Raw genomic sequence first — 53,892 nt, 5'->3', positions numbered from 1 at the left:
GCACTTTTATGAGTGTTTTTTTTTTATTTTTTTTTTACTGTTATTAGAGTTCCCTATTCTAAAGTGTTACCGTAACCTCTTACACGTATTTGGTCACACTTTAGTTTGGGGACTAGATCTCACTATTAACTATTAACTATGACTTTTCCCTCAGTAAACTCCTAGTTTGCTGCTTATTAATAGTTAGTAAGGTAGTTGTTAAGTTTAGGGATGGGGTGGATCAAGGAATCTAGAATATGTTCATGCAGAATAAGGCATTAATATGTGCTTTAGAAGTACTAATAAACAAACAATATGCTAGTAATATGCATGTTATAAGCAGCTAGTTAATAGTGAGAATTGGTCCCTACGCTAAAGTGTTACCAAACATTTAATTTTTTATAATGCATAACAAACAAGTTTCAGTGGAAAACCTAAGTTGACATGGTAGCAGTCCAAACAAGATTCATTCACAGCACGTCTAATGCGTCTAACGTCTCTCACTGCTGAATTAAACCTGCAAGCAGCCAGAGAAATAACAGCAGCTTCCTGAAGTCAAGCCTCCACAGGGTTAGCACTCTGAAATCAGTCCAGTAATGAAACCAGGGAAATGTCTGCTTGACATGAACTGACACAGACCGGAGGACAGAGAGACAGTGTCTGAGTATTAGCATGACATCAGCACGCTGACGACAGAGTAATGAGGATATATTTGATACATGTGACAGAGGCAGGCTGCTGATTCAGTATTCATTTCAGATATTTAACATGACTCTGCTTATACTGTCATCTGTCAGTCTTTCCTCTGTTTTCAGGACTGTCAGTCGATTATTTGAATCCATTTGAGGTAACATTTTAGATTAGGGAGCACAGGTTCACTATGAACCAAGAGTTTTTCCTCAGTAAGTACCTAATTTGCTGGTTATTGGTGGAAAGTAAGGTAGTTGTTGTAGTTGTTAAATTTAAGTATTAAGGAACCTAGAATATGATCATGCAGAATTAATAATTTTCACCATATTTTAGGAATAAAATGTATAAAACCAAGCATTTAAACGGTCTTTAAAAATATGTATTGTAATTGAAATCTATGCAAACAGATAAAGTGCTATTAAAAATCTCAAAATTGACAGGTGCATGAAAAAACTGTTTTTGTCTTGTGTCTCATCTTAATAGTGAATAAGTGTTTCCTAATCTAATTGGTTACCCAAATTAATTACAGAATATGCATATAAATAATCTAAATGAATTATGAAAATATCAATCATTATAATAATATATAAACATAATTAAAATATAAAAAAAAAATTAAGTCATTATAATAATGTGGCAGATGGATTATTGGCACTAATTGGCTAAGTCAGTATATTTCCTCATGATTGCTGTCTGCAGTAGCAGCTGTTGGACTGACATGCAAATTCACTAAAATATGTTTTCTTTTGGTATATCAAACTTTAATTATTCTGACGGTTGGAAATCACCTTGTTATTGATTTTATATACAGGTCACAGAACATTATTAAACGTACATTTTTTAAAAGCATACATTCATACAATTGTAGTAAATGAATGTGTTAAACTGACTTTTATCCACAGCAGTTTGGCCCTGAGGTCTACCAGAGGAACATCAGAGACATGAGCATTAAACGCTAAAGGACGTTCTTTAGGGACAGAGGGGGAGATGTGATCAGGACACAGTAATTGGGACTCATAATTCATCTCTGCAGCTCATTCACTTAATACTGCACCGCTTCTGTTACAGAACTAGTACATGTTGTCATTATTTATTGAAGTGAGGTTAATAGGATGGTTTTCTTTGGAAAAACGTGGTGAAGGGCTCACGGATGTGTAGTGAATGAAAACTACTGTACATAGATGTAAACCTATTATAGTAAGCAGATTTCAGAGGCTGCTGCTAAATATATCTCACACATCTACCTGCAGCAGCTGGGTTTGCTGGAGACAAGTCTTATGAATTTACTCAGATGAACTGTCTGATCCATAACAGACTATTAGATACTGAACAGTTTTTTGTTATTGTCCCTTTGAAAGTTTTATACGTATACGTAAATACACTGACTTAGAGCATAAATGCAAAAGCAATAAATGCATCCATAATACATGCTCTAACTTTTTGTACGCTAACACTCATGCAAACTCTTGTGTCACGTGCAAAATGCACTTTCAATACAGAATTTCTTACAGACATGAACAAAGAATGTGAAACAATGGAGTTAACAGCTCATTTGGGAGAAGTTAATTAGATTATTTTTGTTTAAAATCCCTCACAGCATTGCATTATGATTTGCAATATCTACCCTGACTCGTTGCATTCATAACAGCTCACTGAGAAGGCAGTTAAAACTTGTTCAAATGCTGAAAGTGCGCTTGACTGGATACATCCTCACTCTTCTCAATCATTAGAAGCTTATAAAATGCTCCACTCCATCATCTGATAAATCACCATGATTGCTGGAAAAAGTCTCTTTTGAATATAAATGTGTTTGCTTTTCTGTAGTGCAGTGGTATTTATGGCAGACACATGAGGCAGGTTTGTGCTCAGAACACTGACTTCACGAAATGTCACAGTGCAGTGTGGATATGGAGATATGAAGCTTGAATGTCTTTCATCATATTAATGATTGTAAATATTTTGTTATTAAAATTAACCTTTTTAGTTAAAATAATCATTATTGTTACAGTACAGTACATTTAATTTGCCTTCAAATATGGGGGTACAACAAAATATTTAGCCCAATTTTCTAGAAAAAATGAAAACCAAAAGTGAGAGAAAAAACGGTAGCTGTATGTGAGGTGTAGATATGGAGAGCGAGAGACAGCGGCCCGCAGGTGAGTCATGGCTACAGTCCGCTGGCTTATCTAAGCAGCTCAGAGCACACAGCTAATATCTGAGGAGCTTACAGCTCGTAAGAAAAGCATGCTGGGAGTTGCTAGGAGACAGCACTCCCTCAGATAGAGCTTTCATCAGAGCCAGCCTGATTGGCTGAGCCTTGATTAAGCAAGTCATGTGACTGGAGGTTCAAGCGAGTGAGTGAGTGAGTGAGTGAGTGAGTGTGTGTGTGTGTGTGTGTGTGTGTGTGTGTGTGTGTGTGTGTGTGTGTGTGTGTGTGTGTGTGTGTGTGTGTGTGTGTGTGAAAGTGAGTGAGTGTGTGTGTGTGTGTGTGAGTGTGTGTGTGTGTGTGTGTGTGTGTGTGTGTGATAGTGAGAGTGAGTGAGTGTGTGTGTGTGTGTGTGTGTGTGTGTGTGTGTGTGTGTGTGTGTGTGTGTGTGTGTGTGTGTGTGTGTGTGCACTTGTGATCCTCTGGAAACATAATTGTTAGTCACATGTATTTTTCAGGATGGTTTTGTGATCTGCTGAGCACCAGTAAGCTAACATAAAGAGTGTTTCAGATAATGGGAGATGATCTGGCAGTTGGACTCCCCCTGAAGATGTTCTGTGGTTTATCCCAAACTCTGCACGTCACACACTCATAACGCTCCCATCAGATCACTGGCAACAGAAGATGTGGCCAAAATCAAGACGCCAGAAATGGAAAGAGAAACAGGAGAAGGATGAGAGGTGAAGATGGCTGACTCTCAAGGCTCCAGTCCCAAATATTTGTAATTTAACTGAAAGTATTTTTTATTTTTTTTAATGCAGATCTATCACAGTGTCAATAGTCAATTGTGGGGCCCTCAAACATCCATGTTATATGTAAAAATAACAATGTTGTATCTGTATGTACTCTTGATTGCTTTTGTTCATTCAATATAAAAATACAAAGACCTTTTAATATTCAAATGCAAAAAATATATATATTTTATTTGAATAACAAATTTTGTAATTGAATTGAAATAATTGAAAGAATAATGTTGATGAAAAAAAGTAGCCATGGGTCCTAAAAATCCTAATGGTGCTCCTACATATGCATCAGATGTGTATTTAAGTAAAAATGTTTTATATACTATTTATAATATATACACTATTTATATTTATATAGTATTTATATTTAACTTTGTAAGAAAATATTCCTTTTGTCAAATTATCATCCCATAATGAGGCACATTTTATGGAAAATACTTCCTCACTTACTAAACACAGACAGAAGAAAGCAGTAAAACTAGAAATGAATGAGGCCCAGACTGTAATTTGCTAATACACTACTGGCCTGCCTGCCATCAGGATTTAACAAAGACAATATACACACATTAGCTTTCATTTAAAAGAGAAAGACACTGGGCATATGCTACTATAGGAATAATCTGCCACACAACAGTGCATAAAAACAACAAGCTAGTTTGTTGAACAGATGTTCTGTGTGCTACCAGAGAAACTATTCCCTGAAGCAGGTGCTGTTATCAAATCCAGCCAACTCATCACTTCTGTTTTCTAAAGAGATAGTATCTACTCGTATAATAAAAATATATCATCAACCCATGCAACATGCCAACCTATTGTTCTCTCTAACGGACAAACTTGTCAAGATCATCAGCTCATCACAATGCATTAAGGGATCACATGATGGTTATATATAATATTGCCTCAAATCTTGAGCACAAAGAGACATTTCTACTTTTAATTTGAGACAATGAAATGTTTCTGCTTCTATTTTGAGTAGAGAGCTGCTGATATGAAAACAAATGGTTTGGGGTTTGATCTGAAGTATGACTGCTGTTTGGTTACCCGTCATTAAACAGACCTTTTTATCCAATGAGAATTGCATTGATTTAATATAGGGACAGGAAGAAGCTAGAGGCCATGTGTCTTGCTCAAGGGCTCAGTATTGAAAGGCCATGTTCCTGAACTAAGCCCAAGTTAGACTAGTGTTTTCAGCAATAATGGAAAAACACACATTTCTGCTGAGTACTTCTGCTGAAAGGATGGGTTCGTGGGTTTAGCAGAAAAGACTACTCAGCCCAGAAACGCTATCGACGGTCTTCAGCTTTCCAGTGCTAGATTCCCGATGCAGGTGAGAAAGAAAAGCATTAATTTCTCTGCTACCAGATTTATGCTGTTTGTATTGTTAAAAAAATAACGAATTTCCCATTCTATTTCTGACATCTATTTCTATATCAGCATCTGAAACAATTGATTAGTATAAAAGTGGTTTGCAAGTAGATCCCAAACTGAATCAGGCACAGAAAGTCTTATGGTACACAGAACAGGCAATGCTTTCTGACTGCAGAAGCTGAAATCATGCTAGAATGGATGTTCTTGATATACAAAGAAAAAGAGTACTGAGTGCAGGTTGCTTATAATAGTTGATAATAGCGAAGTGATCTTCAATGAAATCATATGAATTCTGACACTGAATGTCCGTTCACTTCACTATGGCAAATACTGTCACAGTGCAGGTCTCACTGCCATTCAGAGAAATCTCATAAGCTTTTATCTTGACCCAATATTAAAGCTGCAGGAATAAACTGATAAAACATCATTGCACTGCAAGTCACTTGCTTTTACTTTTCTTTCTAAGACTCAGCTTTTTATGAGAAGCAACCCAACAAAGATAAATATTTCATTTGTTTTATATAACTGTAACTGCCAAAAAACGGCTATGAACAAGAACAATGACAGCAATTTCTGGACAATAATGTATGCGGATTTCTCTTTTCAAATGCACTAAAAAGTTTGGGGAAATCATTTGTGCAGACTGTGAGTTCACTGCTATCATCCTAACCACTTTACATGTTACCCTTGGGAGATATCATCAGGAAACACGGTGTTAGCTTTCACTGTTATGCTGATGATACTCAGCTCTATATTTCTTCGCGGCCTGGCGAAACATACCAATTTGAAAAACTAACGGAATGCATAGTCGATATAAAAAATTGGATGACGAGTAATTTCTTACTGCTAAATCCTGAAAAAAAACAGAGGTGTTAATTATAGGGCCTAAAAGCTCTGCATGTAATGACCTAGAACGCTGTCTAAGCCTTGATGGCTGCTCTGTCAATTCTTCGTCATCAGTTAGGAACCTAGGTGTGCTATTTGATAGCAACCTTTCCTTAGAAAGCCACGTTTCTAGCATTTGTAAAACTGCATTTTTCCATCTCAAAAATATATCTAAATTACGGCCTATGCTCTCAATGTCAAATGCAGAAATGTTAATCCATGCGTTTATGACCTCAAGGCTTCCCAATTGTAATGCTCTATTGGGTGGTTGTTCTGCACACTTAGTAAACAAACTCCAGTTAGTCCAAAATGCAGCAGCTAGAGTTCTTACTGGAACCAGGAAGTATGATCATATTAGCCCGGTCCTGTCAACACTGCACTGGCTCCCTATCAAACATCGTATAGATTTTAAAATCTTGCTTATTACTTATAAAGCCCTGAATAGTTTAGCACCTCAGTATTTGAACGAGCTCTTGTTACATTATAGTCCTCCATGTCTGCTGCATTCTCAAAACTCTGGCAATTTGATAATACCTAGAATATCAAAGTCAACTGCGGGCGGCAGATCCTTCTCCTATTTAGCGCCCAAACTCTGGAATAACCTACCTAACATTGTTCGGGAGGCAGACACACTCTTGCTCTCTCAGTTTAAATCTAGATTAAAGACCCATCTCTTTAACCTGGCTTACACATAACATACTAATACACTTCTAATATCCAAATCCGTTAAAGGATTTTTAGGCTGCATTAATTAGGTAAACCGGAACCGGGAACACTTCCCATAACACCCGATGTACTTGCTACATCATTAGAAGAATGGCATCTACGCTAATATTAGTATGTTTCTCTCTTATTCCGAGGTCAACGTAGCCACCAGATCCAGTCTGTATCCAAGTCAGAGGGTCACTGCAGTCACCCGGATCCAGAACGTATCCAGACCAGATGGTGGATCAGCACCTAGAAAGGACCTCTACAGCCCTGAAAGACAGCAGAGACCAGGACTAGAGCCCCAGAGACAGATCTCCTGTAAAGACCTTGTCTCAGACGACCACCGGGACAAGACCACAGGAAACAGATGATTCTTCTGCACAACCTGACTTTGCTGCAGCATGGAATTGAACTGCTGGTTTCGTCTGGTCAGAGGAGAACTGGCCCCCCAACTCAGCCTGGTTTCTCCCAAGGTTTTTTCTCCATTCTGTCACTGATGGAGTTTTGGTTCCTTGCCGCTGTCGCCTCTGACTTGTTTAGTTGGAGACACTTCATTTACAGCGATATCGTCGACTTGATTGCAAATTATTGCACAGATACTATTTAAACTGAACTGAGCTGTATGATGACATCACTGAATTCAATGATGAACTGCCTTTAACTGTCATTTTGCATTATTGACACTGTTTTCCTAATTAATGTTGTTCAGTTGCTTTGACGCAATCTTTTTTGTTTAAAGCGCTATATAAATAAAGATGACTTGACTAGTCCTAAAGCTCGTGTAGCACTGAAACTCATCAGTATGGTTTATAGTCTTGTCAATGCATGCACGGTATGCACGGTATTTCTTGACTGTCAGCTCCACCTGTGGGTTGTGAATCCTCTTCTTCACAAATATCCGAGCAGTCACTGTTCTAGCTTTTTTGCTGAGGGCACACACCACTGAGTTTGAATGTCAGTTTGTTTAGTTTGCTCTCTGTGGAGCACTTACAGCATCGGTGACACAGCAGATTCCCTTTTAAAAATTAATTTTTCAGCAAATTTTGCTGCTTTTTAATGAGCTTGCTCTGTTAAACCTCTTTTCCAAGCATGAGTTCAGGTTATTGTGATAGAGACAGGAGGAGTTTGGCACCTCTCTGTAAAGTCCACTTCTTTCATGAGATTTTCTCTTAGAGAACATATGGTAAAAAGGACATTAGACTGCATATTTCTTGACTATTTCGATATTTCTTATATTTTATATGAAAAGCCTCAGCATCTTCCAAAGGTACTCAGCTAGAACTATTAAGACCTACTTGACAATATTAATATGCATCAAATCGAAGCCTTTTCATGCCTAACAAGAACTCCTAAACACATCCTCAAGAACTGTTTCTAAAAGAATCAAACATCTCCAGAAAAGATAATATCTCTTACTGTTGTGTCAGTTTTTATTTTCCACATACTGCAATCCTGTCTGTCATTACATTTATGGCCATGTGGTCAGCACTAACTATTATCACTAGTCACCAAGTCGTCACATCAGTGGTCACCACTCACTTCTACCAACCACTGCTAGCCCTGCAGCCAGAATCAGACAGAGTGAAAAGTATAAGCTATCTTTTGTTTCGAAAGCACTTACGTCATTGAGAGGCAGTCTCATTTAAGAAAAGTAATGGTAAAAAAAATGGCTATTATTCTTTGTGAGGTGTAAAACGCTGTCATTTATTTCTTACTTTGCAATTAACAGTTACTTTTATTAAAGTGCCCCTATTATGGATTTTTGAAAATGACCTTTCATGCAGTGTGTATTAATGCAGCTGAATGTGAATGAAAACAGTCTGTAAAGTTAAAGTTGAAACTGCATCATAAATAAAGTTATCATCTCTCAAAACAGTCGACTCTTAACCTCCTAAACGAGTCATTTGTAATTCGAATCCCATTTGCGTTAAGTTCACACATTTGCATAATGCCCACCTACTTTCTGCATGAACATCTCACAAAAACCTAAACCCCTCCTCAAAAATCTCGTTCGGGTGGATAACATAATGTGTAAAAGACGCTGTGCTATGCGCTGTGAATTCAGTTTATGTTCACTTCTAAAGGAAGAGGCTGTGAAGAATCAGTGTTTGATACCACAGCAGCTTAATCACAACTTCATCATCTGACTGACGACTGCTTCTCCAATCTCTGCCAGTTCAATACAGGATTAGTAAATGGAGTCGTTGGAACAGTTTGCTCCTCCGAATCACAACCTGTAACAGGAATGTGATCAGCTAGAGACAAAAAAGAAGGAAATCTGACCACGCCCCCAGCACTCATTATTAAAAATATACATTTTAGCACCTTAAAAGACATATCTTATATTGTAAAAATACATACTGTCCTGCAAAAAATAAAAAGCAGCATTTAATAATCATGACAACAATATAATAATATATTATAATAAAGTACTATAATATATTATAGTAATATATATAGAATTCTTATTATTATTATTAAATTACCTGCCAAAAGTTTGAAAACATTACAATTATTAATGATTTTGAAGTAACTATCTTCTTCTCATCTAGGCTGAATTTATTTGATCAAAATAAAGTTTAAAAAAAAACTGAAATATTGTGAAATAATATTACAAATACAAAAAAGTTTTCAATTTTAATACATTATAAAATGTAGCTAATGTTATTTCCTGTGATGCAAAGCTGAATTTTCTTCATCATTAATTCAGTTTTCAGTGTCACATGATCTTTTAGAAATCATTACTCTCAAGAAACATTTCTGATTATTATCAATGTTGAAAACAATTTTGCTGCTTCATATTTTGTGTGGAAATGATGATGCATTTTATTTTTCAGTTTAATGAACAGCATTTATTTGCATTTATCAAATATATTAATTATATTCGTTAATGCATTTATTAAATAGAAATCATTTTAAATGTCTTCACTCACTTTTGTCCCTTCATGCATGATGAATAAAATTATTCATTTCTCTCTCTTTTTTAAATCTTATACAAATGTTTGAGTGGTATCATTGTTTCAACAAAAATATTAAACAGCAAAAATGTTTCTAACAATGATAATAATGAGAAATGTTTCTTGAGCAGCAAATCAGCATATTAGAATGATTTCTGAAAATCATGTGAAACTGAAACGTCCTTGTAAACAACAGATTTATAAACGTTTCTAATGACGAATGTTGCGTTCCCAAATGCAAATTAAAGCGTCTCAAACCAAGCCCAGCGCTAACAGTGAATCACAACTAAAAACAGTACTGTAACAGCAGACACACTACAGTTTATTATAAAATTACAGCACATCCATTGTGAATTTTATTCCTGCTGTAAGTATGATTAATAATTGTTGCTATGATGTTCTGTTGAGCGTGCAAAATAAGTGTTGTGTTGTGTTGTGTTGTGTTGTGTTGTGTTGTGTTGTGTTGTGTTGTGTTGTGTTGTGTTGTGTTGTGTTGTGTTGTGTTGTGTTGTGTATCCAGTCAGTGCAGCTGTACGTCTCCAGCTAACTCACATTATAGCGCTGATGATCAGCTGTGGGCCGCTATTGTCTAGAAATGTGTCGATTAATACAGAATATCTGTCGTTCTTATTACTTGGAGTCATGATAAAGGATGGAGCAATACGTTGGTTTACAAACTGCAGTGCTTCATCAGTACTCCGTGTATCTGACCAATCAGAGCAGAGTAACATCACGCAAAGCAGGGGTTTGGAAAGATGACTCTTTTTTTGAGAGTTGTTGAGAAATAAGGTAAAATTAAATGCATATTATAAGAAAATGAAAAGTGTTTTTTGACCTTGCCTGCATGTAAACCTGTTGTTGGGGACTCCCAAAACCAAATTATGAGCCTTTCAAATAGCTTAATAGGAGCACTTTAAATGATATCACCTCAATGACGTGTGCGGCCGACAGACACCACGTCTGGGCTGAAGGACCTGGCTGCGAAACCAGACGCTTTTTTTCTGAAGATGGAGAAGCAGAATAGTGTTGCACACGGTAAGAAATAAAGGAACATCATCTATATTGTGCTGCCTTCCTTTGTCTCTTTGAAGCATACAATTCAGAGTTATTCAAACTAATAATTTGTGCATGGTAGACAAGGGGACTTTACCAGGTCTTAGTTAATATGTGTGTGTGTGTGTGTGTGTGTGTGTGTGTGTGTGTGTGAGTGTGTGTGTGTGTGTGTGTGTGTGTGTGTTTGTGTGTGTGTGTGTGTGTGTGTGTGTGTGTGTGTGTGTGTGTGTGTGTGTGTGTGTGTGTGTTTCCTCTGCTCTGGGTGATTTATGCCCACCTGAAGTGCTTATGTTATATCAGTGGTCGGGCATGTTTCTGGACAAGCCTCTCAAAGGTCTTCATGATGCATGAGAGAGAGAGCAACTTGTCCTTGAAGTATGTAGGCCAAGGATGACTACTGAGGTTCCTTATCTGCGGTTCCAAACTATTCAAGGACTGGCATGCCTTCTTTACGTACTGGGAGAGGAAGAACAGATACTGAAGGACCCATCAGAACTCACTGGCACCAAGACTGATTCTGTCAATGCGTCAGGCTTGTTCCTCCAGTTTCTCAAGCTCTCCCAGTTACTGACAGTTTAAATAACATCTCTGGGGCCCTCCTGGAGTAAGATGGAACTTACCAGTTTTGCATTTCTTAGTCAAGACAAATACCAGATAAGCTATAAATAACTTTTTAGCATTGCTGTTCATTCCCAATAAGCTGCACATAATTGACAAACCCCAACAGCAGAGGTGCATGACATCACTCACACACAGCCAGTTTCAGCCAGTTTCCTCATGAAGACAACAAGAGCATCCTGAACTAACCAACACGAACTTGTGTATCTTGATGAAGGCCAGCAGCAAATACTTACTGTATGCCAAGCATTGCAAATCACCCAGCGCTCTCTACCTTATAAACACAGCTAATCGCTGCCTCAGTGACTTCTTAACAAAATTAAATTAACAAAATTAAATAAAAATGATTAGGTCTTTAATGATTAATCAGATTTGTCGACTAGTGAAGTCTGTAATCAATCAATTCAGTCATTAAATAGGCATTTAGCAGTCATTAATATGCATGTGTTACTGCAGTTAAAGCTATTCCTATTCAGAATCATTGATTGTATTGTCTCTAGCAAAACAAATCATTACAGCGCCAAGTGAACTGTGTTAGGCAACCGTCCAAACTTCTGATCAGGCTTGTTAGCTCGGAGTAACTGCAAATTTAGGGGTTTCTTAAAGTAGCATTTGTACAGCAATGATGCACACGCTTTGCAAGTTTTTTAAAATAATTGGTAAATTTCTAGATATAATCAGATGTTGGATTGGCAGTTAATCTTGGAACAGTTCATAAGCTAAATGGTTTATCTGTTTCTGTGTGACTAACACAAGTAATAGAGGACATCTGCAGGAAAAAACAGGCATAAAGTAAAGCAGATGGCTTTTGCTTTTTAATCTGTTTATAGAAAGATCAGTCTCCTGAGTACAAAAATGCAAGTAATTTTTTTTAAAAGAGCCACAAAAGAGCCATATATTCTTATTTACTATATGCTTTGAAACTAAGTTATAGTACTGACTGCAATGCAAATAAGCAGCAAAAGTAAATAGTTTCCATTAAAATGAACAGAAGTACCTGTTGTAGGATTCAGTGCTAGCCACTTTAACTTTCCCATAAAATGATTTTAATAAAACAACAACAACAACAACAACAAAATCTATTTTATTTGTTTGTTACACATTAAAAAAAATCTGACTGTCACATCTGTACCAGGTTCTGATGTTCCTGGTCGATTATTTTAAAGCATCTTTCAGTTCTTATTTATACACGGCAGTAAAACGTTTTAATTTCAGCCGATTGTTGCCTTGAACTCTTAGCTGCGATGCTTTCAGTGTGGACAGCTGACTTAGTGAGCAAGCTAATGCTATAAAAGCCAAGACTATTTTATGTCCATTTAATTAATGTAACTGATTATTCATAAAGCATATTTTATTTCTGTAAGTGCCATTCAGGAGACATTTCAGAGGCTTTGTGTGGTACTACAACTCCTAAGAGCACAGCTAGCTACATGCAAAGAGACCATTGGCAGACACAAGTCCTCATTTAAGACTCACCTGTGAATTGAACAGGTATTTCCTGTCAGTGGCGAGGCCAGGTAAGGGTCAGCGTGCCACTGGTTCACCCAGACTGAAGGCTGGCACAAACAGTCACACATGCCCTACAACCAGTCAGTGTAGCTCGCTAGCGTAGTTCAGTCTGATTTCAATATATGTGCACAGAAACATGAGAAAAACTCTATATTTAATCTGTTTCTCAAACAAAGAGAATGGCTTTGGTAAAGCTTCATCACCCATTCTTTGTAGTTGTATAGAAAAGAGCAACCAACACAGTCTTCAGATATTCACTTCTGTGTGAAGAAGCTAATAAACTCAATGCTGGCATTCAGTAATCACACGCAGATGTGCAGTTCACACTACAGTACATGACACGTGCCTTAAAGGTGCAACACACACAACATCAGAGCAAACTGCACAGTAAACAACAGAGTGATTCATGCTGCAGTGCATGCTGGGAACCAGAGTCCTGCCACTGAAGAGAAGGCACTGACAGCTGCCTAGCTCAACACTCTCGAGTGACACATGAATGTGGTGTGAAAGAGGAAGCAGTCCCACTTTCTCTGACAGAGAACAAATCTGATTTTTTATACACTCCACAAAGAGATCTGTGACAACGTTTTATCAATGAACTCTGTAGAAAGGTATCATATAAAGTATGTAGAAATATGTCTACACTGCAAAAAATGTGTTGCCAATGGGGTAAAAAAAGAATCTTATTTCAAAGGGAAAACAAGATTATTTGTCTTGCCCCAGTGGCAGATATTTTTCTCCCAAAAGAGCAAAAAATTTTATAATTATTTTCAGACAACAAGACCTAATATCTAAAGGCATTTTGCTTTTCAAGTAAATGTATCTTGATTCAAGAATGTGTAGATATTTATACTGTAAAATAAGACAAAAATAATAAAGAGCATTATGTTTATATATTAAGAATTGGCCTAGAAAACACTGTTAAAAATAGTAAATATTTTACATTAGTTCACAGTAAGCAGACTGTCCTGGTATTTAGTTTATTCTTTGGCTGGTTTATTCAGCAAGTTTCTTTCTTTCAGTCCGAACAAATCTGTGTTCCTCATGTAATCTATAAATTTACGTGGAGAAGCTGTTTGATAAACATTCAGACCCCAAAAAGTGTCTGACATTTATTTTTCACAAGATCCCTGATCATTTCAGTTTGATCTTTACAGTTTGTGCGATACATTTCAGCACAGATTGTTTTATGACTCGTCATAATGCAGCTTTACAAAGAGGCTATTTCTGAAGGACGTGACATTTAAAATGATATTTGAAATGACAGCGAACTCACAGCAGTGACAGATTACATGTATTTTGACATTTTGATTTATATTTATATGTGATCGTTTTACAGAAACTTTAGTTCAAAGCAACATACAAGATGGAAGCTGTCGAAGACAAGTGATTCATAAGGAGATAATTAGCTTAGAAATGATGCAATAACTCAGATAGGCACAAACTAATACACAGCACAACTCTGCAGCAGAGTTTTCTGCATTATAATAATCTAGAAAACAACCACTAATTTATGAAAATACAGAGGACTCATGATTTAAATGCTGTTCTTTGCTGCCATTAATCTGGTAGTGTTCCCTGAAGAAAACACCGTACCATACACTGTTAGACATTTTACTGTATTTTTGCGGTAACTTACTAACTGCCCCTTTACCTTTGCTTACCGCAATTTCATTTTACAGTATTATACCCTTACCACAACATAATTTTACAGTAAAATATCCTTACTGCAACTTAGCTTTACAGTATAATAATATTACAATAACTTTACTGTAATTCATGTTGCAAAAAAAATCCAAAAAAATCACTTAAATCAATTTAAAAAATTAATTTAATAAATTCCAAATAAGTGACTTGAGTCCATTTACAACAGTATATTTTTTTATTCACTGTCACTTTTAAATACATAAATTTTTCATTGTGCTTTATTCTGCAACATTAATAATAATAATAATAGAGAACTGAATTCATCACAACAAATAAAGGCAAAGATCATGACAATATGGCAACAAAAAGCATCCCAGTTGGTCTTGGCTGGCCTCCATAACCACTGACGGCTGATCTGAAACAAAACAGAGGGAAAATGTGTGAGAAATGGGTTTATCTCATTATCTTTATGTCATGAATTTATCTCATCTAAATTAGTTTATAGACAGCCTTTGGGGTGCAGTTAGCTCCTGCTTACACACAGGCGACAGGGAAGGAAAGAGGAAACAACAATGAAAGTGTGAGAGATATTGCATGTCTGTGTGAATCTTTATCATCATTGATTATTGACTATTCAGCATGTAATTAAAATGGCAAATCGCATGTGCTGGATGCTTGATCTTTTTATTTTTTTTACAAAACTCTTATCTCTTATTATCTCTTTAATGTCTTAAGACATTTCTGATTACACTAATTTGCTGCATAGCATAGCTGCAGTTAATCTAATGTTAAATATACTGCGTCTGATAATTAGTCAAAACACATACTCACAAAGCCAAAGATGCTCAGTGCCGTGGTTCTTACAAGAGCCTTTGGAGTGTATTAGCTTCTGTTGAAACAAGAAAAATTTTGACAAGATTTTTGACTAATCACTATATGTTATGAACATGATAAATCACAGATCTAGGATGACTGCTAGATTGATGACTTACACAATCAAATGACAGTCAACACTGAAAATAGAGAGAAGAGAATATATACTATAACGTAAAAACTGTATGAAAGTTCAGAGAGCATTGACTTTGATGCGGCTTTTCTTCTATTAACAAACAAGCAGCCACAATAAGGAATGTATTTTCATTAATTAATGCATAGGCACTGGTGTAAATGTTTTCAATGCTATTGGTAATGGTTTACATTTTAAAAGCAAGTTATAAAAGAAATCTGATAAGTTAAAAGTACTTACCTCAGGAAAACTCGCAGCTGCCGTCTGGTGATCCTCTCAGAAGGGAAGTCTGTTATGTGTGCACCGGACACAAAACTCAGTTTATATGACCTCTGCCAGGCTGTTGCCCGGGCTTTCCATGAAAAAATAATTTAAATGTTGTGGGGTGACAGCAAACCATTAATATATATATATATATATATATATATATATATATATATATATATATATATATATATATATATATATATATATATATATATATATATATATATATATATATATATATATAAATTTATTTCCCCACAGTTCTGCTTACCCTGGCATTTAAATTAAAAAAATAAATAAACAGTTATCAAGTTTATTTTTCTGATAGCCTGTTGAAAGTCATGGAAACGCAATTGTGGATTTTTTATGAATTTATTTTTTATTTTTCCTTTATTAGAGGAAATACTAAAGCTATACACATGCTGGATAATTTTAAAATGAGAGAAATGAGAATGCAAATTCATGTTTTTCATCTGCAGAATGTAGTAGCACTTCATTTACAGTAGCACTACTGCTTTTGCGCAAACAGTGAAGTACCACAAATTCCTATTAGCAGTAAATTACTGTAAATGTCATAAAAATACCCAGAACGCAGTGCATATTACAGTAGCTAACTGTAAATAATACAATACTTGCAAATGAGCCAGACAAATCCTCTGCACCTGTGTTGCAGCCTGGAATTAAACCACACCATGCTGGTTTCATTTGGTCAGAGGAGAACTGGCCCTCCGACTGAGCCTGGTTTCTCCCAAGGATTTTTTCTCCATTTCTGTCACCGATGGAGTTTTGGTTCCTTGCCGCTGTCGCCTCTGGCTTGCTTAGTTGGGGACGCTTGACTGATTGCACAGACACTATTGGAAGATATCTGAACTGGATGATGACATCACTGAATCATCAACAAACTGACTTTAGCTGAAAAATTACTCTGTTATTGTCTTCTTGCATCACTGACAAAACTATTTTCCTGTTTAACACTGTAAAGCTGCTTTGACACACCCAGTATTGTATAAAGCGCTTTATAAATCTTGACTTGAAGATGTGAGCTCATGAAAGTCATGGAAAAATCCCACCTTCCCTGATGAATCAAGATTTAGATATTTCCATCACTTCTCTTCTTAGGCTTATTATCAAATTAGGCTTTTAAAATGAAAGATGAGCTATTAAATGTTGTTATTGTTTCAGGTTGATGTAGCGACAGCATTACACACTTGAAGCTTCTACATACAATCATTCATTAGTGTTTAAGATGAAATCTCAGATCCATTCAGTCAGTGTTGGCTGTGTGATCTCGATACATCTACCCATATTATGGCTGAGTTGACATCAGATCATTTTAATGACATATTCAGCAAAATAATTATGTTTTAACAGAACATAACTCTAAATGGGAAAAGTTTATTTCCTCTCTGTTGTGTTGTGGTATATCCATTTCAATACAAATTCAGGAAAACAGGATAATAAAGGCTGATAATGATATAGTACACTAACCTGACGAGTTTCACACTGCCACCCAGAACTTTTGCAATGTCTGACAAAATTTTAAAAACCGTGGTTTTACACATTTCTTATTTTTTTCTGACTTTTAAATTTAAAACCCACAATAATGTAGTTTTTGCTGCAACAGCATTCAAGAACGGGAATGGAAATGCTAGCTAAAGACATTTTCTAAACTCTTAATATCATACATTAGATGTGGTTGCATCACTTTTAAAGATAACGAGGGCACATCTGGTTTCAGAACCGCGGACAGCTCCAACGCAACACCATGCACAACAGCCAACCAGTACACAACTAAACAAATGGATATTTACCCAAGCAAAGTCATCACACTGCAAGATATCAACACTGTAAAGTAATGTAGTAAATATGATTGAGCTAAATAGTTTAACAATTAAAAAGAAAAATACGTTTTTTTTGTTTTGTTTTGTTTTTTAATCCAGAGCTCCCTCTTTCAGCAAAAATACAAAGCAGATGAACTGAAGATTCAGTGATACTGGGTTTAAACCTCCACTCTATCATACAATTAAATAATTCCATATTTTAATGAACTGACATTTCGTCTTAAAAATCCCCAGTGATCAAACTAGTTGAGGACTCGTCTGTATATGTGTATAATATGATATTTACGAGCATGAAAGAGTTGCTGATAGATGTGGGCTGAATGAATGTAGCAGTCGGATTGGCTAAAAAGCATGATCTGTATAAGCATTCAGTGGGTGACGCATCAAATCCTGAAGCCCATCGATGTCTTTTCTGCTCTGAGGAGCTGCTGAGTGTTGAAGCAGGAGTATAGGAATAAGGCCTTTCGTGCATTTAAACATGGTTAAGGAATGAGACCGATTTAAACCACTATTATCATCATATTATACTATCTCACAGGTCCATTCGTATCTCGTGCTGTGTGCTGAATGTCTCTGTGATGCTTCGGGCTTTTCTTCATGGATGACTGTCAGGTGTTGTTGTTGTTGTGTTACATAACGACCAGTCGGGACGCATTCATTAATCGCACTCCTTATATTTCCCGACAGGTTTTATTGCATTTCATTTTAATCATACATTTGGTAAAATAATCTCAAACAGATTGATAGCCTATTTCTATACTTCAGATGTGGCGAGATTTTCTTGTTTTGTTTGTTTTAGGCCACCTTCCTAAAAGTAGCTACGTCAACCAGTAATGCTACTGAAGAAGGAAAATAGCATCTCTATCGATGAAAGCACAGCTGGTGTGTCATGTCTGATGTCCATAACGTTATCCTGATTATCAATATGGCCTTGCTCAGATTTTTCTTTGGCTAAAATGATTAATTTGCGTGATTTTGCTTTGAGTGAAATTCCCGACATTTCATTAACAACTGTGACGTTTTTGTTTAAAGCATGTCTATTTACTCGCTGGGTGGACAGCCTGTATTTAAGATGATAACGACGCGACTGAATCGCTCGCTATATTATGTATTTTATTTTTAAACACATCGGTGTTTAACATGATGCCGTGATGTGCACGAAATACACCGCAAACAAGCACAGTTTAGGATATAAAAGGCTTCAACAGAAACGCTTTTACGCAAAGCAACACCTGGGTAAAATATGCATCATACAGTAATAGATTCACCATAAGCCGAAACATGCAAACATTATTGTTTCCTACCGAGAATGACGTACGAGCGCCGTGCGGTTCTCTCGTTGCAGTGACAGAAGGTGACCCCGCGCCCGTGTCCCTCCGCATCCACCGGATCACGATGTACGCAGCGATGTGCTCGCGCACTCTCCGCCGGTGGGGGATGGTTCAGCCCGAGCTGTCCTTCACGCGCGTGATGCCCGACGACAGGGAACCACCGCGAACCATGACGCCCTTCTCAAGGATGTGAGAAAAACAGGAGCCTGATATTTTACACTTGCTGGTTTCTACAACTCAGTCCGCAGTTTAGAAGAAATGCATTATTAATGAATTGTTTGAGTGCTGCTTCATGGGGGTACAACCATATTTCTTTCTCTCTTGATTTATATTCCCTTTAAGCTCTCAAACAAATAGTGCAGTATGCACAGACTCCGCCTCTAGAAAAGAGCATTTCATCTCGGCATCTTATTCTTCTGGAGTCTTTAGGTTTCAGTCTAATACTGAGAGAGTGAAGTCAACAGCATTGAGGCGTTTGTGTGGATGGCTATATTAATTTATGCGTATGATACACCCATGCCTGCTCTTCAGGTTAGCCAAACATTCAACAGTTATGTAATCTTTGCTCAGAGGATATAAATATTATGTAAAACACATTAAATGTGATGTCAGTAAGACTGACAAGTACTCTTTCATCTCACTTATAAAGCATTATATGAGTCTGATTGCAGCTTAATATCCCTCACACGAATGGCTGTGTGGGAGTATAGCCAGGTGATGTACCGAATATTTCTCAGAAACTGAAGCGCTACACTGTTCCCTATACACTGACCAGGGGACATTTAAAAGAACAGTTCACCAACAAAAATATAAAATTGCTGAGAGTGTCCTAACCATCAGGCCATCCAAGATGTGGATGAGATTGTTTCTTTATTAGATTTGGAGAAACACTGTCTCAGCAGCGGATGCTTTGCAGTGAATGGGTGCCGTCAGAATGAGAGTCCAAACAGCTGATAAAAACATCATGAAAATCCACACCACTCCAGTCCAGCAGTGAACATCTGGAGAAAACAAAACCTGTGTGTTTGTAAGAAATAATAACGCTTCTCCAGTGAAAAAGTCCATCTCCTGTTGTCTCTCGCATCAAAATCCTGCCACATGTTTGTTAGAGCTGTTTTGATCTGTGCATATTTCTCTTCTGATTCAGATGGAGATGAGATCTTTTTTATGGACTAGTATTTTAGCCAGGAGAAGGAGTATAAAGTTAAAAACGTCTTGATTGATTTGTTTCTTACAAACACGCAGCGTTTGTCTCCTCCAGATGTTCACTGCTGGACTGGAGTGGTGTGGATCACTTATTGTGATGTGTTTATCAGCTGTTTGGACTCTCGTTCTGACGGCACCCATTCACTGCAGAGCATCCACTGCTGAGACATTATGGCATCTCTACATCTAAAGCGGTCTAGTTTTCTGGCTGGTTTGGGAAGTCTTTATGAGGCTTCATTTCTTCTGGCTCAGATTCACACAAACACAAGGACAGAGAACACACAGAGTTATTTTAAGTGTGAATTCCTTCAGTTCCATCTGCTTCACTGTTTGTGTAGCTGCTGTCTTTGGTTCTGAAGCGTGTTCATAAGGACATTGAGCATACTGAATCAGTCATGAAACCCAGTGTCATCCATTCTTCAACCTTCTGTTAGTCTATAAAATATTGAAGAAGGTTGTTCCCTTTTTCCACTACAGGAGATCCCTGTCGTCTGCTTCGCCTTGATATAAATAGCGTGGAAATGTTTAGGTTCTCATTTCCTCTCCTCTGTCTGGGGAAATGTGTTTGAGGGTCAGACACTCACAAGCATTGTTAAACCGTATTCTGCACCTCAAGCGATCTGTTTGAGCTGGGTTCATAGCTGATCCTCTTCAGCACACCGTCTCCCACCAAACCTCCAGACTAACCTGAGAACGTCCTGTGCCAAATATTTAACCAGGACCCAAGTGGCCCAACAAAGCTATTCTTCAAGTTTACAAGAACAGCTACCATTTTTAGTTCGTTTGAGTAATTCTAAGACTAGGCCGGCCAGAGCTGGAAGTAACTGATTACATGTAATCTGGATTACGTAATCAAAAATGTAGTACTTAAAATTATAATTTTAAATTATAGCATTAAATTACGTTTTAAAATACTCATAACCAGACTACAGTTACTTTTTTATTACATGATTACAGTACATATTATTCACACAATAGCAACAAATTCCTCTTGTTCATCTTTTAAGTGTTCCTTTCTGAAATAGCCTACACTCTCAGAGGGTCTTCAGTTTGACACAGAGATCAGACACCGGTCAGCTGACCACAGAATTTGACCACTGGATTTATAAAAATCATTTCAGGTTTAAAAAATGTGTTTCAACACTAATTATTTTTTTTATTTCAATTATCACTCAATGAGTTATTTAACAATGCATTATATGTTATTGGAAGGCTTTTGTCTTTCAAACACATACAAATGCACAAAATCGCGTTATTTCCTATTTACTCGTAATGCAGGGATTCACAAACCTTTTTGTCATTTGAACCTCTTTCATCTTATATATTTACTTGAAGTCCCCCCTTTTTTTTGAGATTTTTAAATAAATATTTTAATAAGTATCACATTTGCATGTTCATGGTTCTCTGAATGTTGGTTAATGTTCACATGCCATACAAAAAAACGAACTATTTCATTTCTTTAATAAGTGTTTTGTTTTTATGTTACTTTAAAATGCTTTAAGTTTACATTTTTTATTAATGTTAATTAATTTTTAGCTTTTCATTAAACTCACGAACACCATGCAGTTTGGGAAAACCTATGGAAGCAGATTAGTCTCAAATATAATTCACGCAAAAAACATGATTCACACATGCGTAGACATTTTCACATGCATGAAACCTAATTCACGTACACACAAAAAAAATTCACGTGCGTGAAAAAAAAATATATATTCACAAAAAGCAATTCACATGCGCAAAATAAAATTATATATTCATAAAATACATTTCACAAATGCAAAACACAATTCGTAGATATACAACTGAGCACAAAAACCTTTGAATGTTTAAAATGTACGAGTGTCTGAATGTACAAATCGTCATTTACTACGAATCCACTCGGATTTGTGTGTGTGTGTTTTTGAGACTTTCCTGGCAGAGCTCTCTTCCCACGTGGGTCTGTCGTACTCTTTAGCCAATCAGATGCGAGCTTACCATTCAACCAATCATATCATAAGCCACTGAGAGTGCATTCAAGGAGAGTAGTTTTGCACATGTTCAGATGAAGTCACAATAATGGCAGAAGCTTCCTTTATTTGAGTCTGCGCGTCAGAAACGGAAGTTCTAAAAATCGCTAAGAATGGGCTTCACTTGTCTCAATTGAGTTCCAGTTGGGTCGCTGTGTCCATTTCTTTTACTGTCTATGGGTTTACTGATGTAAAGGCTTAATTTCCGTTCTAATTAATCCATATTGCGCAAAAGGTGCGCAGAATCGTGCTCCTTGAATGCACTCTCAGTGGCTTATGATATGATTGGTTGAATGATAAGCTCGCATCTGATTGGCAAAAGAGTACGACAGACCCACGTGGGAAGAGAGCTCTGCCAGAAAGTCTCAAAAACACACACACACAAATCCGAGTGGATTCGTAGTAAATGACGATTTGTACATTCAGACACTCGTACATTTTAAACATTCAAAGGTTTTTGTGCACAGTTGTATATCTACGAATTGTGTTTTGCATTTGTGAAATGTATTTTATGAATATATAATTTTATTTTGCGCATGTGAATTGCTTTTTGTGAATATATTTTTTTTTTCACGCACATGATTTTTTTTTTTTGTGTGTAAGTGAATTAGGTTTCATGCATGTGAAATTGTCTACGCATGTGTGAATCGTGTTTTTTGCGTGAATTATATTTGAGACTAATCTGCTTCCATAAAAACCTGCCGTAGTGCACTTTTACAATAAATGGAATATATTTTCTTTCTCTTTGTATTTTTATATCAGAATGGTACAAGATTATCTTATTTAAATCAATGTGATCAATGAGTTAGGTCAAAAGTAATCTGATTATATTACTAAAATGTTATGTTGTGTAATGTTATGGATTACATTACTAACTACAATCTTTGTCATGTACAGGTGCATACCAATAAATTAGAATGTCGTGGAAAAGTTCATTTCAGTAATTCAACTCAAATTGTGAAACTCGTGTATTAAATAAATTCAATGCACACAGACTGAAGTAGTTTAAGTCTTTGGTTCTTTTAATTGTGATGATTTTGGCTCGCATTTAACAAAAACCCACCAATTCGACAATCTCAACAAATTAGAATATGGTGACATGCCAATCATCTAATCAACTCAAAACACCTGCAAAGGTATCCTGAGCCTTCAGAATGGTCTCTAAGTTTGGTTCACTAGGCTACACAATCATGGGGAAGACTGCCGATCTGACAGTTGTCCAGAAGACAATCATTGACACCCTTCACAAGGAGGGTAAGCCACACACATTCATTGCCAAAGAAGCTGGCTGTTCACAGAGTGCTGTATCCAAGCATGTTAACAGAAAGTTGAGCGGAAGGAAAAAGTGTGGAAGAAAAAGATGCACAACCAACCAAGAGAACTGCAGCCTTATGAGGATTGTCAAGCAAAATTGATTCAAGAATCTGAGTGAACTTCACAAGGAATGGACTGAGGCTGGGGTCAAGGCATCGAGAGCCACCACACACAGACGTGTCAAGGAATTTGGCTACAGTTGTCGTATTCCTCTTGTTAAGCCACTCCTGAGCCACAGACAGCATCAGAGGCGTCTTACCTGGGCTAAGGAGAAGAAGAACTGGACTGTTGCCCAGTGGTCCAAAGTCCTCTTTTCAGATGAGAGCAAGTTTTGTATTTCATTTGGAAACCAAGGTCCTAGAGTCTGGAGGAAGGGTGGAGAAGCTCATAGCCCAAGTTGCTTGAAGTCCAGTGTTAAGTTTCCACAGTCTGTGATGATTTGGGGTGCAATGTCATCTGCTGGTGTCGGTCCATTGTGTTTTTTGAAAACCAAAGTCACTGCACCCGTTTACCAAGAAATTTTGAAGCACTTCATGCTTCCTTCTGCTGAGCAGCTTTCTGAAGATGCTGATTTCATTTTCCAGCAGGATTTGGCACCTGCCCACACTGCCAAAAGCACCAAAAGTTGGTTAAATGACCATGGTGTTGGTGTGCTTGACTGGCCAGCAAACTCACCAGACCTGAACCCCAGAGAGAATCTATGACGTATTGTCAAGAGGAAAATGAGAAACAAGAGACCAAAAAAAGCAGATGAGCTGAAGGCCACTGTCAAAGAAACCTGGGCTTCATACCACCCCAGCAGTGCCACAAACTGATCACCTCCATGCCACGCTGAACTGAGGCAGTAATTAAAGCAAAAGGAGCCCCTACCAAGTATTGAGCACATGTACAGTAAATGAACATACTTTCCAGAAGGCCAACAATTCACTAAAAATGTTTTTTTTTTTTTTTATTGGTTTTATGAAGTATTTTAATTTGTTGAGATAGTGAATTGGTGTGTAAGTTATTAAATTTGAGCCAAAATCATCACAATTAAAATAACCAAACACTTTAACTACTTGAGTCTGTGTGCATTGAATTGATTTAATACACCAGTTTTACAATTTGAGTTGAATTACTGAAATGAACTTTTCCACGACATTCTAATTTATTGAGATGCACCTGTAATTTAATCAGTAACAGACTTGTAAGTAATCTGTCAGCTCTGAGGCCGGTCAAAGTGGCATGCATCTGTTCTCTGCGCACAGGTTTCTTCCTTCACATGTCACTGATTATACTGAACTGACAACAACTCCACCTGCAATTCATGATATGCATATAGCATTTTTTGTTTTTATTCATAGATTGTTGACACAATTGTTATACAATCTTGAGTCAGAATTGATTTTCACAATATCAGATACAGCAGAGTGATACAGAGTAAACAGTGCTTGAAATGAAAGACAAGGGGAACAGCTGAGGAACGATTCTGAGATTCTTGAAATGTTTTCAGTTTACTGAATAAAGAATACTTTACACCAAAACATCTCTTCAACAACACCAACAATTTAGTAATTCCAACATGTATAAATACACTACTGTGCAGAAGTCTCAGGGCACTAGTTTTCTCTCCAAAAACAACAACCAAAAAAATCAGTTTTAAATCAGATGTTTCTATCTTTTGCTGTAGTGTGTCAGCAGGAAATATCAGTTTTCATCTCCAAACATTGATTAAATTAACTGCAAAAATCCAGTGATACTGCTGACACACTACGGCAAAAGATAGAAAAAACTGACTTAAAACATTTTTTGTTGTTGTTGGTGGTGGTGAAAATACTAATGGCCTATGACTTCTGCACAGTAGTGTGTATATATATATATATATATATATATATATATATATATATATATATATATATATATACGCAGAGTAATTTGATCATTGCTTATTCCCATTCCTCTAATGACTGCAGTGAATGTGCAGAGGATGATCACATGAATCACCATTAGATGAGCATCATTCTCTGCCTCGATTGTTACATGTGCTGTTGCTGGGTCACAGGTTGAGTTCACTACTGAAAAAAAGAATAGAATCCTTTTATACAAACACTGGAGGACCAGCTTTGGATTGGGTTTAGCTAAATAATCCTATTACAATAACACAGGACATTTTTCCTCTTTTAAGCCCATGGAGAACATCTTAGATTTGGTAATTTTTATACGTTATTCACAAACTTTTGTGCTTTCTGATTAAAGAGAAAAACACTGAAATACTGATAAGACAGGTTTACGTAAGACCTAAACAACTCTCATTTAAAGTACATGCTTGTGACACATTTATAAATCATAAACAAAAAGAGAAACAACTTTATGATCAGCACAGACTAAACTGTTTAAGACCTAGAAAAGTGCATTTCAAAAAAGAAATGGCACCATTAACAGTCATCTGTAACAAATGAAAAGAGGTCAGTGAATATCCAGTGTCTGAACAGAAACTACAATCAAGTTGTAAACATTTGAAATGAAATCAATCCTCTTACACAAGAGGCAATGTATTACGCAGACAGATAACCTTGGCATCTAGTCCTTTAATTATTCACATTCCTTCACACACACACACAAACCCACATACTGTACACAGATCCACACACACACACACACACACACACACACACACACAATCTCTGGTTATAGTTTATAAGCGGACAGAAGACAAACTGAAATAATCACTAAAACTGAACAATGTGTAATACTGGTGTAAAACCCTTCAGAAAGGAAGAATCAACAGCTGCTGAGACAAGCTCACAATGTCCTTCCACACCTCTCTTCTGTCTGAAATGAAGTCCTGTACCACAACAAAACAAGTGCACTCAACTGAACCGACCAGCATCGCATTAAGCCACTTGAATAAATGGTGCAGATGAAAACCGGGACATCTGGGACTGCAGAACCAGAACACTAGACGTTCCTCAATCAAAACCAGCTTGAATGCACTCACAAACCAGTAAACCCCATCGACATTACAACATTTAGCAAATGTGCTCTTGAGAACGAACCTGACAGCAGCTGCGTCTGAGAGAAATCCCCGACGTGAGTATGTAATATTGGCAAGATTTCACCTACTCTGATCAATTTAAGACGCAATATTTCTTTTGTTTAGCAGTTTAAAGAACTTAGACTATGAATATGCGATTCATGCAAAAATTCAACCCACTCTGTATAACAGCATATCCATAGAGGCTAAAGGCAAACGCTGCAGAATGAAAGGGCCACAACATCATGACAAGCACTACTTATTTCAAGACACAACAGTAAAGTGAGGTTGCATTAGAAAAAAAAGAGTATCTCATGCAAGTATTCATTCAGATCTAAGAAGCAGCAGACAAACTGTCAGTTGAAAAGTATTCTAGACTTCTATCTCACTGTGAGCCCAGACTGTGATCTTCATCTGAACACTAAGAAAGGTTGGCAAGGCAATCAGCTTTCATTTTCACTGTGCTGAAATTAAAAACCGTGCTAGTTGTAATAAGTGTTCAGTCGGGGGGGGAAAGGTTGAAAATCATGGTGAATTTTGCAGAGGCTCCTGTGTTTGTTGTGCTAGTTATCTGATGCTGGAGAGAGAGTTTTGATTCATGTTGTAAGTGCCGTTGCTGGTCATACAGTCCTGCTGAAGGGCTTCGAAGTAAGACGCCTGCACAGGTTTGTGACACTGCAGCACACGCCGGGCATCTTCCGTCTTAAACCACTCCCTCTTCCTCCCTGAGAACAACAGACAACCAGTCAACATGCTGCATTCACGTGCGTCAGAACTACTGCAATTAGGAGAGGATTTGAAGACTATTTGATTCTATGGCAATACTAAAATTAAAAAAAAATGCATATCTAAATTTAGCTGATGAGGTTCCTGCCACTTTCTAAATAAATAACTTTTTTTTTTTTTTTTTATATATGATATTCTTACCAATATTTACTGAATCCTCCCAGTCCTCCAGAACCTCGGTTACGATGAGAACATAGACATACGTTCTATGCTTCCTGTCTCTGTTCTGTAAAGAAAAAACATTTTTACAAGGCCTCACAGGAAATACTAAATCATGTATATGAGTATGCTATGCTACACATTATGTGCAAAAAAAGGGGGTTGAATGTAAACATTACATTCTACACAATTCTACAAATCAATTGCTGATTGCTTCCCATTTTAAAATAGTCTCAAACGCGGTAAGCAGCAGACTTGTGTTTGGAAACAGGGAAAGCTGTGTCAAATTATATGCTTTTGTTTAAAATGCAGATGGTTTGACAGAAATACATACTTCACTGTATAGTATTATACTGTTATACTCACACTTATTTTAATGTTATTTAAAATCCCAAATAAGTCGATTATATGTCTGTGCTAGGCCTGTCACGATAATAACTTTGTGTTGTGCGATATATTGCCCCAGAAATAATTGCAATAAACAATGTTATTGTCATTTTAAGACCATTTTATGCCAATGAATATATAATCATAATATAACAGCATAATAATGCAAGAAGGCCTACACACTTCCAAATGACAACAAACTTTTAATTCTTAAGAATATTAAGATCATGGAAATTAAGTATCAAAATATAGGATACCTTAAAACACTTTGATAGATTGTAAATAAACATTTTCTAACAAAAAGTGCAAAGTAACAAGTAGGAAAAAAGAAAAATGCACAAAGAACTTTTATCTTCTACAGAATTTTCCCGGACCTTCTTTTCTCTGTAAATTAAAGATGCAGTGTATTGCTGAAAAACAAAATCACTACTTATCAGTCAGATGTCCTTATACACAAAGCCACAGATCCCTAAACAAGGCCATATCTGCAGGTAATACTTTGTTTGTAGAAGCATTTTTTAATTTTGAACGAGCACCTCATGACTGACCACGTTATGCACGAGAAGCTGCAAAAGACACAGGTGCACGTGGAATACAGAAAAACATGGTGAAATTAATTTCAATGTAAATATAATGGGCAATATATTGCGTCACCAAAACGATTGAGGTCATGTACATATATTGTGTGTTAAGTCGATATATTGATTACTGCAACAGGCCTAGTCTGTGCAATCAGTCAAGTCAACAATATTGGCAGAAGTTAAGTGTCCCCAACTAAACAAGCCAAAGGCAGCAGCGGCAAGGAACCTAAACCCCATCGGTGACAGAAATCTCTTAGTATTACTGTTAATCTTGAAACTTTGACTATTCTTGTTACATGCCGATCTTAATTGTTACTCTCAAAACATGATTTTTTTTTTATTTTATTTATTCTTTCTGACCTTGTTATTTCCCATCAGAAAACACTCACCTCAAAAACGCCTACCAATCTTCCTAATGTACCTTTTACTCCTGCCTGTGGGAACAAAAAACAGAGTGAAGCACTGAATTCAGGACATTTCTAATGTACTGCAACATTTTAAAGCAGCTGAAACCTCTTATTTCAGCATATATCAGTTCTTTGCAGGTAAATTGGAAAAATATTTCAAAAGTATGCACAGAAGTCTGCGGAGTGGAAGAGAACACAACAACTGTTTTAATTCACTGTAAGAGGCTGGAATAACCTGAAAGAAACAATAATACATACAGAACATACGTAGAAATGATATCCAGACCCCACCGAGTCAAGATGTGGGAAAGAATTCATCTAAATACTAATGAATCACTCACAACATAAAATCACTCAACTCACGATCTGATTCGATCCTCAATCTCACCACTAGGGGAAGCCGTGGCCTAGTGGTTAGAGAGTTTGACTCCTAACTCTAGGGTTGTGGGTTCGAGTCTCGTGCTGACAATACCTCGACTGAGGTGTCCTTGAGCAAGACACGGAACAGGTGGAGCTTTGATGTCACGGTTCAGAAAGGTTTCTTTACAGCGGCGGGAAAAACGAAACTCCTTTTTTTTATTATTATTACTAAACTGAACTGGTTTACTGAACAAATTGCTCTTTCTTTAAATAAATTCAACTACAAAATTATCTTAGGAATAAAAATCTACCTCAGCTTATGCTCTAAACTACAGTGAGCCCTTTTATATGTTACTATAAGGTTACAATTAACAACTTAAATTGAATTACTATTTATTTTTAAACATAATAAATCAACACCTAACTTAAAAAAAGATGCATGCAAACGTAAATTGCACCTAATGCAGTTTTTAAATTAACTTCTTAATTGTAAAAAATCTATTTGTTGTTGAAATGTATTAATTCGCAGTGGCTCTCATAACTTGTTTCATAATAGATTTATTTCAACATTACTAACTAAAATTTAGCGAAATGCTCTCTAGACTTAATTTATAGCACACTGACGAGCTGTGGACACTGATGACTTGAGTGTGGTTTGTTTACGAGCTGTGTTACTGACGTGTTTCCTGGGTTGAAGCACTGATTACATGAGGCAGGAGATGTTCACTCATGTTTATTTCACGATAAAACTAGTAGTGAAGAGGAAGAGATGATCGCGCTGCTGCTTGAACTGAGCCGTTCATACAAATCTGTCGTGCCACACCAAAGAGCGTCAAAACAGCATTTATTGTTTGTTTTTTTCCAGAATAAAAAGGACATAATTTGAAAGATTGACTTTGTTTCTTATCAAAAGTAATAATAGAACTGGAAGTTTCTAATGAAGTCATTCCTACACAATCAGGAATCCTCCAGTGGAAACTCTGTGTGGAATGTAATATACAGAGATGAAATGAGAAGGCCTACACATTATAATACCTCCTCGCACACCTCCCTGACAGCAGCAACACTGGGCTCCTCCTCCGGCTCCATGCCTCCTCCAGGAACGATCCATCTCTCCGGATGACTGCTGCTGCTCACCAGCAGCACCTGACGCAGACAACACAGAACCTCTGAGCATATACTCTGGTCATAACCGCTGCAGCTTTTTTACGTACGTATCTTAGCAATGCAGATGTCAAAATGAACAGAATGAGTACCTAACCCTTATAATGAGAGATAATCATGATTTAAGGCACCAGAAATCTATTCTATAACATTTTAACATACACAGTGTTACATATGTAACACTATAAGCCAATGCTGTAGCTACTTTTGTGATTGCTACTGTAGCCTGATCTGATATTAGTCATCACGGTAAAAACATTAACTAAGGTGGCAGTACAATGGTACAGTGAGGGCTATTTCAATCATAAATACCACTGTACAGATGATAATTACAAGACACTGCAATGTAAAAGCATGGGATTTACACATGCAAAATGTCCCCAAAAATCAGGTTAAGAGTCCGTACATTTTTTAATGAGATTACTTAATGACTTATGTTTTTAAAGACGTATCAATAACAGTAATATGTTGGCGTAAAGTCTAGTTAGCGCGTGACTATCGAAAACAAACCAGATATGAGCAGATATCGTTTAGCGGCCTTACAATACCCATATCCCTGTGGACATTACTGATTGCATTATGTGACAGCGTCGGTGTGTGTGGTGCAGCAGTGCTCGCCGGAGTCACCTCCTCCTCGCGCGCGCTTCTGAAGCACAGGCAGGCCGCGCGCTGTTTATAGCCGTCTCGGTCATACGTGCGCGTCTGCTTTGACTTCAGCTTGATCATCGCGCTCCACAGATCCAAGTCCTTCACTCCCGTCAAGTCTCACTGCGATCCCGTGCCCACTAACCCTTCTAAAGGCCCTCTGCTAGCATATACAGTCCCTCCGTCTCTTCATTTTGTGAGTCTAGTGAGCTCGTCTCGCACAGACGCCATTACTCCAAGCTCTGCGCAAATTGCGTAGCGATGTGGACAACCCCGAAGCGCGCTTCCTCTTCGTGAATATGACGCTGCGCAGCTGAGCTGGAACCGGTTCAACGCGGACTGACGTTCACATATTACATAAAAAGCGTAGAGTCATGGGTTATATAGATAGATAGATAGATAGATAGATAGATAGATAGATAGATAGATAGATAGATAGATAGATAGATAGATAGATAGATAGATAGATAGATAGATAGATAGAAAATCATTTGGCGTATGTTTGAGTTTTGTAATTGTATAATATCTGATTTGATCATATTATGGGATGTAGTGGCGACATCTGCTGTTGTTCAGGGAGAATGACGTAAGCGTAGCTCCTCCCTCCAGCGCCGGCGTCATCGTTTCGTTTTCACTGCAGGACTTGCTTTCCGTAAACAGTGACAGACAAACTCATGACTTGTGTTATAATAACCTTACAGTGAAGGGTCTCTCCTCCTGCGCTCCGGACGAAATCAGGTGGGTTTGCTTCGACAGTCTGACTGGTCACGAATCAGCAGACAGCAATCATAATTATCTTGATGCTGTTATTGATGATCACAGTAAAACAGATGGTAGCTGAAGATGTTGTTGGTGTTGTTTTTCCGCAGTGTCAGGACGCTTTCTCCTTATATTAGCGCTTTGCTGGACGTTTTGTATTAAACGTTATATTTCCCTAATATAAATATGAGTTTTGTGGTTTGCAGTTGTATATTAAATGACTGATGACACTGATGACAGAAAAACATGCTGCTTTGATGTACAGTATGATTATGAATATGATATTTCTAAACCGTGGTGTTTACATGGTACGCGAATCAATACGGTATATGCTCAAACACAGTATAATCATAATACAAAATTCGCATTGAATGCTAAAACTCTTATTATAGCAATAATATGTTGCAAAACTATATTATGGTAGTTTTTTTTTTGTACGGCTTTGATTTAAATGCTAATTTATATAAAGAAAAATCAATGTAGGTTTTACAACATTGCTGCATTACAGTAATGAGAGTAAACGAAACTACAAATAATCCAAAGATTAGAGAGGGGGGGTTATCATAAAGAAATTTACACAATATGATATAAAAATATAAACCCTTTTTCCTTTTGATTTCAGAGTGAACCTGAACCTGTGTGGTGAGCTTCACCCGCTGCAGTTGAGAGGTGTGTAAAAGTGAATGCACTGTATAAATAATCTATCTATCCAAGAAGTCGTCAGTCTGACAGATCAAACAGATAAAGTGCAAACAAGTCTGAAATAATAAGAAAGATTTAGCTCTTTTCCAGCATTCCTCATCCATGAGTGACTGTATTCTGTTGGATCTGGCAGTTGTCAGGGAGGCAGAGAGACCATGTGCAGAAGATGAGCAGTGAACAGAGGCCTGGAGCGAGTGTGTTACAGCATGAACATCACCACACCGCCCCCTCACCCCATCAGCGGAGACGCGGCCGTCAGCTACGTGCTGGTCCCCTTCTTCCTCATCACTGCCCTCGGGGTCGTTGCAGCAGTGGTAGGTGAAAGCACAGCAGCAGTGTGTACGAGGCAGCATGCGTGTCTCTTCAGGCTGTTTCTAACAGTGTCTGTCTGTGTGCAAGCGTGGGGAAGAATGTGAAGTCACAGGATGGAGTGATTTGATTGAGCAGGACATCCTGAAAGACAAACGGCCTTTATTCTTTATGAATGTGTCTTACTGCGTGCGCAAAACATCTCTCCTTACTTTGACAGCCTGAAGTAGCCTTACAGACATTATTAAGAGGAGTAACAGGTTTATGTGTGTTCCTCTAGTAAAACGCTAATGTGTCTTCTTGTGTTATAGGTGATGTACATAAGGAGGAAACAGAGGTAAATAAAAATACTCCAGCTGTCTTTAAATGTTTGGAATAAAGTCTCTTCTGCTCATCAAGGCTGCATTTATTTGATCAAAAATACAGTAAAAATAGTAACACTGTAAAATATTATTACTATTTAAAAGAACTGTTTTCTATTGTAATCTACTGTAAAGTATTCAGCATCATTACGCCAGTCTTCAGTGTCACATGACCCTTCAGAAATCATTCTGATATACTGATCTGCAGCTCAGTTATAATTTTTAATAGTGCTCAAGTAACCTTATTATTATCAATATGAAGCAGCACAACTGTTTTCAACATTGATAATAATCAGAAATGTTTCTTGAGCTGTAAATCATCATATTAGAATGATTTCTGAAGATCATGTGACACTGAAGACTGGAGTAATGATGCTGAAAATACAGCTGCACATCACAGAAATAAATTACATTAGACACAGTTTAAAATTGTATATATTTCACAGTATTATTGTTAATAAATGCAGCCTCGGTGAGCAGAAGAAACTTCTTTCCGATACATAAAAAATTCATAGCTATTCCAAACCTTTGACGGATAGTTTAGTTCACTAAAGATTACCTCTGAAACACAGAAGTAGAGATCAGGCAGAATGTCTGAGCCTCTGTTTTCATGTAAGTGGATGATGAAGGAAATAAACCTGGGTCAGAATGACTTCTGGTTTTTGTTTTGCTGCTGGTGTGTCTGTGCACTTTTAGGATTGATAGACTGCGGCATCAGCTGCTTCCAGTTTACACCTACGACCCAACCGAAGAGCTGAACGAGGCAGAACAGGAAATCCTTTGGAAGGAGGAAGACACGAAGGTAATCCATCCTGTTATGAAATGAAAAACACTCATATCTAATGCTGACTCCTACTGCAAATGCTGAAAGCAAATATCAGTATGTACTCCACTGATATCAATCATTAAATATTCATGTGCTTGTTGCAGTGTCTGAGAGAAACAAAGGCGCTACCAGGCACATGATGACAAGACCATATTATGTGTAATTTTAGTGTGAGAAGTATATATAAGAAATGGGAGCATTTCCACATATTTACAAGCACATGTTTGCGTGTTGTCATTTTCAACGCTTTCATCATTGTAATAAACCATATCAAAATATGACAAGCTTTTCTTTTTTGCATTTCCAGGTGGTCCAGGGTTGGATGAGCACGTATCAGCAGCGCAGACCCCTGCTCTCAAAGGATCCCGATGCATGAAGATCAAGGTTTGCCTCAAAGCTGGAGATTCTGCACATAATCTGTGGACCTGCTCAATAACTAGCCACTCCGTATACTGTGTCCTCGTCCTGTACTGCAGATTCACAAGATGGACAATTCTGAGCAAGAAGTTACTGATTTTCCCAAGGAGCTTAAGTGTCAGGAGAAATCCAGCGGAGACTGAAGACGCGAGCGTTGGGATCGTATTATTCACCTCAGGTCTCTTCCCACAAATAAGGTCCAGCTGAAGCACAGCTTTACTGTCTGAAAAGCAAGCAGGATGTGTGTTAGTTTTTATTTATTTTAGCTGTATGTTTTCTGCTGATGTTCTGTGCTATTAAATCCTGTTCATTTTACTGAGTGTGCATGAATGTCATGTGCTCTGTGTGAGTCACCCAAAACCAAACTGGGTTAAAGGGTCACTCAAGCGCTCAAGAACCCGTGTTTTATTTCTCATTCTCTATGTAAACTAGTTTGTCAGGTGACTCGTCTCGCTCCGCCATGCACTGGAAACTTCTGCATTAGATTTGAGCTTCATGCCAGAATGAGAATCAGTGCTAAACTATGGGATGGGAACATCTCGTGTTTTTACAAACCCTTATCTACATTGGAACCTGATGAATTTAATGGTACAGACAAAAAAAACAGGGCATTTTTCTAAGTATCTTCTATGTTCTGCATAAGAAGGAAGCTCTAATAGGTTTGGAGTGACATGAGGTCAAGTGATGACAGAATTTTAATTTTTAAAGTCGGGATGCAATGGAAATTCACCCCATGTGTTTTCTAACCGCGTGCCGCAGATCTTATTGTGAAAGATGTTTCCACCTTATTTTTCAGCGCAGAGCTAAGCTGCTTTCTGTGAATGTGTGACTTCTGATTCATTAGCTGCTGTAGGGAAATAACGAGGAGAATCACAAAGTGCAACAAACCAGTGTGTTTATATTTAAGACTATACATTAATATGGTAATAAACGCCAGCAATATTAAGCAACAAATCAAGCTGTTTTGTACAGCTTAAAATAGCTGGAAGCCAGTGACACCGGAAGCCAGACACAGTACATTTACAAATAGAGGGAAGAATAAGGTGGATGTTTTTTGTTTGTTTCTTCACATCATAATGTGAGTATCAAAATGCCATGACTGGATCTTCCAGTCAAAACAGCAGACTTCCCTCTGGTGACGTATACAGGACCTCCACAATCATTTAGTCCCCTCCCTACAAAACTAGTGTTTTTACAGGCAAATATGTATGGTAACACTTTTTTATGAAGCCTGTATTTATAATACACTATAAGGGTAATCTTAAGGCAATATATTGAATGAATAATGCATTATAAAAAACCTTATATGTTGTATCAGCAAATAATACACAAATTTGCTTATCGTTCATTATATTTAAGTAGTTTTACCAGTGCCTGATCAATCTGAAATGTTTTTTTTGCCTTATTTTGTCCTGTTTGTTATTGACGTCACTTGCTAGTGAAGGGCTCAGGACTGTGTGCTCAGTAACTGCCATGTAACTGGCAACATTGTGGTCAGCTATTTCCACTGTGACCATTTGTAACTTGAATCTGTGAGGCTTCCAGTGTAATTGACATTATTTTAGCTGTGCAAAAACAGTCTGTTTATGCTGCAAACTTGCTTTTGGTATCATCATATTAAAGGAGTAGCTCACCCAAAAATGAAAATTTGATTAAAACGTACTCAACCTCAGGCCATTGAAGATGAGTTTGTTTCTTCATCAGGTTTGGAGAGATGTAGCGTTGCTCAGCAACGGATGCTCAGCAGTGAATGGGTGCCGTCAAAATGAGAGTCCAAACAGCTTATAAAACATAACAAGTAATCCACAAGCAATGCACACCACTCCAGTCCAGTGATTGTTTTATAAAAGAAAAAAAAAAAAACATTTTTGGGTGAATTATATCCTTTAAAAGTTATGATTGTAGTCATAAACATTTTTTTTCCTAGTTATTTGCCTACAGCAGTTCATGAAAGTGTTGCACACACGCACAAAATAAATGTGCTGCAAAAAAAAAAAAGTCGATGCAAAATACCAAACCTTCTTCCTCAAACACATTAAAAACCTGTTTGCTTTGGACAACTATTACGTTTTCAAGCTATCGTGATCATATCATGGTATGAATTTCTGCTTATGTGAAACGTAGAAGATATTGAGAAGCATCAGTGTTTTGCCCACACAGTGGCAGTCAAGGGTAACCAGAACTGTTTGGTTAGTGTGAGTAAATATTAGTTTTAATTTTAGGGGGCAATAACACTTATATAGCCAATAGCCTTTAGTTAGCACAGCAAAACTGATTACCCATGATGAACCATATACAGGTGCTGGTCATATAATTAGAATATCATCAAAAAGTTGATTTAATTCACTAATTCCATTCAAAAAGTGAAACTTGTATATTATATTCATTCATTACACACAGAATGATATATTTCAAATGTTTATTTCTTTTAATTTTGATGATTATAACTGACAACTAAGGAAAATCCCAAATTCAGTATCTCAGAAAATTAGAATATTGGGAAAAGGTTCAATATTGAAGACACCTGGTGCCACACTCTAATCAGTTAATTAACTCAAAACACCTGCAAAGCCTTTAAATGGTCTCTCAGTCTAGTTCTGTAGGCTACACAAACATGGGGAAGACTGCTGACTTGACAGTTGTCCAAAAGACGACCATTGACACCTTGCACAAGGAGGGCAAGACACAAAAGGTCATTGCAAAAGAGGCTGGCTGTTAAAGAGGCTGGCTGTTCACAGAGCTCTGTGTCCAAGCACATTAACAGAGAGGCGAAGGGAAGGAAAAGATGTGATAGAAAAAAAGTGTACAAGCAATAGGGATAAACGCACCCTGGAGAGGATTGAGAAACAAAACCCATTAAAAATGTGGGGGAGATTCACAAAGAGTGGACTGCAGATGGAGTCAGTGCTTCAAGAACCACTACGCACAGACGTATGCAAGACATGGGTTTCAGCTGTCGCAGTCCTTGTGTCAAGCCACTCTTGAACAACAGACAGCGTCAGAAGCGTCTCGTATGGACTAAAGGCTGGACTGCTGCTGAGTGGTCCAAAGTTATGTTCTCTGATGAAAGTAAATTTTGCATTTCCTTTGGAAATCAGGGTCCCAGAGTCTGGAGGAAGACAGGAGAGGCACACAATTCATGTTGCTTGAGGTCCCAGTGTAAAGTTTCCACAGTCAGTGATGGTTTGGTGTGCCATGTCATCTGCTGGTGTTGGTCCACTGTGTTTTCTGAGGTCCAAGGTCAACACAGCCGTATACCAGGAAGCTTTAGAGCACTTCATGCTTCCTGCTGCTGACCAACTTTATGGAGATGCAGATTTCATTTTCCAACAGGACTGGGCACCTACACACAGTGCCAAAGCTACCAGTACCTGGTTTAAGGACCATGGTATCCCTGTTCTTAATTAAATCCTTTCTTTGTGTTGGTCTTAAGTAATATTCTAATTTTCTGAGATACTGAATTTGGGATTTTCCTTAGTTGTCAGTTATAATCATCAAAATTAAAATAAATATTTGAAATATATCAGTCTGTGTGTAATGAATGAATATAATATACAAGTTCCACTTTTTGAATGGAATTAGTGAAATAAATCAACTTTTTGATGATATTCTAATTATATGACCAGCACCTTTATATATGATAGATAAAGTAGAATCTGTTGTTTCCCCTGAAATCCAGCCCTTAGTGGCACATGGATGAATGTTTTGAAACTGAGCTGGTTGTCTGTATGGACAGCTGAGCTGAAGTCAAGGAAAAGAGAATGAATAGGTGCAGGAATAGGTATGAAGTGACTCCTGGTTCATTGAATGCAGTGCAGAACCAGATTTACTGCATCTTAAAAGACCTTTAGGCAAACTACAGGCCATTCATTTCAGACAGCTAAACAATGAAATATTTTCATGATCTCAGATATGAGTGCTGCAGCTCCTGCCATTTGCCCGCTGCCCAATGCTAATTAATAATTTAAAGAAATACAGCCACACAAAAATATGTACGAATCCTTAACTTTATTACCATTTTGAATATAAATTCCTGCAGTCCACAATAGAAAATGCAGAGTGTATACATTGAAAAGACTGATCCCAAACCAGTTGTGTGCACGGGCACATAAAAACAAGACATCAGTATAACCGAGGGGCATGTTAAAAACACTGCATCAAACAGCCATAGTACCATCATGATCTACTAAACAGGGGCTCAGGGCTAAGCAACTAGCAGGATATAGTTTATTACAAAGAGAGAGAAAGAAGAAAAAAAGGAAAAAAAAAAAGCCCCGACCTTCAGGTGCCACACTAAATCATTTTGTCCATGATATAACAAATCAAAAAGTCAATTCAGTGCACCAAACGCATGTATAGAAAAATAAACTAAAAACACACAAACAGTATCTCTACCACAGTCTGTGAATGTTTTGCATCTCTCTGACCCAATGCAGTAATTCCTGTGGTGTGTCCAGACGTTTAGATGAAAAGTTCTGTTCATTGATGCACACTGCTGTAAGCAAAATCAGCTGAAAACAAAACAAAAAGGAGCAACGAAAAACCCACACTGGAGACAGCTGTAAATGAATCAGACACTGCACTTGGAAAGAAACAAAAACACGCTTGCCAAAGGCTGCACTGAGACCAGTTGAACATCGTCAGGAAAGAGAAGAGTAATCCATCATAGGCTGTTGTAAAGTGAGGTATGAACGTGACGGTCAAGTCCAGAGTAGAACTGACCTGGTTGCAGTATTCCGGGTTTAATTAACCATGTTTGTAGCAGCATTAAGTTCTGAGAGGAGACCCAGTCACTGGACCGATCAGCGTTCCCTGACATGGAATTTAACACGTCAAAAAAAAAAATAAAAAAAATAAAAAAAAAAGCATGTGAAGAAAACGAAACAAAATCCCAAAACACATCAAGCAAAAGTTGTCTGAGTGGACTGTAATGGGACAGAAGTGACACAGCTGGGAAAGGAATGATGTAGCATTTTCTAGTTTAGTGATTCATGTTCGCATGTATAGTTCACGGATTAGGGGCTGATAAAATTAAAAGCACTGCTGGTGTCAAATCATTTGCTGTGCCTTTTTTGGATGAAGGACCAGTTGGAGGTTTAAAAAAAATCATTTCCGAAATTAATACCAATCATCTTCCTCCAAAAACAACATTTTGAACATAGCCAGAAAAGCAAACAGCTCCTTAGCACAACCAGTAAGCTGACCTACACGGAGAACGGGCAGAAACTGACGACGTACGTAGCATTTGCGTGCCAGTAAATTTATTGCGGGAATCTGTGAAATCATGGTGGCGAGTCGGCGGAGGGCACAAAAAATAAGGGAAAAAAAAAAAAAAAAAAAAAAAAAAAAGTTTCACAACAAAGCATTCAATGATATGTTGATTACAAGTTAAAAGTCCTCTAGATTATGCTCACTCAAAAATACGCTCATTTTATTTCTAGCTTAAATCACGGAGTAGCTAAAAGTATAACTGGAGACAGAGTTACCACACACGCACACACAACCCAAGTAAAAACAACGAGTAGGTCAATTCACCTTTGTCCAGAACACAACATGAATTTCACACAACCTACCATATTTTAGATTTAGACATGTAAAAATAAACTTGAATTCTCTAGGCCTGAAACTGTTGTTTGCGAAAAGAGAAAACTTCAGTATTTTGCAAATCGTTTTGTGTCAAGCCGCCATCAGAGCATATCTTTGTCCAGTATAATGACAGACACTTTCGACCAATTACCCATTGAGTGCGAGACATACACATACACGTGTGCATGCATCCATGAATGGACATACAGTATTTTGAGTCATTTTCCAGTGGTGTTACACAGAGAAGGCGCATGAAGTGTGCAAGCCTCCCTGACACTAGGGGGCGCTAGAGCGTAAAGGTGAATTGGAGGGTGAGGGTTGCACTAGTGTAAAGGAAAGAGGGGGAATTGGGGTGGGGAGGGTCAGTCCAGCTCTGGTCAACAGGAAGAAACAACGTTGGATTGTGAGGTAGCACAAGTTGCTAGTTACTGTTCCTCTTCCTCCTCTTCTTCTTCCTCCTCCTCTTCCTCCTCAGAGGACTTAGATGGCTGCTCCTCCTTCTCCTGAAGAGACAGACGGCAGCAAACAGTCAGGTGAGAGATTAACATTTACATTTGCATGACAGCATGCAAATTACAACAGAATGCAACAGACTTCAATGGGGTTAGATGCCGTATTGAATTTCATGTGGATGAAAACCAGGTTGTGAGGGACAATGACACACACTCCTTAGTCATGTCATTTTCACAACCGTACCATGGAGGTTTTGCCTACTTAGTTTTCAGAAAGACATTTCGTCAGCTGAACAATTAGTATATTAAGCACTACAACCTATAACACACTGTACTTCAGTCCCTCTCAGCCTCAGTTTCATTCTTGTCCAATTAAATATGGCCCTACCCTGACTACAGGCTTCTTTGTAAGTGCAATTTGTTTTTCTTTACTTTTTGAGGTGATGTGTGTCAACTGCTGTCTATTATTTCAAATCTGAGAGAAGAAAAAAAAAGGGAAAAGATTAAGATACTAAACTACATCAGAGAGTCACTGACTTGCTGACTCATAACTTGCATTAATAACTTAAAACGGTCTTCTAGGTAACTATGGGTCACAGTGAGGCTGATGCAAACTCCAACACTTTGTGGAAATGCTCAAAGGGGGCACATGTGATAACACTCCTCTCCTAAGGCATTAAACATAAGTCACAAAGGGTTTTTAACAGTTTGCCTCCTGTTTTCTTAGTGTGAATGAGTAAGTGGAGGAAACGTCCCAGCCTGGCCACAATATAACTTGTAGTGTGACTCAAAGCCAAAGGTTTGTGTGACTCAACTCGCTGGATTCCTGCGGACATGTTTGAATGAGGAAAACTAGGACCCAGTGCCAGAACCGTGCCTCATGTGAGAGGAATGCAGCACAAAGACACGGGGCTGATGACTACACAGTGAGCTGTCGAGGAAACGGGGGGCGGCACTGGCCTCTGCCTGATTACATGCCAAACTGACTTAACAACATAAAGGTTTCAAGATACTTGATCTGTTCTTATAAACAAGACCTACAGGAGAAACAAAGGGGGAGAAAGAACTGCAAGAAGTCCCTCATGAGAATCAGCCAAATATTTTTGCTGTTGCCCGTGGCAACTTCCCACCACACACACACCCATTTAGCCTTGTGGTTTTTGCTATAATGGCACACGAAATGCACCAAACGGAAAACAAATGAAAACTCACTGCTTTCTTGGGCCGTCCTCTGCGTTTCGTCCCTGCAGGTGCCGAGGCAGTTGCCGTTTTCTGAAAGAGAGAGAGAGAGAGAATAAACAAGGTGCTGTGCATGCAGTTGAACAATAGAGGGCGCTGTTGGACTCGTGCTGGCAGGCGGCCCAGGGGCAGCGAGTTCATTGGCTATTATATTGGAAACGGACATGAGCAGCTCGCAGTGCACTTCAGTTCGCCGGCCACCTGGTCCGGAGCTGAGAGACAGCTGGTACAAGCGGGCGAGAGAAACGGCCACACGCGCACACATACACACAAACAAAAGGAAGAGGCAGCGTGCATATGGGGGGAAGGGCTGGTGGGTCAGCTGTCGTCATGACAATAGATGGAGGGGAAGGAAGGGTAGAAGCAGGGGGTGGGGTCATCATCTCAGAGACAGCACTGCTGCCCGTGCACCTGCAATGCTCAGTGCCTGCTACGCCACAGGAAGCCAGCAGGAAGTCAAAAGATTCAACCGGAATTGAGCAACTGGTTTTATCTGCAGGCTCTAACGTAAAAACAAGACTGTTCAGATCATAAGATGTACCAAAGATGAGGAGCCAAGAAACTGATTGTAAACAGGCATGTTTACACTTGTGGAAAATACAGAAACAAATACACTCTTAAATTAAAGGTTTCAACAGTTGGGGTTTGCGGTCATTCCATAGAACCACCATTTTATGCTCCCAAAAGAAGAACCTCTTTTTTATGCTTTACGTGACAACCTTTTAAAAAAATTTAATAAAAACAAATCCCTCTATAAAAAAGTTTTTGTGCTATAAAAAGGTTCTGTGAATGTTACGTTTTTTATGGAACCATAGATGCCAGTATTTAGTTATGATTTAACGCCACGTCAGCAACAGTGGATATATACTAGGGCTGGGTATTGATTCAGATGCCTCGATTCGATTCTCAGTTTTATTTTTTGATTACATTCAGTGAATATAGTTAATACAAATGCTATTAAATTTCTAAAAAATGAACGGTAAACATTTTACAAATGGTGAATTTATAAAAAGAAATTAAGAGCCACAGGCCTGCATTTAAAACCTTTCTTTTTTTGAATAGGGTCCTTTTTAGAACAATAATAGGGCCATATAAAATGTTCTTAATTTTTCTGGTAATCAGATGAAGGCATAAAATTTAATTTATCCTTATCAAATGAAAAACCCTTTTATTTTTTGGCAAACAAAGTGCTGCACAACAGAGGTTTATTGTTAAAATTAAAAAGAAAAATGTGATTATTCCTTTAAAAATAAAGATTTATTAATATTTATTAGTAGTAGTTGTAGCATTGTCGTTACATTGAGTCTTAAGACTGCTAAATAGTAATGTGTGTCAATTTCTTCACGTGAAACTAAACTTATTTTGACGGGTTGCCGTGAGGAACCTGTATGTGATATGAACAGTAGTTTCGTCAGATTAAACGGTATGCTTAAATGCTAATTGTCTCTCAGAGCAGCTGGGGGTGAAATTGATGTATTCATATCATAGTGAGACGACAGAGGCTGAAAGCACCACGAGCGTCCTCTGCGTTTGTGTAAACAAAACTCACTCATTCATGGCGGAAATTATGGTGCCTTTACGTGTGATACCAAATGCTTCCGCAGATTTTTAATATTACGATAGAATTTTACCTGAGCACTGCAAATCACGCATACTGCTTTGTTGTTGGTTCTTGTCAACAGTATCTCTGCCATAAGCACTGAACGAGTGACAGGCTTTCTGTTGTAACACTGCGCAAGGTAAATAAGAGGGTGACATCTGAAATAAATACCAGAAAAGACTGATTCGTGGCTTTTGAGAATCGATATCTAGGGCGTGATATAGGGCTGGGCGATATATCGCATGCGATGATCACGCGCATTTGGTCAGTAAACTGTAAACTGACGAAATGCGCGTGATCATCGCATGCGATATATCGCCCAGCCCTAGCGTGATAATGAACCGACTACGGTTTTGATGCGCGCATATTATATATAAAAATTAAAGACTAATAATAAATGAGGCTCAATCATCTATTAACAAAAGTGCGTGTGTATTTTAGCACTTCCGTCAGTGAATACGCAGCCTGCAAAACACAAATAAATATAAAAAAAAATAAGTTAAACAAGAAAGTAGCCTAAATAAGAAAGTTAAATGCACACTGTCTGCAGGACATGAGCGGCGCGACTACAAAATACTATAGAATTCATTATAATCAATCAGTGATGCTACAGTGGATGCAGCACTACACGACAGGACAAATCCCTGACAGTAAAGTGCCTCGTACTATTTACGAGGCACTGACACAGAGTTCAAATGTCCCGTGTAGACACTAGACAAACCTGCTGCAACGCGGCAGTTTGGAGAAACTAAGCCTCACCAAACCTGACCAGCCAGGCGTTTGTGATCATGGGAACTTGAAGACACTTGTACAGACGTGGATGGGTGACATGAATGGAGATGACTCCAGATCGGCGATGTAGTGTTTGATTTTCAAACAAGGTCCATCGCCCAACACAATTAATTTGCTGAATACATAAACTACTTTCCTGCACTCAAACCAGCCAATCTAAAGGAAACGCTGTGTATGGCGTTTGAGGTAATTTGTAAATTACCATAGACAAAGTCTATAAAACAATTTGCAACTATTACTGTTATTACACTTGTATACATAAGTGTGCGTAGAGTGCGTGACGTCACGTGTTCTACCGCCGGTCACAGCCCTATCGATATCAAATCAACATCATTTTTAAAAAAAATATTAAATCGAAAAATCTATTTTTTGCCCAGCCCTACTATATACATGGCCATATATGCCAATAAAGAACTCTGATCCGTAATAGAGAGCCAGAAAACAGATGCAGGTTTGTCAGTTTCTGGTCTTCGATGGCAATATCATAAAGGTGGTAGTTGTGCACAAAACCACTGAGACATTTCTACTCACTTTGCCCCGAGATGCAGTGGAGCTTGGCTTGTTCTTGCTGCCCTTTGGTCTTCCTCTAGGCCTCTTCGGTGTGGGAGATCCACTTGCCTCCTGCTGAACCTTGAAAAGGGTAAATAATCAGAATTTACTTTTTTTTTTAAATAAAAATCTCTGTACACAAACATGAGTAAACTGTTGGTTACCATATACTGATGGATAACGTATCAAGCATCTGCTGTTCACAGTGAACACAACTGGCTGCTACTTTTAGACCAACAGGTGGCATGCAGTCATTGGATGCCAAAAGAGAATCAAATACACTGCAGACCAACGATCAGTGTTATACCATTTAAATGAGCAGCTCAGGGTCAGCGTAAAGAGTATATCCTGTCAGATCTATGCAAGCGGATGGTGTGAGCTAATAGTAAATAATGCATATGAAGTCTGCTGTGCATCTCAAGGACAGGAAACCAAGTTTACATCAATATAGACTAACATCTACGTCATTTGACTTCGAGAGAAGAGTGTGCAAAATAACAGCACACTTGTTAACATTTATAGCCTTTCAGTCATTTGACAGTTTAACAACTACACAATACCAAAGAGAGCCTGGAAAGGTGATTTGGATTGTGGGACAGTAAAAAAGGGTAATAAAGTAATAAAAAAAGTAATAAAAAAACCTTTACTGAAAATGCAGTTACATCCTATGACTAGACAAAGGCCTGAAATATACTGAAAGTAAGCTATTTAAGCAGGTTACATATGGCTGTTGCCCACTTAAATGTATAAAAATTAACATGAATCTTACAAATGCTTAAAACATTTAACTGTGTGTGTATGTATGTGTATATATATATATATATATATATATATATATATATATATATATATATATATATATATATATATATATATATATATTATATATGCATATATGCTAAAGAAGCCAAGACAGTGATGCATAATAAGTAATCCATCTTGTATGATATGATGGTGGCCATGGATTACTACTCAAAGGCTCTGATTACATGAGCAAGTAATAGAAACTTTAAACCCAATGCACTCTTAAGGCCCTAATGATTGACAGCGGGATGAACCAATCAGATGCTGGTATTTCCCAGCGGCCAATCAGCGCGCAGCTGCAACAGTAAGTGGGTTACTGCTGGTTTAAAGAGATCATGTTACAGGCCTTGGTCATTCTGCCACTACAGATGACCATTACACATGTCCAGCGTTTGCAATGGGGTTGAAGATGCACCAAAACAAAGATCTTGACATAGCCTATCAGTTAAACGCTTTACGAGATTAAGGAGCACACTCAAAAAAATGCCCATGTGCAAGACCCCCCAAAAATAAAGCACAAAACACACTTGCAGGCATCATTTTAGCCCAAAATACAAACTAAGGGCAGTGTTTCGATCTCATCGATATGAAGCACACCGACCCATTCAAAACCACAACGCCCCATGTAAAGCAGTGCACTACCTGTGGGTGTTTTCGCGGTCTTCCACGTCCTCTCTTCTCCGCTCCGTCTTTCTCTTTAGGGGCCACTGTGTCCTTGCCAGAATCACTCATTCTGCCTCACTGCAAAGCTGCATGCAAAGAGAGTCGCGCGACAAACACAATCGATCAACAAACACGATATCAGGTGAAAGTACAGATACTTTAAACAAATTACTAGGCGGCCGTTTGGTCAAAATGAAGAAGAAATTAACTTTACATGGCGTGTAATGAAGGAGCGCACGGAACGACCGGCTTCCCGTTTGTTTACAGCACGCGCTAGGCCCGAGTTCGCGCGAACTCAAGCCCCACACAATGTCGGTTACAAAGCGAACGTATTTACATCGCGGCGTGTCCGTTTAAACAATTGGATATTAATACCTTAAAATAGTAGATGTGCGATCCGCCGGAGGCTCGCTGTGCTGCGGCGAAGCGTTAAAAGAGAAAGCTCAAAGGCGAACGGAGGTTTCTACGGATACCCCGCAGCTCCAGAGGGAACCGGAACACGAACACAGCGCGAGATTCGCGCCCTTTTAAATCCCCGAGCGCGTGAAAACACGGCTCGACTGTTTACACTGCGAAGAGCTTTAATCGATTAAAAAAAATTATAATAATGAAAAAAGCAAATATAGCAAATAAAGACCAAGCGAAACACAGTTGCTTTGTTTGAAATACCGTTTGAACGGTTTTAAGCAAACCATTTTGGCCTTTTGTTTCAAAAAAATATTTTAAAGGGATTGCAATATTTGCGGTATATTTAAAAAAAAAAAATCTTTGAGAAGGGTGTGGACTGCATAAACTTACGAAAACTTGGTGTATGCTGTAAGTTAACGAAAACCGCGCCGCACGAGCCCGCCAATATGATTAGTGTTTGATAATCCTGTTCAACTGTGCCTTAAAACAAACAATTACACCCCTCTCTGTCTTCCTGTTTTTGCGGAGAGCGAACACATCTAAAGTCAGCTTGAAATGAGAGAAGATAGGTTTAAAACGTACCCTTTATACGGAGCGGTCGGGACGACGTCCAAGCGTGTAAACCAGCGCGAGCTGCGGATGAATGAAAGACAACACTCGCCTTCGGGAGACTCAGGGGCATTTCACGGGGTCTTCCACACCGGAAATACGCCGAGGGGGCGGGGACAGTGGGTAGGACGTGCGTTTGAATTGTCAGTAACCAATGAGCTGCACTGGTGGCGCTGCCCTGCCAATCACGACCGACCGCTTCTGTTCGTAAGCGTGTTACCGACCCCCTCGTGTTTAGAAGAAGAATGCTCTTAAATGCATTGTTACACTCTTTATTTTAGGATCGCACGCAAAAATGTACACATTTACAAGAGGCGAGTTTTTATTTTTAAAGCTTGAAAACATTCTCATTTTCAGTTTTGTGTAACAAAAATGTATTCAAAGTCTCATAGAGATGTGTCTTAGTTTGTATTTGTGTATGCCTCAGTACAACGCCTATTATCTTTTGTTGTAGTATTTGTGCATTTTCAGTTGCAACATTTTTTATTTTATTTTTTTTTACAAGTATGTAATCAAGCTTAAGCTACATTTTTATATTAATATTAGACCAGTCTAACTTTTTATGTAGCTAACTGACGAAGTTATGACCAGTCTTGATGATAGATAATGACAATGTAACCAAACGGGCTTAGAACATACATGGTGAATAAATGATGTCAGAACTGGGTGAACTAACCCTTATTTCTTAGTTATAACAAACAATTGATCAGATATGAGAGCCAGTAACAAAATCATATTCATCATCAAGACCAACATTACTCACATATGGTATAATGATGCACTTACAGTCACGTTCACATGCATGCAGTATTTATTTAATATCAGAGCAGGATTCACACAGCAGAACATCTCTGGATGTCCTGGGACACAAACGACAATGCTGATTTGCATCTCCTTCACCGCCTCAGTAACTAAAGACTTTTCTTCCTGAAGAAGTGCAATATCTCACCGTGTTGTATTTGTTGGGTCCAGTTAAAGTTATGTTGGTCAGTTCCTCACAAAATAGTAAACTTTTGCTCAAAGTTGCAAATTCAGCTCTCAACAACATGTTTAGTTACTGACCAACATAGAAACAACATTATAATACATAATTAAACAATGTGATGTATCAAACATCAGTGCATGCATTTAAAGAGAAGCTTTAAGGAGATGGAGTCCTGGGACTTGTGAGAGGCTGGTCTTTTCCTGTTGAAGGCTGTGGGCTAAGATTTCTTTACATTTACAACACAAAGCAAGGTGTGATGCTGCAGCTGCAGGCACCCTGCTTTGGCCAATATGCTCATTGTGTTGCAAACAGCACCATTTAGCACAGCCTCTGGGACATTTTACTGTCCTGTGTTTTCACAATGGGCCATTTGGTCTACTGAGACATCTTTTAAATGCAAAACCATGCCACTGATATAACATGCTAATATGACTAACTCCCCCATTCTCTGTGTTTACAGACGAGTCACTGTGAGTCAGTGAGTATCCACTGATCGAATTATGTTTTTGTTTTTTTAATGAAGTGGAGTCGTTCTGAAATTTGATAATGAAAAAAAACAAAGTTAAAAAGGGAGACTCCGATGACAAACACAAAACATTTCAGGTGTTTTCCTTCAGCTTCCTGTCTTTCTATTATCTTGTGTGAGGTTGTTTTTAAGGGCACTGAAGCTGCTCTTTCTGAAGCATTTGTCATGTTCACATATGTACCTTCAGCAATACGCAGTGGATGAAGTATGAATGAACAGCTGTATTGTTTTTTCTTCTCTGCTCAGCATGTGCTCTTCTGGCACTCTAACTACTCACCAAATTTCTCCATGCACTTCCTGCTTTTCCTGCCATGTTTTCCATCCCCCACACCCCACACAAACACACTCGCACACACACACACACACCCCACACACACACACACTCACACACACATACACTCGCACACACACACACACACACACACAAACACACTCTCACATACACACACACACACACACACACTCACACACTGTGTGTTTAGTTCACAAATATTCTCTGTCTTGCATTACTCCTTAAATTCCCAGATGGTAACACTTATATAATAATAATAATAATAATAATAATAATAATAATAATAAGAGTTTTGACTTAAAGGGACTGAACTCTTACTTATGGGACATTTACACAAGAACCCTTATGAAAATTAATCATGGTTTTACCAGAAATAAAACCAAAACCCATGGTTACTAGTTAAACCGTGGTAACCATAGTTTTGCTACACTCACCATAGTTTAACCATGGTATTATTAGTAGTAAAACTGTGGTTATACAAATGGTAATCAATACACCAAAACACACGCTTACTACACTTTTACTACGATAAACTATGGTTATTTTCCGTGAGGGAAGATAAAGGTAAATGAATGACTAAACAAACTCTTTTGGAAAGCACCGCATCTCCCCGGGTGTGTGTGCTTCAGTCTGAGTCACACACACACACTTGAACATCACTCTTGGTACACAAACACGGTGGGCTGTCTCGAGCACAGACAGTGGAGCAGAACATTCGTTTTCTGAATGAAGGCAGAGGAAGGAAGTGCAGCACAGACACAATCCCCCGCCATTTTTCAAAACTGATTCACTATAACTGAGTCAACTCTGAGTCAAGCGAACAGGAAACTGTGATTCCCTCAGAACAAATCAACACACGTGTCTGTACTAAACCATAGTACACAGATGCAAATCAAAGAACAACGATGCAAATAAACACCTTAAAGCTAGCGCTGCTCCCTCGTTTTACTGTTGTTCATCATCGGTAATTGATAACTGATTTCATATTCGAGCAGTAGACTAAATGGCACGCATCTGTCTGTTCAGGACAGTGAAGTTAAGCAACTAAGCGAGTTTAGCGAGTTTCCATTCTATAATACTAAAACGCATTTAGCCTAACCGAAAACCACCACCAATATTACTGCAGTCGACTGTCGTGCACGCGCCTCGAGACAGAGAAGCTCTCTCAAAAAAGGTGCAAATGCTGTCACTGTTGGTGAAGTACCAAAAAAGGCATTATTTACCTAAAAGATGCGTATACCTACAGAGGGCCAGTACCCTTTGAAAGCGTACCGCCCCAGGGTTTTTTTGTTTGTTTGTTTGTTTGTTTAAGGGTGTGCGTTTATTTTAATACAAAAAATACATATGCCTGGACCTTAAGCAACTATTTTGTCAAAAACAACCCAAATGTCCCAAATCGTCCCAAGGAAATAGCCAGATAATGCAGAACTAATGAGTTCAGAAAATCAGAATGAGTGACTTGTGCAGCCGCTTATATTATAAGCTATATTATAAATGCATTATATTATAATATTGTATTATATAGTGAAAGATAGGCTACACAAATTATCCGGGAATAAGCCCAAATCTAGAGAATATATAAATACATACACAAAAATAGAAATAAATATATATATATATATATATATATATATATATATATATATATATATATATATATATATATATATATATATATATATATATATATATATATATATATAACCTTATTGAATGTATTCATCTTTTTTTTTTTTTTTTTTTTTTATGAAACCAGTATCAACAAAATCCATCTTTGCACACCAGAAGTGGCTGAGAAGTGACTTTAGTGCATTTGCATTTACAGCTGCTAAATATTGCAATTAGATATTTTTAATTTTATATTTATTTTTAATTGAATATTTAATGTTTTTTTTATTATTATTTTAATTAATGAAAATGAAATGAGCCAGTAGGTGGCGGCAAGTCATTGTAATGAGCTAAAAATGCTGCATACAGCATCACTGATTAGCACCACTGTTGTACTGACAAATATATCGGCATAGTTAGTAAATATGCCTAGAGTTGATCTAAGAACAACAACAATAGGCTATTTGTCCCAAAATATGTTGTCGTTCAGCAATATATAGAGCAGAATGTGTCTGAATATATTTACAGATGGTTCTAAGGATTGTATTTCGGGTCGGACATCTGCAGCTATGCAATAAATGTTCCAAAATTCAAGGCGAGCATAAAGAAAATAACAACAAATGATTTGTGTGTGTTCACTACAGAACTATAGAGCTATAATTAACAAAGCAGAAAGAAGATACTGCAATCACTCACCTCTGAATTGGACAAGGTTTAAATCAGTCATTATTCACAGAAATGGGAAACATTAAACAGGACCAGTGTTGGGGAAAGGTACTTTTAATGCATTACAATGTTGCGTTACTTCCTAAAAAATAACTAATTATGTTACTTAGTTACTTTTTATGGAAAGTACTGCATTGCATTATTTTAGCGTTACTTTTTCTCATCTGGCTTGACCTAATTTTTCTCTCTTCAGAAAAAAAAGAAAGAAAACATAAAAGAAAGACAAATGTAATGTTCATCTAAAGTCATTTTTGCTTAGTATGGTTGATAATTGAAGGTCAGCAGTAAAAATACTGGTTAATAAAACTGAATGAAATACATAAAGGATGTTTGTGTTATTTAATATTATTGCAGGTTTGTGTCATATTCTGAGTTTGCATTTGACTGTTTTATTCAATTCTAGGAATACTGAATCTGTTTTTGTGCGAGTGAGGTGAGTTAATGCATGTTTAGTCTAGATCTACAGTAACATCATGTTCACACAACGCATCTGCACTCACTCCTGATTTCTCTCAACATGAAGACACTAGAGTCAGTCATTACATGAGAAAACAGAGCAACTGGTGTTACTTATTTGAAAAAGTAACTCAGATATTTTCTTGTATTATATATTAATATTTACATATAAAAATGTGGATATTTATAATATAAATTGGAAATCGGATAACGCTTCACACTCCTGTCCAGTTGGTGGTGGTAATGCACCATTTGTCAACTGCCATAAAATCCTCAAAAGAAGAAAAGTCATTCATTCAAAGGGCTGAATCTTTCCCTGCGTCCCAATGTTCATATTATCCATCCTAAATAGTATGTGAGATTAAAATAAGTGTCCCAAAGCATAGTATGTTGAAAAGAGTACGCCAAAAGTCCCCAGATGGTCTACTATTATATCAGGTAGATTTTTGAAGTGTGGATCGGTGCACACTGTAATGGCAGAGCCCATATTAGACATTCTCTGGTAATGGCTTATATTACCCACAATCCATTGCGCTTTGGGGAATGATTTGATTAAGAACTACAAACACGAACAAAAAGCATTAAAAAACTACAAACATCGCAGCTGATGGTAAAGTAGAGAGGTTTAGATAAAGGGGTTTGAGTTACTAATAATCAACATTTAACCTGGTCAAAAAATATTTATTTAATGTTATCTGTGTTATATTTCATCTGCAACAGCAGTATACACTTTTATAAACATCCATTTGTTTGTTAACTTTTAAATGCATCATTATGCAGAAAATATAAGCAGATAAATGAAAAGAAATGTGGAGGATGTTAATGTGACAAGATGATCTAACGAGATCTGATGATGTAAACGACTGTTGCATTGCAAGTAAGTAGTAATGGAGCTCTGTCTGGACTTTCACTACACTCATAAATATAAAGATGTCTTATAGACCCCTTAATCGCCTACGTCACTGTGACGTCACCGCTCTAGCTGGAGGCAAAACATAAGGAAGAACTCATAGCAGGCGCACTAAAAGTTTGAGGTTTTGACTTTAAAATGTCGTCTTGTTGTGTTTTTTATGGCTGCCAGAATAGAAGGAACAGCACTTTTGGTTCAAAACTACTAAAGTTTCACCGGATCCCGGCCGACATTCCTTCACAGAAATCAAGAAGACAATTGTGTTTGAATGCAATACGGGCGTGCAGACTAGACAGAGACGATCATAAATAATGCTCGTGTTTGCAGTGCACACTTCATATTAGGTAAAATAATCTATGCATATGTACTGGTGTGTTGGTTTAGCTAGTACAAATCAGCAAGTTTATGTTTTATAGGTGAAAAGTCGCCAACCTTCAGCGCACTAGCTAGCTTAAATGTTAAACAAACATACAGCAATAGATGTGTGTGCCATCCTTTGAATGGTCTCTTAAAATAATCCACATTGCTAATCATAGTTAGCCCAGCGATAGGTTACATTAGACAATAAGCCTTGACAAAATTCCCCAAAACACCCGAAAGTAATTCATGTTGTCTAGGAAATATCCAAAACCTGGTTAAAAAATGTTTCCAATGAGAACAAGATACAAGAACTACACCAGGCTTAGCTAAAAAATAAATAAATAAATAAATTAGGCTACTGTAATGTTATCCACTCGTCATTATATTTTGGTCAGATAACCAGTTTGGTCAGTGAACTGAGTGATCAACTGAATTAATTGATAAATGTATGCTAACTCCCACTTTTTTTTTTATTATTATTTTTTGTTACGGTCCCGCAGAGTCAGTGACTGTACATATTCGGACAGTTCCGAACCTTCTTCTGCATCCATGTTTAATAAATCCCTCCTAAAACGTGCTAGTTTACGCTTGTCAACATTGCGTCCGTGCCTCTTTTGGCCTCCAGCTAAGCCCCGCCCACACTGAGACGCTGCAATGTTTACAAACTACTTGGTCGGGAATTGGCATCAATGGTTCCATAAAAACCTTTCCATAAAAATTACAGTTTTTTATTGACATTGATGGTTTGTACTGAAGAACCATTCTGTGAACAGCTCTTAAAAGATCTTCCTCTATAAAGAACCTTTATTTTTTAAAGAGTAGTTATTTACTAGTGTTTCCCATTAGTTACTTAGACTCCATAGTCTAATCTGCCCGGCTACAGTTTCACAATGCACCGATAATATTTTTATGCATATCATAATAACACAAAGGATCTCTAATGTTTTGTTTTGCTGGAATTGCATAAACTCTGCAGATTTGTTTGGACAGATGTTTCTAGCATTTCACTAGATTTGTAATAAGAAGGGTTTGTAAACCTGTTGTCACAGACACTAAAAGGTCTCCCTTCAGTTTTCAGCAGTGCAGTGGGTCCCCAGGACCAGGACTGAAAACCAC

The 53,892-nt window shown here is 37.8% G+C and overlaps 4 protein-coding genes across 10 annotated transcripts in view; 1 reads left to right on the top strand and 3 right to left on the bottom strand.

The window, feature by feature from the left end:
* The window catches only part of LOC109048785 (protein kinase C and casein kinase substrate in neurons protein 1-like), a 37,369-nt gene extending 18,298 nt beyond the window's left edge, over nucleotides 1–19,071 (bottom strand). The window contains exon 1 of the mRNA XM_042712549.1: nucleotides 18,782–19,071. The gene's annotated coding sequence lies outside the window, so the exon portion shown is untranslated. The remainder of the gene's footprint in view (nucleotides 1–18,781) is intronic.
* Nucleotides 19,072–25,736: 6,665 nt separating this feature from the next.
* LOC109091453 (diphosphoinositol polyphosphate phosphohydrolase 1-like) lies at nucleotides 25,737–31,163 on the bottom strand. Its single transcript, XM_019105216.2, has 5 exons — nucleotides 30,819–31,163; nucleotides 30,063–30,173; nucleotides 28,650–28,694; nucleotides 27,275–27,359; nucleotides 25,737–27,072 (listed from the first exon to the last, which is right to left on the bottom strand). Exons 1-5 carry the CDS (start codon nucleotides 30,915–30,917, stop codon nucleotides 26,915–26,917), a joined length of 498 nt encoding a protein of 165 aa, XP_018960761.1. The 5' UTR covers nucleotides 30,918–31,163; the 3' UTR covers nucleotides 25,737–26,914.
* A 263-nt stretch (nucleotides 31,164–31,426) lies between these two features.
* Nucleotides 31,427–34,526, top strand: LOC109091455 (small integral membrane protein 29-like). 4 transcript variants are annotated; one of them, XM_042712538.1, is made up of 7 exons: nucleotides 31,427–31,574; nucleotides 32,218–32,264; nucleotides 32,431–32,611; nucleotides 32,918–32,943; nucleotides 33,665–33,770; nucleotides 34,102–34,178; nucleotides 34,271–34,526. In XM_042712538.1, the coding sequence occupies exons 3-6, from the start codon at nucleotides 32,504–32,506 to the stop codon at nucleotides 34,168–34,170; spliced, it is 309 nt and encodes a 102-aa protein (XP_042568472.1). In that variant the 5' UTR covers nucleotides 31,427–31,574; nucleotides 32,218–32,264; nucleotides 32,431–32,503; the 3' UTR covers nucleotides 34,171–34,178; nucleotides 34,271–34,526. The 4 variants fall into 4 exon arrangements, with proteins under 4 accessions (XP_042568472.1, XP_042568474.1, XP_042568473.1 ...); XM_042712540.1 differs by having other exon boundaries at nucleotides 32,388–32,611; nucleotides 34,102–34,526; XM_042712539.1 differs by having other exon boundaries at nucleotides 32,377–32,611; nucleotides 34,102–34,526.
* A 3,676-nt stretch (nucleotides 34,527–38,202) lies between these two features.
* Nucleotides 38,203–47,044, bottom strand: LOC122135058 (high mobility group protein HMG-I/HMG-Y-like). 4 transcript variants are annotated; one of them, XM_042712534.1, is made up of 6 exons: nucleotides 46,887–47,044; nucleotides 45,876–45,982; nucleotides 44,412–44,510; nucleotides 43,205–43,207; nucleotides 41,462–41,521; nucleotides 38,203–40,300 (listed from the first exon to the last, which is right to left on the bottom strand). In XM_042712534.1, exons 2-6 carry the CDS (start codon nucleotides 45,963–45,965, stop codon nucleotides 40,223–40,225), a joined length of 330 nt encoding a protein of 109 aa, XP_042568468.1. In that variant the 5' UTR covers nucleotides 45,966–45,982; nucleotides 46,887–47,044; the 3' UTR covers nucleotides 38,203–40,222. The 4 variants fall into 4 exon arrangements, with proteins under 4 accessions (XP_042568468.1, XP_042568469.1, XP_042568467.1 ...); XM_042712535.1 differs by lacking the exon at nucleotides 43,205–43,207 and having other exon boundaries at nucleotides 46,887–47,043; XM_042712533.1 differs by lacking the exons at nucleotides 43,205–43,207; nucleotides 46,887–47,044 and adding an exon at nucleotides 46,695–46,852 and having other exon boundaries at nucleotides 41,462–41,523.
* Between the last annotated feature and the right edge of the window lie 6,848 nt (nucleotides 47,045–53,892).

The sequence above is a fragment of the Cyprinus carpio genome, chromosome A23 (genome assembly GCF_018340385.1).
Source record: "Cyprinus carpio isolate SPL01 chromosome A23, ASM1834038v1, whole genome shotgun sequence".
NCBI classification, from domain to species: Eukaryota; Metazoa; Chordata; class Actinopteri; order Cypriniformes; family Cyprinidae; genus Cyprinus; species Cyprinus carpio.
The sequence above is the reverse complement of the archived record's forward strand: the minus strand, read 5'-3'. Positions and strand labels throughout refer to the sequence as shown.

Bases quoted from the DNA above. Each gene is read 5' to 3' on its own strand.
- LOC109091453 (XM_019105216.2), bottom strand. From the start codon at position 30,917: ATGATCAAGCTGAAGTCAAAGCAGACGCGCACGTATGACCGAGACGGC. The intron at 28,695-30,062 runs GTATTATAATGT...TTGTTCCCACAG, and splicing joins TCAGGGAGGTGTGCGAGGAG to GCAGGAGTAAAAGGTACATT. The intron at 27,360-28,649 runs GTGAGTGTTTTC...TTTTCTTTACAG, and splicing joins GATTGGTAGGCGTTTTTGAG to AACAGAGACAGGAAGCATAG.
- LOC109091455 (XM_042712538.1), top strand. From the start codon at position 32,504: ATGAACATCACCACACCGCCCCCTCACCCCATCAGCGGAGACGCGGCC. The intron at 32,612-32,917 runs GTAGGTGAAAGC...CTTGTGTTATAG, and splicing joins TCGGGGTCGTTGCAGCAGTG to GTGATGTACATAAGGAGGAA. The intron at 33,771-34,101 runs GTAATCCATCCT...TTGCATTTCCAG, and splicing joins GGAAGGAGGAAGACACGAAG to GTGGTCCAGGGTTGGATGAG.
- LOC122135058 (XM_042712533.1), bottom strand. From the start codon at position 45,965: ATGAGTGATTCTGGCAAGGACACAGTGGCCCCTAAAGAGAAAGACGGA. The intron at 41,524-44,411 runs GTGAGTAGAAAT...TCTCTCTCTTTC, and splicing joins CCACTGCATCTCGGGGCAAA to AGAAAACGGCAACTGCCTCG. The intron at 40,301-41,461 runs GTGAGTTTTCAT...CTGTCTCTTCAG, and splicing joins GAGGACGGCCCAAGAAAGCA to GAGAAGGAGGAGCAGCCATC.